At 43.3% G+C, this 72,089-nt stretch overlaps 1 protein-coding gene across 2 annotated transcripts; it reads right to left on the bottom strand.

Moving 5' to 3' along the window:
- Window positions 1–17,107: 17,107 nt before the first annotated feature.
- Window positions 17,108–65,323, bottom strand: LOC109879572 (cytochrome P450 3A27-like). 2 transcript variants are annotated; one of them, XM_031811624.1, is made up of 12 exons: window positions 64,705–64,797; window positions 64,284–64,336; window positions 51,613–51,712; window positions 51,179–51,292; window positions 43,425–43,513; window positions 35,618–35,766; window positions 35,209–35,336; window positions 34,833–34,911; window positions 34,481–34,641; window positions 34,078–34,304; window positions 33,597–33,753; window positions 17,108–17,394 (listed from the first exon to the last, which is right to left on the bottom strand). In XM_031811624.1, the coding sequence occupies exons 1-12, from the start codon at window positions 64,762–64,764 to the stop codon at window positions 17,272–17,274; spliced, it is 1,440 nt and encodes a 479-aa protein (XP_031667484.1). In that variant the 5' UTR covers window positions 64,765–64,797; the 3' UTR covers window positions 17,108–17,271. The 2 variants fall into 2 exon arrangements, with proteins under 2 accessions (XP_031667484.1, XP_031667485.1); XM_031811625.1 differs by lacking the exons at window positions 64,284–64,336; window positions 64,705–64,797 and adding an exon at window positions 65,052–65,323.
- Between the last annotated feature and the right edge of the window lie 6,766 nt (window positions 65,324–72,089).

Raw genomic sequence — 72,089 nt, 5'->3', positions numbered from 1 at the left:
GCTATATACATAGAGAGGCTAATACAGTAGTGAGGCTACTACAGTTAGAGAGGCTATATACAGTAGAGGGGCTCTATACAGTAGAGAGGCTATACACAGTAGAGAGGCTATATACGTAGAGGGGCTCTATACAGTAGAGAGGCTATATACAGTAGGAGGCTATAACAGTAGAGAGGCTATATACAGTAGAGAGGCTCTATACAGTAGAGAGGCTATATACAGTAGAGAGGCTCTATACAGTAGAGAGGCTCTATACAGTAGAGGGGGCTCTATACAGTAGAGAGGCTATATACAGTAGAGAGGCTATATACAGTAGAGAGGCTATACAGTAGAGAGGCTATATACAGTAGAGGCTATATACAGTAGAGAGGCTATATACAGTAGAGGCTATATACAGTAGAGGCTATATTACAGTAGAGGTTATATACAGTAGAGAGGCTATATACAGTAGAGAGGCTCCATACAGTAGAGATGCTATATACAGTAGAGGCTAATATACAGTAGAGGCTATCTACAGAGAGGCTATATACAGTAGAGAGGCTATATACAGTAGAGGCTATATACAGTAGAGGCTATATACAGTAGAGGCTATATACAGAGAGGCTATATACAGTAGAGAGGCTATATACAGTAGAGGCCTATATACAGTAGAGGCTATATACAGTAGAGGTTATATACAGTAGAGAGGCTATATACAGTAGAGGCTATATACAGTAGAGAGGCTATATTACAGTAGAGGCTATATACAGTAGAGAGGCTATATACAGTAGAGAGGCTATATACAGTAGAGGCTATATACAGTAGAGGGGCTCTTATACAGTAGAGAGGCTATATACAGTAGAGAGGCTTATTACAGTAGAGAGGCTCTATACAGTAGAGGTGCCTCTATACAGTAGAGAGGTATATACAGTAGAGAGGCTATATACAGTAGAGAGGCTATTATACAGTAGAGAGCGGCTATATACAGTAGAGAGGCTACTATACAGTAGGAGAAGGCTCTATACAGTAGAGAGGCTCTATACAGTAGGAGAGGCTCTATACAGTAGAGAGGGGCTCTATACAGTAGAGAGGCTCTATAACAGTATATAGTAGAGAGGCTATAACAGTAGAAGAGGCTATATACAGTAGAGAGGCTATATACAGTAAGAGGCTATATACAGTAGAGAGGCTATATACCAGTAGAGGCTATATACAGTAGAGGCTATATACAGTTAGAGGTATATAACGTAGTAGAGAGCTATATACAGTAGAGAGGCTCTATACAGTAGAGATGCTATATACAGTAGAGCTATATACAGTAGAGGCTTATACAGTGAGGGCTATATACAGTAGAGAGGCTATCTACAGTAGAGGCTATATACAGTAGAGGCTATATACAGTAGAGGTTATATACAGTAGAGGCTATATTACAGTAGAGAGGCTATATACAGTAGAGGCTATATACAGTAGAGGCTATATACAGTCGAGGTTATATACAGTAGAGAGGCCTATATACAGTAGAGGCTATATACAGTAGAGAGCTATATACAGTAGAGGCTATATACAGTAGAGAGGCTATATACAGTAGAGAGGCTATATACAGTAGAGGCTATATACAGTAGAGAGGCTATATCCAGTAGAGAGGCTATATACAGTAGAGAGGCTATATACAGTAGAGGCTATATACAGTAGAGAGGCTATATACAGTAGAGAGGCTATATACAGTAGAGAGGCTATATACAGTAGAGAGGTTATATACAGTAGAGGCTATATACAGTAGAGAGGCTATATACAGTAGAGAGGCTATATACAGTAGAGGCTATATACAGTAGAGAGGTTATATACAGTAGAGAGGCTATATACAGTAGAGAGGCTATATACAGTAGAGAGGCTATATACAGTAGAGAGGCTATATACAGTAGAGAGGCTATATACAGTAGTGAGGCTATATACAGTAGAGAGGCTATATACAGTAGAGGGGCTCTATACAGTAGAGAGGCTATACACAGTAGAGAGGCTATATACAGTAGAGGGGCTCTATACAGTAGAGAGGCTATATACAGTAGAGAGGCTATATACAGTAGAGAGGCTATATACAGCAGAGAGGCTATATACAGTAGAGAGGCTATATACAGTAGAGGGGCTCTATACAGTAGAGAGGCTATATACAGTAGAGAGGCTATATACAGCAGAGAGGCTATATACAGCAGAGAGGCTATATACAGTAGAGAGGCTATATACAGTAGAGAGGCTATATACAGTAGAGAGGCTATATACAGTAGAGGCTATATACAGTAGAGGCTCTATACAGTAGAGAGGCTATATACAGTAGAGAGGCTATATACAGTAGAGAGGCTATATACAGTAGAGAGGCTATATACAGCAGAGAGGCTATATACAGTAGAGAGGCTATATACAGTAGAGAGGCTATATACAGTAGAGAGGCTATATACAGTAGAGGCTATATACAGTAGAGGCTCTATACAGTAGAGAGGCTATATACAGTAGAGAGGCTATATACAGTAGAGGGGCTATATACAGTAGATAGGCTATATACAGTAGAGAGGCTATATACAGTAGAGGCTATATACAGTAGAGAGGCTATATACAGTAGAGGCTATATACAGTAGAGAGGCTATATACAGTAGAGGCTATATACAGTAGAGAGGCTATATACAGTAGAGAGGCTATATACAGTAGCGAGGCTATAAGATGCCGGTTAGTCAGGCTGATTGAGGTAGTATGTACATGTAGATGTGGTTAAAGTGACTGTGCATATATGATGAACAGAGAGTAGCAGTAGCATAAAAGAGAGGTATACTATATATAACACAAGTGTCAGAAGTGGGAAGTGATGCGTTGCACCAGATTTAGCCAACAGCTCATTTACATCTGCAGTCCTCGACATACATAGATATATGCTATGTCATGTCATGTTATGTCATGTTATTCTCTATAGATCCTGTTGGAGATGGACAACCAGGGTTATGGTTCTGTTATTCTCTATAGATCCTGTTGGAGATGGACAACCAGGGTTATGTTCTGTTCTGTTATTCTCTATAGATCCCTCTGGAGATGGACAACCAGGGTTCTGTTCTGTTCTGTTATTCTCTATAGATCCTGTTGGAGATGGACAACCAGGGTATGCTGATGCCAAAATGACCAATCAAACTGAGGCTGGAGCCCCATAGCAACACCGCTAGCAACACCACTGCTGCCTTTCTGAGGAGTCCACTAACAACATGACCAAATGCAGAAGTAACCTACCCTACAGTACCATACCCTACCCGACCCTACCCTACAGTACCCTACCCTACCCTAGAACACCCTACCCTACCCTACAGTACCCTACTCTACCCTAGAACACCCTACCCTACAGTACCCTACTCTACCCTAGAACACCCTACCCTACCCTACAGTACCCTACTCTACCCTAGAACACCCTACCCTATCCTACAGTACCCTACTCTACCCTAGAACACCCTACCCCACCCTACAGTACCCTACTCTACCCTAGAATACCCTACCCTACAGTACCCTACTCTACCCTAGAACACCCTACCCTACAGTACCCTACTCTACCCCAGGACAGACCTACCCTACAGTACCCTACTCTACCCTAGAACACCCTACCCTAGAGTACCCTACTCTACCCTAGAACACCCTACCCTAGCCTACAGTACCCTACCCTACCCTAGAACACCCTACCCTACAGTACCCTACCCTACCCTACAGTACCCTACCCTACCCTAGAACCTCCTACCCTACCCTACATCACCCTACCCTAGAACACCCTACCCTACAGTACCCTACCCTACCCTACCCTACCCTACCCTACCCTACAGTACCCTACTCTACCCTAGAACATCCTACCCTACAGTACCCTACTCTACCCTAGAACATCCTACCCTACAGTACCCTACTCTACCCTAGAACTCCCTACCCTCCAGTACCCTACTCTACCCTACAATATCCTACCCTACCCTAGAGCACCCTACCCTAGAGTATCCTACCCTAGAGCACCCTACCTTACCCTAGAGCCCCCTACCCTACCCTAGAACACCCTACACCATTCCCTAGAGCACCCTACCCTACATTACCCTACCCTACCCTAGAACACCCTATCCTACCCTAGAGTACCCTACCCTAGAGTACCCTAGCCTAGAGTACCCTCCCCTAGAGTATCCTACCCTAGAGCACCCAACCTTACCCTAGAGCACCCTACCCTACCCTAGAGCACCCTAACCTACCCTAGAGCACCCACCCTACCCTGGAGAACACTACCCTACCCTAGAGCCCCCTAGCATACTATAGAATACCCTACTCTGGAGTACCCTACCCTAGAGTACCCCACCCTACCCTGGAGTACCCTACCCTACCCTGGAGTGTACTACCTTACTCTGGAGGACCTCACTCTACCCTGGCACCCTACCCTAGGGTATACCACCCTATCCTGGAGGACCATACCCTAGAGTTTCCTATCCTACCCTGGATGTACCCTACCCTACCCTAGAGTATACAACCCTACCCTAGAGTATACTACCCCCCCCTTGAGTTTCCTACCCTACCCTAGAGTACCCTACCCTACCCTGAAGTAACCTACCCTACCCTGGAATTACCCTAACCCAGAGTATACAACCCTACCCTCAAATATACTACCCTCCCCTTGAGTTTCCTACCCTACCCTAGAGTATCCAACCGTACCCTGAAGCACCCTACCCTACCCTAGAGTAACCTACCCCAGAGTACACTACCCTAGAGTTTCCTACCCAACCCTACAGTACCCTACCCTACCCTAGAACACCCTACCCTACAGTACCCTACCCTACCCTACAGTACCCTACCCTACCCTAGAACACCCTACCCTACCCTACATTACCCTACCCTAGAACACCCTACCCTACAGTACCCTACCCTACAGTACCCTACTCTACCCTAGAACACCCTAACCTACCGTACCGTAAAACATCCTACCCATCAGTACCCTACTCTACCCTAGAACAACCTACCCTACAGTACCCTACTCTACCCTAGAACACCCTACCCTACAGTACCCTACTCTACCCTAGAATATCCTACCCTACCCTAGAGCACCCTACCCTAGAGTACCCTACCCTAGAGCACCCTACCTTACCTTAGAGCCCACTACCCTACCCTAGAGCACCCTACACCATTCCCTAGATCACCCTACCCTACATTACCCTACCCTACCCTAGAACACCCTATCCTACCCTAGAGTACCCTACCCTAGAGTACCCCAGCCTAGAGTACCCTCCCCTAGAGTATCCTACCCTAGAGCACCCTACCTTACCCTAGAGCACCCTACCCTACCCTAGAGCACCCTAACCTACCCTAGAACACCCACCCTACCCTGGAGAACACTAACCTGCCCTAGAGCCCCCTAGCCTACTCTAGATTACCCTACCCTGGAGGACCCTACCCTAGAGTACCCCACCCTACCCTGGAGTACCCTACCCTACCCTGGAGTGTACTACCCTACTCTGGAGGACCTCACCCTACCCTGGTACCCTACCCTAGGGTATACCACCCTACCCTGGAGGACCATACCCTAGAGTTTCCTATACTACCCTGGATTTACCCTACCCTACCCTAGAGTATACAACCCTACCCTAGAGTACCCGACTCTAGCCTGAAATAACCTACCCTACCCTGGAATACCCTACCCCAGAGTATACAACCCTACCCTCAAATATACTACCCTCCCCTTGAGTTTCCTACCCTACCCTAGAGTATCCAACCGTACCCTGAAGCACCCTACCCTACCCTAGAGTAACCTACCCCAGAGTACACTACCCTAGAGTTTCCTACCCAACCCTACAGATTCTCACCCCTCCCTGGAGGACCCTGCCCTACCCTGGAGTATACCACCCTACCCTGGAGGACCCTACCCTACCCTGGAGGACCCTACCTTAGAGTTTCCTACCCTACCCTGGAGCACCCGACTCTACCCTGGAGTATACCACCCTACACTGGAGGACCTTACCCTACCCTAAATTTTCCTACCCTACACTGGAAATACCATACCCTACCCTACCCTAGAGTTTACAACTCTACCCTAGAGGACCCTACCCTACCATGGAGTACCCACCCTACCCTGGAGATACATAACCTAGGGTAACCCCCCAGAAATGTCCGGGACTTGCAGGTGCCTTCGTGGAAGAACGGGGTAACATCTCACAGCAAGAACTGGCAAATCTGGTGCAGTCCATGAGGAGGAGATGCACTGCAGTATTTAATGCAGCTGGTGGCCACAGCAGATACTGACTGTTACTTTTGACTTTGTTCAAGGACACATTATTCAATTTCTGTTTGTCACATGTCTGTGGAACTTGTTCAGTTTATGTCTCAGTTGTTGAATCTTATGTTCATACAAATATTTACACATGTTACGTTTGCTGAAAATAAACCCAGTTGACAGTGAGAGGACGTGTCTTTATATATTGATATCTTGATTGATTGATGTTATTTATCAAGACATATTCACAATTTCATTCAACTAGGCTCCCGAGTGGCACTGTGTTTCAGTGCTAGAGGCGTCACTACAGACCCTGGTTCAATTCCAGGCTGTATCACAGCATTGTCCAGTTTTGGTCAGGTTAGTTTTGGACTGTTAGTAAATACACAGTCCTGGTAACTCGCCAGGTCCTATTCCAAACCACTGATCCACTCTCCACACTTTCCAGTTCTCTTGTACTTTCCGCGTTTATAAACACAGTGTAGAGAGAATCTCTGGTCACCAAGTTCATCTCCTTCACACAGAGAAAAGTTCACCTTCATATTACGAACAAACAGTCGGGGATAGCAGTGACCAAACAAGTAATCTGCTCAAATTAAAAACATTTCTCATTCTGGCCCGGAACCAATGCCATGTGTCACGCACGTGTCGTCCGGCTCCTGGAAATGAGTTCACCTCCTTCACACAGAGCGAAGTTTACCTTCATATCCCGATACAAAACAAACAGTCGAAGATAGCAGCGACCAAACAAGTAATCAGAAAATGTTTCTCAATCTGGCCCGGAACCAATTCCATATGTGAAGCAGGTGTCCTCCGGTTTCTGGAACCAAATATTAACCCTTCCCTTCCAAGGGCTTAACTCTGTTAAGTGTTTACATTTTAGGAGAAAAAATATATATATACATTTTTCAATCTGAAGATAATATTTCAACTTAGAATTATTTGGAATTGCAGCCTCACACCTTAGATCTTAGATAACTTCCCTTTTCACCTAATGTAACACTGTATATATACAGAACCAGTCAAAAGTTTGGACACACGTACTCATTCAAGGGTTTGTCTTTATTTTTACTATTTTCTACATTGTAGAATAATAGTGAAGACATCACAACTCTGAAATTACACATATGGAATCATGTAGTAACCAAAAAAGTGTTAAACAAATCCAAGTATATTTGAGATTCTTCAAAGTAGCCACTTCCTTGCCTTGATGACAGCTTTCCTCACTCTTGGCATTCTCTCAACCAGCTTCATGAGGTAGTCACCTGGAATGCATTTAAATGAACAGGTGTGCCTTGTTAAAAGTTCATTTGTGGAATTTATTTCCTGCGTTTGAGCCAATCAGTTGTGTTGTGACAAAGTAGGGGTTGTATACAGAAGATAGCTCTATTTGGCAAGAATAGCTCAAATAAGCAAAGCGAAATGCCAGTCCATCATTACTTTAAGACTTGAAGGTCAGTCAATGTGGAACATTTCAAGAACTTTCAAAGTTTCTTCAGGTGCAGTCGCAAAAACCATCAAGCGCTATGATGAAACTGGCTCTCATAAGGACCGCCACAGGAAAGGAAGACCCAGAGTTACCTCTGCTGCAGAGAAAATTGCACTAAATCAAATCTAATTTAATTTGTGATGTACTGGGCTGTATTCACTACCCTCTGTTGCCATACCAGGCAGTGATGCAACCAGTCTCGATGCTCGATGGTGCAGCTGTAAAACCTTTTGAGGATCTGAGGACACATGCCAAATCTTTTCAGTCTCCTTAAGGGGAATAGGTTTTGTCATGCACTCTTCACGACTGTTTTGGTGTGTGTGCTTGGATCATGTTAGTTTGTTGGTGATGTGGACACCAAGGAACTTGAAGCTCTCAACCTGCTCCACTACAGCCCCATCGATGATAATGGGGGCGTGCTCGGTCCTCCTTTTCCTGTAGTCCACAATCATCTCCTTTGTCTAGATCACGTTGAGGGAGAGGTTGTTCTCCTGGGACCACATGGCCAGGTCTCTGACCTCCTCTCTATAGGCTGTCTTGTCATTGTCGTTGATCAGGCCTACCACTGTTGTGTCATCAGAAAACTTAATGATGGTGTTTAGGTGTCGTGCATGGATGTGCAGTCATGAGTGAACAGGGAGTACAGTAGGGGACTGAGCACGCACCCCTGAGTGGCCTCCGTGTTGAGGATCAGCGTGGCGGGTGTGTAGTTACCTACCCTTACAACCTGGTGGAGGCCCGTCAGGAAGTCCAGGATCCATTTGCTTAGGGAGGTGTTTAGTTCCAGCAAACTTATTGATAAGCTTTGAGGTCACTATGGTGTTGAATGCTGAGCTGAGGTCAATGAATAGCATTCTCATATAGGTGTTCCTTTTGTCCAGGTGTGAAAGGGCAGTGTGGAGTGCAATAGAGATTGCATCATCTGTGGATATGTTGATCGGAGTGGGTCTAGGGTTTCTGGGATAATTGTGTTGATGTGAGCCATGAAGTAGCCTTTCAAAGCACTTCATGGCTACAGATGTGAGAGCTACGGGTAAGTAGTCATTAAGGCAGGTTACCTTAGTGTTCTTGGGCACAGGGCCTATGGTGGTCTGCTTGAAACATGTTGGTATTACAGACTCAGACAGGGAGAGGTTGAAAATGTCAGTGAAGACACTTACCATTTGGTCAGTGCATGCTCAGAGTACACATCCTTTTATTCTGTCTGGGCCTACGGCCTTGTGAATGTTGACCTGTTTAAAGGTCTTATTCACATCGGATGCAGAGAGCGTGATCACACAGTCGTCCGGAACAGCTTATGCTCTCATGCATGTGTCAGTGTTACTTGCCTCGAAGAGAGCATAGAAGTAATTTAGCTTGTCTGGTAGGCTTGTGTCACTGGACAGGTCTTGGCTGTGCTTCTCTTTGTAGTCTGTAATAGTTTGCAAGCCCTGCCACATCTGACCATCTCAGTCAATGCGGTCTTAGTGCTCTTAGCCTCTGACTGTGGTGGTGTGTAAACAGCTATAAATAATACAGATGAAAACTATCTCAGTAGGTAGTGTGGTCTACAGCTTATCATGAGATACTCTACCTCAGGCAAGCAATAGCTCGAGACTTCCTTAGACACAGTGCACCAGCTGCATCACCGGGGGCAAACTACCTGCCCTCCAGGACACCTACACCACCCGATGTCACAGGAAGGCCATAAAGATCATCAAGGACAACAACCACCCGAGCCACTGCCTGTTCACCCCGCTATCATCCAGAAGGCGAGGTCAGTACAGGTGCATCAAAGCTGGGACCGAGAGACTGAAAAAAAGCTTATATCTCAAGGCCATCAGACTGTTAAACAGCCACCACTAACATTGAGTGGTTGCTGCCAACACACTGACTCAACTCCAGCCACTTTAATCATGGGAATTTATGGGAATTTATGTAAATATATCACTAGCCACTTTAAACAATGCTACTTAATATAATGTTTACATACCCTACATGATTCATCTCATATGTATACGTATATACTGTACTCTATATCATCTACTGCATCTTTATGTAATACATGTATCACTAGCCAATTTAAACTATACCACTTTGTTTACATACTCATCTCATATGTATATAATGTACTCGATACCATCTACTGTATCTTGCCTATGCCGCTCTGTACCATCACTCATTCATATATCTTTTTGTTAGTTAGATTACTCGTTGGTTATTACTGCATTGTCGGAACTAGAAGCACTAGCATTTCGCTACACTCACATTAACATCTGCTAACCATGTGTATGTGACAAATAAATTTGATTTGATTTATTTACAAAAAATACATATACCGCCACCCCTTGTCTTACCTGACGCCGATCTTCTGTCCTGACGATATTACCAGCATGTATGCTGATGTTGTCGTCGTTCAGCGTGAAGCACAAGATGTTAGTTTTTAATGATTAGAATGTTGTTATATGAATTAAACAAAATAAAATAAGAAGTTAATTTGACACAAATTGGCTTCTTTATTAGACTTCAGAATTGCATTGGGGCAGACTTCTATTTCACTGTACAGCGTTACCTCTGGATCTTGGGTCCATGAAATGTTTAAAGTTTACACAATAATAGCGTTGTAGCTCTTATTGCAGGACTTTAACCTTGAGAAATCACTTCACAATTCCATAGGTACATTAAACTATGAATGTTCAATAGGCTGAATTTTGAGGTGATTTCCCACAGTTAAAGTCCTGAAATAAGAGCTACGATGCTAATATTTGTGTAAACTCTTTAGAATTGTAATCTGTGGGAAATCCCTTAAAACATTTAAAAAATATATATATGTAACCAGGCAAGTCAGTTAAGAACAAATTCTTATTTACAATGACGACCTACCCCGGCCAAACCCAGATGATGCTGGGCCAATTGTGCACCGCCCTTTGAGACTCCCAATCACGACCGGATGTGATACAGCCAGCATTTGAAACCAGGGACTGTAGTGACGCCTCTTGCACTGAGATGCAGTGCCTTAGACCGCTGCATCACTCTGGAGCTTTGTACATTGCAATATGAATGTTCAATTGGCACTATAGGCTGAGTTGTAAGGTGATTTCCCTCAGTTAAAGTCCTGATACGATGCTAATACTAATAAACTCTTTAGAATTGAATTTAGGATTTACGGAATGCATATCATTTGGTTCGCATAAGGGGGGGGGACGAATGGAAGACCGCGTTTAACACCCCCAGAGGGCACTTCAAATATTTGTTCATGCCTGTTTTCCAGGCACTCGTCAATGACGTGCTGAGAGATATGATTGATCAGTTCATATATGTTTACCTGGATGTGTCTAATAATAATAAATTAGTAATATATCACTCTGGAGCTTTGTACATTGCAATATGAATGTTCAAGTGGCACTATAGGCTGAGTTGTAAGGTGATTTCCCTCAGTTAAAGTCCTGATACGATGCTAATACATAATAATAATACTAATAAACTCTTTAGAATTGAATTTTTCACGTCCATTTCATATAAAAACAATAAAAAGTGAGTAAAATAATAAATAAAAAGTCATATGAGTGTTACTTTAAGCAGAATACAGAATACAGAATACAGAATACAGAATACAGAAAACAGAATACAGAATACAGAATACAGAATACAGAAAACAGAAAACAGAATACAGAATACAGAATACAGAATACAGAAAACAGAAAACAGAAAACAGAAAGCAGAATACAGAATACAGAATACAGAATACAGAATACAGAATACAGAAAACAGAAAACAGAATACAGAATACAGAATACAGAAAGCAGAATACAGAATACAGAATACAGAATACAGAAAACAGAAAACAGAATACAGAATACAGAATACAGAAAACAGAAAACAGAAAACAGAAAGCAGAATACAGAATACAGAATACAGAATACAGAATACAGAAAACAGAAAACAGAATACAGAATACAGAAAACAGAAAGCAGAATACAGAATACAGAATACAGAATACAGAATACAGAATACAGAATACAGAATACAGAAAACAGAAAACAGAAAACAGAATACAGAATACAGAATACAGAAAACAGAAAGCAGAATACAGAATACAGAAAACACAATTGGGCCATTTTCCACGGTAACAGTGCAGGGATTGGTCAAAAGCTGCTTTTGATTGGACCCTTTTATGCACTAAAAGTGCAGGGGATTGATCAAAACTGTGCGCTCTCGCATAATATGCGTTAATTGGTTGATTTTGCATTGAATTGTGCGATCTTGGAAACCTGGAGGGACTGATTATATTGTCCAATTGTGGCATGATTCCACAATTTATATCCGTTTGCATCCATTTCAATGGGCAACTTTTATTTTGAACCCGAACAGACGATTCTACTATTGTTGTAAAATGTTGTTCAACACACACGCAATAAGGAGATAGGAGGGAGACTGTGTGAGAGTTGAAAAGCGAAGCAGGGAGGGATGGTGAATGATTGACAAGAGAGAGCAGGGGCATATTCATTATGGAAAACAGTTTAACGTTTAAGAACTAATTGGGAGAACACAGAGCAAACTGAGAGTTTCTACTGGGATAAACTCAAACATATATATTAAACTATACGGCAAACAAATATGACGTAAGATCCTGGTATTCCAACTGATTAAAAGCTGCACTATTATCTTCTGATTCAAAATGTTTTTCTGATTCCTTTCTTTCCTCAAAAGGAACTGAACAGACTCTGCCCTTGGAAGGGAGAGGGCTAATACTCGCTTCCAGGAACCGGATGACATGTACGTGACATATGGCATTGGTTCTGGGTCAGAACCAGAAATGGTTTTTAATTTGAGCTGATCACTGTTTGTTTAGTATCGGAATATGAAGGTGAACTTTGCTCTATGTGAAGGAGGTGAACTTTGCTCTGTGTGAAGGAGGTGAACTTTGCTCTGTGTGAAGGAGGTGAACTTTGCTCTGTGTGAAGGAGGTGAACTTTGCTCTATGTGAAGGAGGTGAACTTTGCTCTGTGTGAAGGAGGTGAACTTTGCTCTGTGTGAAGGAGGTGAACTTTGCTCTGTGTGAAGGAGGTGAACTTTGCTCTATGTGAAGGAGGTGAACTTTGCTCTATGTGAAGGAGGTGAACTCTGCTCTGTGTGAAGGAGGTGAACTCTGCTCTGTGTGAAGGAGGTGAACTTTGCTCTATGTGAAGGAGGTGAACTTTGCTCTGTGTGAAGGAGGTGAACTTTGCTCTATGTGAAGGAGGTGAACTTTGCTCTATGTGAAGGAGGTGAACTCTGCTCTGTGTGAAGGAGGTGAACTTTGCTCTATGTGAAGGAGGTGAACTTTGCTCTATGTGAAGGAGGTGAACTCTGCTCTGTGTGAAGGAGGTGAACTCTGCTCTGTGTGAAGGAGGTGAACTCTGCTCTGTGTGAAGGAGGTGAACTCTGCTCTGTGTGAAGGAGGTGAACTCTGCTCTGTGTGAAGGAGGTGAACTCTGCTCTGTGTGAAGGAGGTGAACTTTATTCTGTGTGAAGGAGGTGAACTTTGCTCTATGTGAAGGAGGTGAACTTTGCTCTGTGTGAAGGAGGTGAACTTTGCTCTATGTGAAGGAGGTGAACTTTGCTCTATGTGAAGGAGGTGAACTTTGCTCTGTGTGAAGGAGGTGAACTTTGCTCTATGTGAAGGAGGTGAACTTTGCTCTATGTGAAGGAGGTGAACTCTGCTCTGTGTGAAGGAGGTGAACTCTGCTCTGTGTGAAGGAGGTGAACTCTGCTCTGTGTGAAGGAGGTGAACTTTGCTCTGTGTGAAGGAGGTGAACTTTATTCTGTGTGAAGGAGGTGAACTTCACGACCAGAGATTCTCTGCACTGTTGTTATGAATGCAGAAAGTACAAGAGCTGTAAAATATGGAAAGTGGATTAATAGTTTGTAATGGGACCTGGGCTGTGTATTTACATCCAACGGCCACACAGGGGCGGTATTGGGATCTGAAAAGAAACATGTGTGGATGACCAAGTCGTCACACTACAATTAGGCCTAGCTGAATGAAATTATAAATACAGTATGTCTTGATAAATAACACAAATCAATCTATATTGATTGTTCTCATGTATATTTTGTGTGTTTTGTCTTATGAATATTAATAAATACACAGACGACCGTGTTCATTAGTGTGATGATTTTATTGGTTTGTGATGATTAAAGTTAAAACCAAGCAGCTGCAGGGATCATCTCAACAGACAGTAAAGATTCTATTTTGGAATGACTGGACAGCAGAACACCCAGAGGAACAGAATGAGAGTACAGTTCTAGAGAACACCAGCTAGAGTTCTACATTCTAGGAGAATTCCAGCCACCAGCCAGCAGTGTGCAGGATCCAGACAAGACATCATGCCATGGATTTAATACCTCCTGGTGAATAACTTTAACAAGACATGTACCTCTAATGCATCCATAGTATTACTATCTCTCTTTTATCTGGTGGAAATGGGTTTCTGAGTCCTACTCAAACCAAGCATGAGACTGAGACCAGGATTCAATCCCAGCGCTTTGTCAGCTATGTGCCATTTTAAAGGTAATTTCTGATTGAACTGACTGAACTGAACATTCATCATGAATGCAGTCTTATTATCATATTATATTAAGTAGTAACTATAATCAGCTGCAGGGTCAGGACTGAATATTCAGTAGCCTATAGCAGGGTCAGGACTGAATATTCAGTAGCCTATAGCATGGTCAGGACAGAATATTCAGTGGCATATAGCAGGGTTAGGACTGAATATTCAGTAGCCTGTAGCAGGGTTAGGGTATGGACTGAATATTCAGTAGCCTATAGCAGGGTCAGGACTGAATATTCAGTAGCCTATAGCAGGGTCAGGACTGAATATTCAGTAGCCTATAGCAGGGTCAGGACTGAATATTCAGTAGCCTATAGCAGGGTCAGGACTGAATATTCAGTAGCCTATAGCAGGGTCAGGACTGAATATTCAGTAGCCTATAGCAGGGTCAGGACTGAATATTCAGTAGCCTATAGCAGGGTCAGGACTGAATAATATTCAGTAGCCTATAGCAGGGTCACGACTGAATAATATTCAGTAGCCTATAGCAGGGTCACGACTGAAAAGTCAGTAGCCTATAGCAGGGTTAGGACTGAATATTCAGTAGCCTATAGCAGGGTCAGGACTGAATATTCAGTAGTCTATAGCAGGGTCAGGACTGAATATTCAGTAGCCTATAACAGGGTTAGGGTAAAGACTGAATATTCAGTAGCCTATAGCAGGGTCAGGACTTGAATATTCAGTAGCCTATAGCAGGGTTAGGGTAAAGACTGAATATTCAGTAGCCTATAGCAGGGTCAGGACTTGAATATTCAGTAGCCTATAGCAGGGTTAGGGTAAGGACTGAATATTCAGTTGCCAATAGATAGATAGATAAAGTGATATAGATAGATAGATAGATAGATAGATAGATAGATAGATAGATAGATAGATAGATAGATAGATAGATAGATAGATAGATAGATAGATAGATAGATAGATAGATAGATAGATAGATAGATAGATAGATAGATAGATAGATAGATAGATAGATAGATAGATAGATAGATAGATAGATAGATAGATAGTGATATACTTAACAAAAACGTTTCATGAGCTGAAATAAAAGATCCCAGAATTTTTACATGGGCACAAAAAGCCTATTTCTCTCAAATGTTGTCAACAAATCTGTTTACATCCCTGTTAGTGAGCATCTTATCCTTTGTCAAGAGAGTCCATCAACCTGACAGGTGTGGCATATCAAGAAGCTGATTAAACAACACGATCATTACACAGGTGCACCTTGTGCTGGGGGAAATAACAGGCCACTCTAAAATGTGCAGTTTTGTCACACAACACAACGCAATGCCACAGTCAGCATGCTGACTGCAGGAATGTCCACCAGAGCTGTTTTCAGATAATTGAATGTTCATTTCTCTACCATATGCCATCTCCAAAGTTGTTTTAGAGAATTTGGCTCTATGTCCCAACCGGAATCACAACCGCAGACTACTTGTAACCACGCCAGCCCAGGATCTCCACATTCGGCTTCTTCCCCTGCGGATCATCAGCGGGGGAGGGGGCGAACGGAGGAGTATTTCTATCTGTAATTAAGCCCTTTTGGAAAAACTCATTCTGAGTGGCTGAGCCTAGCTCCCCAGTGGGTCGGCTTGGCTCTCAAGTGGGTGGACATATGCCCTCATAGGCCCAGCCATAGCTGCACCCCTGCCCAGTCATGTGAAATCTGTAGATTAGGGCCTAATTTATTTATTTCAATTGTTACATTTCCTTAAGTGAACTGTAGCAGAGAAAAATCTTTTAAATTGTTCCATGTTGCGTTTAGATTTTTGTTCAGTATAGATAGATAGATAGATAGATAGATAGACTCATATATGATAGATAGATAGGGTAGGGTACTCTCTAGCGTAGGGTACTCTAGGGTAGGGTGTTCTTGGGTAGGGTGCTCCAGGGTAGGGTAGGGTTCTCCAAGGTGGCGTAGGGTGTTCTAGGGTAGGGTGTTCTAGGGTAGGGTACTCTAGGGTAGGGTAGGGTGTTCTAGGGTTTGGTGCTCTAGGGGAGGGTAAGGTTCCTCCAGGGTAGGGGGCTCTATGGTAGGGTACTTTAGGGTAGGGTATGGTACTCTAGGGTAGGGTAGGGTATTCTAGGTAGGGGGCTCTAGGGTAGGGTAGGGTCCTCCAGGGTAGGATGCTCTAGGATAGGGTAGGGTGCTGTAGTTAGGGTAGGGTACTCTAGGGTAGGGTACTTTAGGGTAGGGTAGGGTAGGGTACTTTAGGGTAGGCTAAGGTACTTTAGGGTAGGGTGCTGTTTGTGGCCTAGGGTAGGGTACTTTAGGGTAGGGTAGGGTGCTGTTTGTGTTCTAGGGTAGGGTACTTTAGGGTAGGGTAGGGTGCTGTTTGTGTTCTAGGGTAGAGTAGGGTACTTTAGGGTAGGGTAGGGTGCTGTTTGTGTTCTAGGGTAGGGTACTTTAGGGTAGGGTAGGGTGCTGTTTGTGTTCTAGGGTAGGGTACTTTAGGGTAGGGTAGGGTGCTGTTTGTGTTCTAGGGTAGGGTACTTTAGGGTAGGGTAGGGTGCTGTTTGTGTTCTAGGGTAGGGTACTTTAGGGTAGGGTAGGGTGCTGTTTGTGTTCTAGGGTAGGGTACTTTAGGGTAGGGTAGGGTACTCTAGGGTAGGTAGGGTACTTTAGGGTAGGGTAGGGTGCTGTTTGTGTTCTAGGGTAGGGTAGGGTACTTTAGGGTAGGGTAGGGGACTTTAGGGTAGGGTACTTTAGGGTAGGGTAGGGTACTTTAGGGTAGGGTACTTTAGGGTAGGGTACTTTAGGGTAGGGTAGGGTACTTTAGGGTAGGGTAGGGTGTTGTTTGTGTTCTAGGGTAGGGTAGGGTACTTTAGGGTAGGGTAGGGTGCTGTTTGTGTTCTAGGGTAGGGTCTAGTAGAAAGAGTTATAGGTGGATGGTGTGATCGATCGATAGTACTCCAGGGTAGGGTACTTTAGAGTAGGGTAGGGTACTCCAGGGTAGGGTACTCCTGCATTTGGTTCATGTCGTTGGACTGTTCAGAGTGGTGGTGGTGTTGCTAGAGGTGTTGCTACGGGGCTCCAGCCTCAATTTGATTGGTCGTTTTGGAATCAGCAGAATCTGCTTGTCCAGCTCCAATGGGATCTATAGAGGATAACAAAACAAAACATAACCTTGGTTGTCCATCTCCAACAGGTTCTATAGGGAATAACAGAACAGAACATAACATTGGTTGTCCATCTCCAGCAGGTTCTATAGGGAAGAACAGAACAGAACAGAACCCTGGTTGTCCATCTCCAACAGGTTCTATAGGGAATAACAGAACAGAACAGAACAGAACATAACCCTGGTTGTCCATCTCCAACAGGTTCTATAGGGAATAACAGAACATAACCTTGGTTGTCCATCTCCAACAGGATCTAAATAGAATAATAGACCATGTTAAAACAGATGATGACCATGTTAAAACAGGTGCTGACAATTTTAAAAAGGCACTGACCATGTTGAACAGGTGTTGACCATGTTGAAACAAGCAGTGATCATGTTAAACAGGTGGTGACCATGTTGAAAAAAGCAGTGACCATGTTTAAAAGGCGGTGACCAGGTTGAAACAGGCACTGACCATGTTAAAACAGGAGCTGACAATGCTAAAACAGGCAGTGACCATGTTAAACAGCTGGTGACCAGGTTGAAACAGGCACTGACCATGTTAAAACAGGAGCTGACAATGCTAAAACAGGCAGTGACCATGTTAGTATAGGCAGAGACCATGTTAAAATGAATGGTGACCCTGTAAAAAAAGGCTGTGACCATGTTAAAACAAGCTTTGACAATGAGAAAACAGAAGGTGACCATGTTAAAACAGGCGCTGACCATGTTAAAACAGGGGATGACCATGTTACAACAGGTGGTGATCATGTTAAAAAGGTGGTGACCATGTGACATGTGCAAACCATGCTAAAACAGGCGCTGACCATGTTAAAACAGGGGATGACCATGTTACAACAGGTGGTGATCATGTTAAAAAGGTGGTGACCATGTAACATGTGCAAACCATGTTAAAACAGGTGCTGACCATGTTAAAACAGGTGGTGAACATGTAACATGTGCAAACCATGCTAAAATAGGTTCTGACCATGTAAAAACAGGTGGTGATCATGTTAAAATAGGTGCTGACCATGTAAAAACAGGTGGTGAATATGTAACAGGTGGTGACCATGTTAAAACAGGCGCTGACCATGTTAAAACAGGTGGTGAACATGTAACAGGTGGTGACCATGTTAAAACAGGTGGTGACCATGTAACATGTGCAACGCATGCTAAAACAGGTGCTGACCATGTTAAAACAGGTGGTGAACATGTAACAGGTGGTGACCATGTTAAAACAGGTGGTGACCATGTTAAACAGGTGGTGACCATGTTAAACAGGTGGTGACCATGTTAAAACAGGTGCTGACCATGTTAAAACAGGTGGTGAACATGTAACAGGTGGTGACCATGTTAAAACAGGTGGTGACCATGTTAGTATAGGCAGAGACCATGTTAAAATGAATGGTGACCCTGTTAAAACAGGCTGTGACCATGTTAAAACAAGCTGAGACCATGAGAAAACAGAAGGTGACCATGTTGAAACAGTCACTGACCATGTTAAAACAGGGTATGACCATGTTAAACCAGGTGGTGACCATGTTCAACAGGTGGTGACCATGTTATAACCGGTGGTGACCATGTTAAAACAGGTGGTGACCATGTCAAAAAAGGTGCTGACCATGTTGAAACAGGTGCTGACCATGTTTAAACAGGTCCATGTTATAACAAGTGGTGACGATGTTAAAACAGGCCCATGTTAAAATAGGTGGTGACTATGTTAAAACAGGTGGTGACCATGTTAAAACAGGTGCTGACCATGTTAAAACAGGTGCTGACCATGTTAAAACAGGCGCTGACCATGTTAAAACAGGTGCTGACCATGTAAAAACAGGTGGTGAACATGTCCATTTCGAGGACAGCTTTTTTCCATCTACGTAACATTGCAAAAATCAGAAACTTTCTGTCCAAAAATGATGCAGAAAAATTAATCCATGCTTTTGTCACTTCTAGGTTAGACTACTGCAATGCTCTATTTTCCGGCTACCCGGATAAAGCACTAAATAAACTTCAGTTAGTGCTAAATACGGCTGCTAGAATCCTGACTAGAACCAAAAAATTTGATCATATTACTCCAGTGCTAGCCTCTCTACACTGGCTTCCTGTCAAAGCAAGGGCTGATTTCAAGGTTTTACTGCTAACCTACAAAGCATTACATGGGCTTGCTCCTACCTATCTCTCTGATTTGGTCCTGCTGTACATACCTATACGTACGCTACGGTCACAAGACGCAGGCCTCCTAATTGTCCCTAGAATTTCTAAGCAAACAGCTGGAGGCAGGGATTTCTCCTATAGAGCTCCATTTTTATGGAACGGTCTGCCTACCCATGTCAGAGACGCAAACTCGGTCTCAACCTTTAAGTCTTTACTGAAGACTCATCTCTTCAGTGGGTCATATGATTGAGTGTAGTCTGGCCCAGGAGTGGGAAGGTGAACGGAAAGGCTCTGGAGCAACGAACCGCCCTTGCTGTCTCTGCCTGGCCGGTTCCCCTCTTTCCACTGGGATTCTCTGCCTCTAACCCTATTACAGGGGCTGACTTACTGGGTTACTGGGGCTCTCTCATGCCGTCCCTGGAGGGGGTGCGTCACCTGAGTGGGTTGATTCACTGTTGTGGTCATCCTGTCTGGGTTGGCGCCCCCCCCCCCCCTTGGGTTGTGCCGTGGTGGAGATCTTTGTGGGCTATACTCAGCCTTGTCTCAGGATGGTTAGTTGGTGGTTGAAGATATCCCTCTAGTGGTGTGGGGGCTGTGCTTTGGCAAAGTGGGTGGGGTTATATCCTTCCTGTTTGGCCCTGTCCGGGGGTGTCCTCGGATGGGGCCACAGTGTCTCCTGACCCCTCCTGTCTCAGCCTCCAGTATTTATGCTGCAGTAGTTTATGTGTCGGGGGGCTGGGGTCAGTTTGTTATATCTGGAGTACTTCTCCTGTCCTATTCGGTGTCCTGTGTGAATCTAAGTGTGTGTTCTCTAATTCTCTCCTTCTCTCTTTCTTTCTCTCTCTCGGAGGACCTGAGCCCTAGGACCATGCCCCAGGACTACCTGACATGATGACTCCTTGCTGTCCCCAGTCCACCTGGCCATGCTGCTGTTCCAGTTTCAACTGACCTGAGCCCTAGGACCATGCCCCAGGACTACCTGACATGATGACTCCTTGCTGTCCCCAGTCTACCTGGCCATGCTGCTGCTCCAGTTTCAACTTCCACCTGACTGTGCTGCTGCTCTAGTTTCAACTGTTCTGCCTTATTATTATTCGACCATGCTGGTCATTTATGAACATTGAACATCTTGACCATGTTCTGTTATAATCTCCACCCGGCACAGCCAGAAGAGGACTGGCCACCCCACATAGCCTGGTTCCTCTCTAGGTTTCTTCCTAGGTATTGGCCTTTCTAGGGAGTTTTTCCTAGCCACCGTGCTTCTCCACCTGCATTGCTTGCTGTTTGGGGTTTTAGGCTGGGTTTCTGTACAGCACTTTGAGATATCAGCTGATGTACGAAGGGCTATATAAATAAATTTGATTTGATTTGAAATTTGATGTAACAGGTGGTGACCATGTTAAAACAGGTGGTGACCATGTTAAACAGGTGGTGACCATGTTAAACAGGTGGTGACCATGTTAAAACAGGTGCTGACCATGTTAAAACAGGTGGTGAACATGTAACAGGTGGTGATCATGTTAAAACAGGTGCTGACCATGTTAAAACAGGTGGTGACCATGTTAAACAAGGGGTTACCATGTTAAAACAGGTCCATGTTAAAACAGGTCCATGTAAAACAGGTGCAGACCATGTTAAAACAGGTGCTGACCATGTTAAAACAGGTGGTGACCATGCTAAAACAGGTGGTGACTATGTTAAAACAGGTGGTGACCATGTTACAACAGGCAGTAGCCATGTTAAAACAGGCGCTGATCATGTTAAAACAGGTGCTAACCATGTAACAGGTTGTGACCATGTTAAAACAGGTGGTGACCATGTAACATGTGCAAACCATGCTAAATCAGGTGCTGACCATGTTAAAACAGGTGGTGAACATGCTAAAACAGGTGCTGGCCATGTTAAAACAGTCGCTGACCAAGTTAAAACAGGTGGTGACCATGTTAAAACAGGTGGTGACCATGTTAAACAGGTGGTGACCATGTTAAAACAGGTGGTGACAATGTTAAAAAGGTGGGACCATGTTAAACAGGTCCATGTTATAACAGGTGGTGACCATGTTAAAACAGGTGGTGACCATGTTACAAAAGGTGCTGACGATGTTAAAACAGGTGCTGACCATGTTTAAACAGGTCCATGTTATAACAAGTGGTGACCATGTTAAAACAAGTGGTGACCATGTAAAAACAGGTGGTGACCATGTTAAACAGTTCCATGTTAAACAGGTGGTGACCATGTTAAAACAGGTCCATGTTAAAACAGGTGGTGACCATGTTAAACAGGTGGTGACCATGTTAAAACATGTGGTGACCATGTTAAAACAGGTGGTGACCATGTTAAACAGGTGGTGACCGTGTTAAAACAGGTCCATGTTAAAACAGGCGGTGACCATGTTAAAAAAGGTGCCGACCATGTTAAAACAGGCGCTGACCATGTTTAAACAGGTCCATGTTATACCAAGTGGTGACGATGTTAAAACAGGCCCATGTTAAAACAGGTGGTGACCATGTTAAAACAGGTGGTGACCATGTTAAAACAGGTGCTGACCATGTTAAAACAGGTGCTGACCATGTTAAAACAGGCGCTGACCATGTTAAAACAGGTGCTGACCATGTAAAAACAGGTGGTGAACATGTAACAGGTGGTGGCCATGTTAAAACAGGTGGTGACCATGTTAAACAGGTGGTGACCATGTTAAACAGGTGGTGACCATGTTAAAACAGGTGCTGACCATGTTAAAACAGGTGGTGAACATGTAACAGGTGGTGATCATGTTAAAACAGGTGCTGACCATGTTAAAACAGGTGGTGAACATGTAACAGGTGGTGACCATGTTAAAACAGGTGGTGACCATGTTAAACAGGTGGGGACCATGTTAAACAGGTGCTGACCATGTTAAAACAGGTGCTGACCATGTTAAAACAGGTGGTGAACATGTAACAGGTGGTGACCATGTTAAAACATGTGGTGACCATGTAACGTGCAACCCATGCTAAAACAGGTGCTGACCATGTTAAAACAGGTGGTGAACATGTAACAGGTGGTGACCATGTTAAAACAGGTGGTGACCATGTTAAACAGGTGGTGACCATGTTAAAACAGGTCCATGTTAAAACAGGTCCATGTAAAACAGGTGGTGACCATGTAACATGTGCAAACCATGCTAAATCAGGTGCTGACCATGTTAAAACAGGTGGTGAACATGCTAAAACAGGTGCTGGCCATGTTAAAACAGTCGCTGACCAAGTTAAAACAGGTGGTGACCATGTTAAAACAGGTGGTGACCATGTTAAACAGGTGGTGACCATGTTAAAACAGGTGGTGACAATGTTAAAAAGGTGGGACCATGTTAAACAGGTCCATGTTATAACAGGTGGTGACCATGTTAAAACAGGTGGTGACCATGTTACAAAAGGTGCTGACGATGTTAAAACAGGTGCTGACCATGTTTAAACAGGTCCATGTTATAACAAGTGGTGACCATGTTAAAACAAGTGGTGACCATGTAAAAACAGGTGGTGACCATGTTAAACAGTTCCATGTTAAACAGGTGGTGACCATGTTAAAACAGGTCCATGTTAAAACAGGTGGTGACCATGTTAAACAGGTGGTGACCATGTTAAAACATGTGGTGACCATGTTAAAACAGGTGGTGACCATGTTAAACAGGTGGTGACCGTGTTAAAACAGGTCCATGTTAAAACAGGCGGTGACCATGTTAAAAAAGGTGCCGACCATGTTAAAACAGGCGCTGACCATGTTTAAACAGGTCCATGTTATAACAAGTGGTGACGATGTTAAAACAGGCCCATGTTAAAACAGGTGGTGACCATGTTAAAACAGGTGGTGACCATGTTAAAACAGGTGCTGACCATGTTAAAACAGGTGCTGACCATGTTAAAACAGGCGCTGACCATGTAAAAACAGGTGGTGAACATGTAACAGGTGGTGGCCATGTTAAAACAGGTGGTGACCATGTTAAACAGGTGGTGACCATGTTAAACAGGTGGTGACCATGTTAAAACAGGTGCTGACCATGTTAAAACAGGTGGTGAACATGTAACAGGTGGTGATCATGTTAAAACAGGTGCTGACCATGTTAAAACAGGTGGTGAACATGTAACAGGTGGTGACCATGTTAAAACAGGTGGTGACCATGTTAAACAGGTGGGGACCATGTTAAACAGGTGCTGACCATGTTAAAACAGGTGCTGACCATGTTAAAACAGGTGGTGAACATGTAACAGGTGGTGACCATGTTAAAACAGGTGGTGACCATGTAACGTGCAACCCATGCTAAAACAGGTGCTGACCATGTTAAAACAGGTGGTGAACATGTAACAGGTGGTGACCATGTTAAAACAGGTGGTGACCATGTTAAACAGGTGGTGACCATGTTAAAACAGGTCCATGTTAAAACAGGTCCATGTAAAACAGGTGGTGACCATGTTAAAAAAGGTGGTGACAATGTTAAAACAGGAGGTGACCATGCTAAAACAGGTGGTGACTATGTTAAAACAGGTGGTGACCATGTTACAACAGGCAGTAGCCATGTTAAAACAGGCGCTGACCATGTTAAAACAGGTGCTGACCATGTAACAGGTTGTGACCATGTTAAAACAGGTGGTGACCATGTAACATGTGCAAACCATGCTAAATCAGGTGCTGACCATGTTAAAACAGGTGGTGAACATGCTAAAACAGGTGCTGGCCATGTTAAAACAGTCGCTGACCAAGTTAAAACAGGTGGTGACCATGTTAAAACAGGTGGTGACCATGTTAAACAGGTGGTGACCATGTTAAAACATGTGGTGACCATGTTAAAACAGGTCCATGTTAAAACAGGTGGTGACCATGTTAAACAGGTGGTGACCATGTTAAAACAGGTGGTGACAATGTTAAAAAGGTGGTGACCATGTTAAACAGGTCCATGTTATAACAGGTGGTGACCATGTTAAAACAGGTGGTGACCATGTTAAAAAAGGTGCTGACCATGTTAAAACAGGTGCTGACCATGTTTAAACAGGTCCATGTTATAACAAGTGGTGACCATGTTAAAACAAGTGGTGACCATGTAAAAACAGGTGGTGACCATGTTAAACAGTTCCATGTTAAACAGGTGGTGACCATGTTAAAACAGGTCCATGTTAAAACAGGTGGTGACCATGTTAAACAGGTGGTGACCATGTTAAAACATGTGGTGACCATGTTAAAACAGGTGGTGACCATGTTAAACAGGTGGTGACCATGTTAAAAAAGGTGCTGACCATGTTAAAACAGGTGCTGACCATGTTTAAACAGGTCCATGTTATAACAAGTGGTGACCATGTTAAAACAAGTGGTGACCATGTAAAAACAGGTGGTGACCATGTTAAACAGTTCCATGTTAAACAGGTGGTGACCATGTTAAAACAGGTCCATGTTAAAACAGGTGGTGACCATGTTAAAACAGGTGGTGACCATGTTAAACAGGTGGTGACCATGTTAAAACAGGTGGTGACCATGTTAAAACAGGTGGTGACCATGTTAAACAGGTGGTGACCATGTTAAAACAGGTGGTGACAATGTTAAAAAGGTGGTGACCATGTTAAACAGGTCCATGTTAAAACAGGCGCTGACCATGTCTAAACAGGCCCATGTTATAACAAGTGGTGACCATGTTAATACAGGTCCATGTTAAAACAGGTGGTGACAATGTTAAAAAGGTGGTGACCATGTTAAAACAGGTGCTGACCATGTTTAAACAGGTCCATGTTATAACAAGTGGTGACCATGTTAAAACAAGTGGTGACCATGTAAAAACAGGTGGTGACCATGTTAAACAGTTCCATGTTAAACGGGTGGTGACCATGTTAAAACAGGTCCATGTTAAAACAGGTGGTGACCATGTTAAACAGGTGGTGACCATGTTAAAACATGTGGTGACCATGTTAAAACAGGTGGTGACCATGTTAAACAGGTGGTGACCGTGTTAAAACAGGTCCATGTTAAAACAGGCGGTGACCATGTTAAAAAAGGTGCCGACCATGTTAAAACAGGCGCTGACCATGTTTAAACAGGTCCATGTTATAACAAGTGGTGACGATGTTAAAACAGGCCCATGTTAAAACAGGTGGTGACCATGTTAAAACAGGTGGTGACCATGTTAAAACAGGTGCTGACCATGTTAAAACAGGTGCTGACCATGTTAAAACAGGTGGTGACCATGTTAAAACAGGTGGTGACCATGTTAAAACAGGCGCTGACCATGTTAAAACAGGTGGTGAACATGTAACAGGTGGTGACCATGTTAAAACAGGTGGTGACCATGTTAAACAGGTGGTGACCATGTTAAAACAGGTCCATGTTAAAACAGGTCCATGTAAAACAGGTGGTGACCATGTTAAAAAAGGTGGTGACAATGTTAAAACAGGAGGTGACCATGCTAAAACAGGTGGTGACTATGTTAAAACAGGTGGTGACCATGTTACAACAGGCAGTAGCCATGTTAAAACAGGCGCTGACCATGTTAAAACAGGTGCTGACCATGTAACAGGTTGTGACCATGTTAAAACAGGTGGTGACCATGTAACATGTGCAAACCATGCTAAATCAGGTGCTGACCATGTTAAAACAGGTGGTGAACATGCTAAAACAGGTGCTGGCCATGTTAAAACAGTCGCTGACCAAGTTAAAACAGGTGGTGACCATGTTAAAACAGGTGGTGACCATGTTAAACAGGTGGTGACCATGTTAAAACATGTGGTGACCATGTTAAAACAGGTCCATGTTAAAACAGGTGGTGACCATGTTAAACAGGTGGTGACCATGTTAAAACAGGTGGTGACAATGTTAAAAAGGTGGTGACCATGTTAAACAGGTCCATGTTATAACAGGTGGTGACCATGTTAAAACAGGTGGTGACCATGTTAAAAAAGGTGCTGACCATGTTAAAACAGGTGCTGACCATGTTTAAACAGGTCCATGTTATAACAAGTGGTGACCATGTTAAAACAAGTGGTGACCATGTAAAAACAGGTGGTGACCATGTTAAACAGTTCCATGTTAAACAGGTGGTGACCATGTTAAAACAGGTCCATGTTAAAACAGGTGGTGACCATGTTAAACAGGTGGTGACCATGTTAAAACATGTGGTGACCATGTTAAAACAGGTGGTGACCATGTTAAACAGGTGGTGACCATGTTAAAAAAGGTGCTGACCATGTTAAAACAGGTGCTGACCATGTTTAAACAGGTCCATGTTATAACAAGTGGTGACCATGTTAAAACAAGTGGTGACCATGTAAAAACAGGTGGTGACCATGTTAAACAGTTCCATGTTAAACAGGTGGTGACCATGTTAAAACAGGTCCATGTTAAAACAGGTGGTGACCATGTTAAAACAGGTGGTGACCATGTTAAAACAGGTCCATGTTAAAACAGGTGGTGACCATGTTAAAACAGGTGGTGACCATGTTAAACAGGTGGTGACCATGTTAAAACAGGTGGTGACAATGTTAAAAAGGTGGTGACCATGTTAAACAGGTCCATGTTAAAACAGGCGCTGACCATGTCTAAACAGGCCCATGTTATAACAAGTGGTGACCATGTTAATACAGGTCCATGTTAAAACAGGTGGTGACAATGTTAAAAAGGTGGTGACCATGTTAAAACAGGTGCTGACCATGTTTAAACAGGTCCATGTTATAACAAGTGGTGACCATGTTAAAACAAGTGGTGACCATGTAAAAACAGGTGGTGACCATGTTAAACAGTTCCATGTTAAACGGGTGGTGACCATGTTAAAACAGGTCCATGTTAAAACAGGTGGTGACCATGTTAAACAGGTGGTGACCATGTTAAAACATGTGGTGACCATGTTAAAACAGGTGGTGACCATGTTAAACAGGTGGTGACCGTGTTAAAACAGGTCCATGTTAAAACAGGCGGTGACCATGTTAAAAAAGGTGCCGACCATGTTAAAACAGGCGCTGACCATGTTTAAACAGGTCCATGTTATAACAAGTGGTGACGATGTTAAAACAGGCCCATGTTAAAACAGGTGGTGACCATGTTAAAACAGGTGGTGACCATGTTAAAACAGGTGCTGACCATGTTAAAACAGGTGCTGACCATGTTAAAACAGGTGGTGACCATGTTAAAACAGGTGGTGACCATGTTAAAACAGGCGCTGACCATGTTAAAACAGGTGGTGAACATGTAACAGGTGGTGACCATGTTAAAACAGGTGGTGACCATGTTAAACAGGTGGTGACCATGTTAAAACAGGTCCATGTTAAAACAGGTCCATGTAAAACAGGTGGTGACCATGTTAAAAAAGGTGGTGACAATGTTAAAACAGGAGGTGACCATGCTAAAACAGGTGGTGACTATGTTAAAACAGGTGGTGACCATGTTACAACAGGCAGTAGCCATGTTAAAACAGGCGCTGACCATGTTAAAACAGGTGCTGACCATGTAACAGGTTGTGACCATGTTAAAACAGGTGGTGACCATGTAACATGTGCAAACCATGCTAAATCAGGTGCTGACCATGTTAAAACAGGTGGTGAACATGCTAAAACAGGTGCTGGCCATGTTAAAACAGTCGCTGACCATGTTAAAACATGTGGTGACCATGTTAAAACAGGTGGTGACCATGTTAAAACAGGTCCATGTTAAAACAGGTGGTGACCATGTTAAACAGGTGGTGACCATGTTAAAACAGGTGGTGACAATGTTAAAAAGGTGGTGACCATGTTAAACAGGTCCATGTTATAACAGGTGGTGACCATGTTAAAACAGGTGGTGACCATGTTAAAAAGGTGCTGACCATGTTAAAACAGGTGCTGACCATGTTTAAACAGGTCCATGTTATAACAAGTGGTGACCATGTTAAAACAAGTGGTGACCATGTAAAAACAGGTGGTGACCATGTTAAACAGTTCCATGTTAAACAGGTGGTGACCATGTTAAAACAGGTCCATGTTAAAACAGGTGGTGACCATGTTAAACAGGCGGTGACCATGTTAAAACATGTGGTGACCATGTTAAAACAGGTGGTGACCATGTTAAACAGGTGGCGACCATGTTAAAAAAGGTGCTGACCATGTTAAAACAGGTGCTGACCATGTTTAAACAGGTCCATGTTATAACAAGTGGTGACCATGTTAAAACAAGTGGTGACCATGTAAAAACAGGTGGTGACCATGTTAAACAGTTCCATGTTAAACAGGTGGTGACCATGTTAAAACAGGTGGTGACCATGTTAAAACAGGTGGTGACCATGTTAAACAGGTAGTGACCATGTTAAAACAGGTGGTGACAATGTTAAAAAGGTGGTGACCATGTTAAACAGGTCCATGTTAAAACAGGCGCTGACCATGTCTAAACAGGTCCATGTTATAACAAGTGGTGACCATGTTAATACAGGTCCATGTTAAAACAGGTGGTGACAATGTTAAAAAGGTGGTGACCATGTTAAAACAGGTGCTGACCATGTTAAAACAGGTGGTGACCATGTTAAAACAGGCGCTGACCATGTTAAAACAGGTGGTGAACATGTAACAGGTGGTGACCATTTTAAAACAGGTGGTGACCATGTTAAAAAAGGTGCTGACCATGTTAAACAGGTGGTGACCATGTTAAACAGGTGGTGAACATGTAACAGGTGGTGACCATGTTAAAACAGGTGGTGACCATGTTAGTATAGGCAGAGACCATGTTAAAATGAATGGTGACCCTGTTAAAACAGGCTGTGACCATGTTAAAACAAGCTTTGACCATGAGAAAACATAAGGTGACCATGTTGACACAGTCACTGACCATGTTAAAACAGGGTATGACCATGTTAAACCAGGTGGTGACCATGTTCAACAGGTGGTGACCATGTTATAACCGGTGGTGACCATGTTAAAACAGGTGGTGACCATGTCAAAAAAGGTGCTGACCATGTTGAAACAGGTGCTGACCATGTTTAAACAGGTCCATGTTATAACAAGTGGTGACGATGTTAAAACAGGCCCATGTTAAAACAGGTGGTGACCATGTTAAAACAGGTGGTGACCATGTTAAAACAGGTGCTGACCATGTTAAAACAGGTGCTGACCATGTTAAAACAGGCGCTGACCATGTTAAAACAGGTGCTGACCATGTAAAAACAGGTGGTGAACATGTAACAGGTGGTGACCATGTTAAACAGGTGGTGACCATGTTAAAACAGGTGGTGACCATGTTAAACAGGTGGTGACCATGTTAGAACAGGTGGTGACAATGTTAAAAAGGTGGTGACCATGTTAAACAGGTCCATGTTATAACAGGTGGTGACCATGTTAAAACAGGTGGTGACCATGTTAAAAGAGGTGCTGACCATGTTAAAACAGGTGCTGACCATGTTTAAACAGGTCCATGTTATAACAAGTGGTGACCATGTTAAAACAAGTGGTGACCATGTAAAAACAGGTGGTGACCATGTTAAACAGTTCCATGTTAAACAGGTGGTGACCATGTTAAAACAGGTCCATGTTAAAACAGGTGGTGACCATGTTAAACAGGTGGTGACCATGTTAAAACATGTGGTGACCATGTTAAAACAGGTGGTGACCATGTTAAAACAGGTGGTGAACATGTAACAGGTGGTGACCATGTTAAACAGGTGGTGACCATGTTAAAACAGGTGGTGACAATGTTAAAAAGGGGGTGACCATGTTAAACAGGTGCTGACCATGTTAAAACAGGTGCTGACCATGTAAAAACAGGTGGTGAACATGTAACAGGTGGTGACCATGTTAAACAGGTGGTGACCATGATAAAACATGTGGTGACCATGTTAAAACAGGTGGTGACCATGTTAAACAGGTGGTGACCATGTTAAAACAGGTGGTGACAATGTTAAAAAGGTGGTGACCATGTTAAACAGGTCCATGTTATAACAGGTGGTGACCATTTTAAAACAGGTGGTGACCATGTTAAAAAAGGTGCTGACCATGTTAAAACAGGTGCTGACCATGTTTAAACAGGTCCATGTTATAACAAGTGGTGACCATGTTAAAACAAGTGGTGACCATGTAAAAACAGGTGGTGACCATGTTAAACAGTTCCATGTTAAACAGGTGGTGACCATGTTAAAACAGGTCCATGTTAAAACAGGTGGTGACCATGTTAAACAGGTGGTGACCATGTTAAAACATGTGGTGACCATGTTAAAACAGGTGGTGACCATGTTAAAACAGGTGCTGACCATGTTAAAACAGGTGGTGAACATGTAACAGGTGGTGACCATGTTAAACAGGTGGTGACCATGTTAAAACAGGTGGTGACAATGTTAAAAAGGGGGTGACCATGTTAAACAGGTCCATGTTATAACAGGTGGTGACCATGTTAAAACAGGCGGTGACCATGTTAAAAAAGGTGCTGACCATGTTAAAACAGGTGCTGACCATGTTTAAACAGGTCCGTGTTATAACAAGTGGTGACCATGTTAAAACAAGTGGTGACCATGTTTAAACAGGTGGTGACCATGTTAAAAAAGGTGGTGACAATGTTAAAACAGGAGGTGACCATGTTAAAACAGGTGGTGACCATGTTAAAACAGGTGGTGACCATGTTAAACAGGTGGTGACCATGTTAAAACAGGTGGTGACCATGTTAAAACAGGTGGTGACCATGTTAAACAGGTGGTGACCATGTTGAAACAGGTGGTGACAATGTTAAGAAGATGGTGACCATGTTAAACAGGCCCATGTTATAACAGGTGGTGACCATGTTAAAACAGGTGGTGACCATGTTAAAAAAGGTGCTGACCATGTTAAAACAGGTGCTGACCATGTTAAACAGTTCCATGTTAAACAGGTGGTGACCATGTTAAAACAGGTCCATGTTAAAACAGGTGGTGACCATGTTAAACAAGTGGTGACCATGTTAAAACATGTGGTGACCATGTTAAAACAGGTGGTGACCATGTTAAACAGGTGGTGACCATGTTAAAACAGGTGGTGACAATGTTAAAAAGGTGCTGACCATGTTAAACAGGTCCATGTTAAAACAGGTGGTGACCATGTTAAAAAAGGTGCTGACCATGTTAAAACAGGTGCTGACCATGTTTAAACAGGTCCATGTTATAACAAGTGGTGACCATGTTAAAACAGGTGGTGACCATGTAAAAACAGGTGGTGACCATGTTAAACAGGTCCATGTTAAACAGGTGGTGACCATGTTAAAACAGGTGGTGACAATGTTAAAAAGGTGGTGACCATGTTAAAACAGGTGCTGACCACGTTAAAACAGGTGGTGAACATGTAACAGGTGGTGACCATGTTAAAACAGGTGGTTACCATGTTAAAAAAGGTGCTGACCATGTTAAAACAGGTGCTGACCATGTTAAAACAGGCGGTGACCATGTTAAAACAGGAGCTGACCATGTTAAAACAGGTGGTGAACATGTAACAGGTGGTGACCATGTTAAAACAGGTGGTGACCATGTTAAAACAGGTGGTGACCATGTAACATGTGCAACCCATGTTAAAACAGGCGCTGTCCATGTAAAAACAGGTGGTGAACATGTTAAACAGGTGGTGACCATGTTAAACAGGTGGTGACCATGTTAAAACAGGTGCTGACCATGTTAAAACAGGTGGTGAACATGTAACAGGTGGTGACCATGTTAAACAGGCGGTGACCATGTTAAAACAGGTGCTGACCATGTTAAAACAGGTGGTGACCATGTTAAAACAGGTGGTGACCATGTAACGTCCAACCCATGCTAAAACAGGTGCTGACCATGTTAAAACAGGTGGTGAACATGTAACAGGTGGTGACCATGTTAAAACAGGTGGTGACCATGTTAAACAGGTGGTGACCATGTTAAAACAGGTCCATGTTAAAACAGGTCCATGTAAAACAGGTGGTGACCATGTTAAAAAAGGTGGTGACAATGTTAAAACAGGAGGTGACCATGCTAAAACAGGTGGTGACTATGTTAAAACAGGTGGTGACTATGTTAAAACAGGTGGTGACCATGTTAAAACAGGTGGTGACCATGTTACAACAGGCAGTAGCCATGTTAAAACAGGCGCTGACCATGTAACAGGTGGTGACCATGTTAAAACAGGTGGTGACCATGTAACATGTGCAAACCATGCTAAATCAGGTGCTGACCATGTTAAAACAGGTGGTGAACATGGTAAAACAGGTGGTGACCATGCTAAAACAGTCGCTGACCAAGTTAAAACAGGTGGTGACCATGTTAAAACAGGTGGTGACCATGTTAAACAGGTGGTGACCATGTTAAAACACGCGGTGACCATGTTAAAACAGGTGGTGACCATGTTACAACAGGTGGTGACCACGTTAAAACAGGTGGCGACCATGTAAAACAGGTGGTGACCATGTTAAAACACGTGGTGACCATGTTAAAACAGGTGGTGACCATGTTAAACAGGTGGTGACCATGTTAAAACAGGTGGTGACAATGTTAAAAAGGTGGTGACCATGTTAAACAGGTCCATGTTATAACAGGTGGTGACCATGTTAAAACAGGTGGTGACCATGTTAAAAAAGGTGCTGACCATGTTAAAACAGGTGCTGACCATGTTTAAACAGGTGCATGTTATAACAAGTGGTGGCCATGTTAAAACAGGTGGTGACCATGTTAAACAGGTCCATGTTAAACAGGTGGTGACCATGTTAAACAGGCGGTGACCATGTTAAAACAGGTCCATGTTAAAACAGGTGGCGACCATGTTAAACAGGTGGTGACCATGTTATAACAAGTGGTGACCATGTTAAAACAGGTGGCGGCCATGTAAAAACAGGTGGTGACCATGTTAAACAGGTCCATGTTAAACGGTGGTGACCATGTTAAAACAGGTCCATGTTAAAACAGGTGGTGACCATGTTAAAACAGGTGCGGACTATCTTAGAACAGGTGGTGACCATGCAAAAAACAGGTGGTGACCATGTTAAAACAGGTGGTGACCAACAGGTGCTGCGGAAAGTGCAGCCTCTATCAATGATTGCTACTGATGTTTGATGATGTCATATTCTGTCTGCTCAGGTGAGTGTCTCACCTCGGTCTCGTCGCAGACGGAGAAAGTGAAACTCTGGAGGATCTCGACCATGGCCAGTTTGATCATGATCAGGGCGAAGCGCATCCCGATACAGTTCCTGGGCCCAAATGGCATGTACGTGTACGGATCAATAGACTCCTTGTTCTCCTTACTGAACCTGGACAAGGGGAGGGCAGACACATTACACATTGTATTGTAGTTGATTTGTGGTTTTGGTTCAGTCAATATTACACATTGTATTGTAGTTGATTTGTGGTTGTGTTTCAGACACATTAAACATTGTGTTGTAGTTGATTTGTGGTTGTGGTTCAGACACAACACATTGCACTACAGTATTATAATGCACTCTAGTTGTGGTTAGCAAAATGAATAAAATGCTATTGTTTTTGTATTGTGGTTATGTTATGGTTGAATTGTGGTTGTACTGTCGTTGTATTAAGGTTGTGTCATGGTTAGATTGTGGTTACCGTGCGGTCAGTACCTCTCTGGTTTGAACTCCTCAGGGTCGGACCAGATCTCTGGGTCACGGTGGAGGGTCCACGTGGGAACCAGGACAACGCAGTCTTTGGGGATGATGATGCCGTTAATCTCCACCGTCTTCTTGGCGACCCTCTCCAGTCGCGGGGAGATGGGGTACAGTCTCAGAGACTCGTTCAACACACAGTCCAAATAGTCCATCTGCATCAGACCTTCGTACTGGATTGGAGCCTGCACCGTGGTTACATACAAATCAGTACCTCACCCCATCTGACACCGGGGATACACACACATCAGTACCTCACCTCATCTGACACCGGGGTTACACACACATCAGTACCTCAACATATCTGGCACCCACACAGTATCTATCTCCACCTGTAGTTTGGTCATGGTGTGGGGGTTACCTTGTTGGGGAACACAGTATCTATCTCCTCCTGCAGTTTGGTCATGACATGGGGATTGGTTGCCAGGTTATAGGCCAGGAAACTCATAGTACTGCTGCTGGTCTCGTAGCCAGCGAAGATGAAGATCATGGCCTGAGACAAGATCTCATGATCAGTCAGTCCTGTGGAGGGAGGGGGAGGGAGGGAGAGAGAGAAGAATAGTTTCCAGGTGTGTGTTGGTAACAGTAGTTTCCAGGTGTGTGTTTGTAACTGTAGTTTTCAGGTGTGTGTTTGTAACAGGTGTGTGTTTGTTACATTATTTTACAGGTGTGTGTTTGTAACAATAGTTAACAGGTGTTTGTTCGGCAGGTACCTTTAGTCTGTTCCCCTCCTGTCTTTGTGTCGCTGCCTTTCTGAGAGTCGATCATCATTTGTAAGAAATCCACCCGACTCTGGAAGCAGAAAGACATGAGGTCAAATCCATCCAATCACATCCAACACAAACCGATTCTACTGGATCTGGTCCAATCACAACCAACACAAACATATTCTTATGGATCTGGTCCAATCACAACCAACACAAACATATTCTTATGGATCTGGTCCAATCACATCCAACACAAACATATTCTTATGGATCTGGTCCAATCACATCCAACACAAACATATTCTTATGGATCTGGTCCAATCACAACCATCACCAACATAAACAAACAACATAATCAAATATAAATATATAACATGTTTACGGTTGAGATCCCAGTGTCACGTCCAGATTTAATCTTAATCAGCGAGGTGTAAAAGAAGTCTGTCACCGCAGTCGGGAAGATAGAAAACTTCATCTTCTCCAAGATAGGACCAGTGAAGGGAAACAAACCTGGAGAAGGAGAGGAGGGGAGGAGAAGAGGAGAGGAGGACAGGAGAGGAGAGGAGAGGAGAGGAGAGGAGAGGAGAGGAGAGGAGAGGAGAGGAGAGGAGAGGAGAGGAGAGGAGAGGAGAGGAGAGGAGAGGAGAGGAGAGGAGAGGAGAGGAGAGGAGAGGAGAGGAGAGGCAGGAGAGGAGAAGAGGAGAGCAACTTTTTATTGAAAGGTGTACAACTTCATATGATTAAAAAGTACAATTCTGCGTCCGTGTGTGTCTGTGCGTGTGTTGTCTCACAGACTAGGAGGAACAGTGGGTTTAAAAGGTCAAACTTGGTCATTTTCTTGACGTTGGAGACGAAGGGGTCTGAAGGGTTGTTCAGAGAGTCAATGTCCACACTGAAGGCTGTGCTGGTGACCACGTCCATACTGTAGGGCCCAAAGAACCTGCAACACAACCACAATTACACAACTACTGATCACAACTACACAACTACTGACCCATTTCTGCTCTCCTGCGCCTGACTTCCCTGCAGCTGTTATTACTCCCTTACATATAAAAGGGCACACTTTTCGGCATTTGCTGTATAATCGATGAGAAACTCCATATTGCTAATGTTCGGTCCCTTACTAGACGTTCGCAAATATTTGGAAAATTTGCAGACGGCGGCGGGCCGTGCACCGGGGCCAGATCTTCCGTGAAGTCATCGAACGAAGTCTCTCGGAAATTCAACCAGATGGCGAATGGACTCTTATTGCAAATGTACAAAACATCACCAATCACTACATGACCATTTCTCCTAAACGGAAAAGACTTCGAAGACGAAACTTGGTGAGCATAGGTTTGGCATAATGGGCTGTTAGCACCGAAACAAGATGGCGTCGAGGCCTCAACGCTTTTTGAGTTAAGGCCATTTTTCTGGGATTAAAAGTCAAAAATGAAAATTGAGCGCTAATTTGACCGCTTCACATCAAAGTACATGAACCTACGGTGTCAGGAAAAAAGAACCATCATATCATAATTTAAGAGAGATTGTACAATGTACAATTGGTGATGTTCAAATATATATATATATATTTTTTAACGTTTTTGATCCAGTTGCGGAATGTTCAGACGAATCCGTTAAGGTGGGTTTCGGAATTCGTGATTTCTGATATTTTATGTGATTTTCTGAAATAACACTCAATCATTCAACCCTTTGTAAATAAGTCAGTTCTTAACGTAAAGACTTAAAACTCAAAATTCTGTAAGAGCCTACCCCAAGGGGGATATTACTTTCAGCTTCCTGTGTCAACCAGAAGAGCCTGAAATTGGGGTCATAAGGGATGTTTCAAAGGGTTAAAAAGGTTACATCTTTCCAAAACTTCATATGTGTGATTAGGCAAACCTGTAAATCAGTAATTTCTCCCAACAGATGTTTTGAAGGGTTGAAAGAGTCAGATCTTTCCAAAACTTCATAAGTGTAATTAGGCAACCCTCATGAACTGTAAATCAGTCATTTCTCCCATCAGATTTGCAAGAAAAACTCACACACACACACACAGCAAGGATGGAGTGACACAGGGTGGGGCTTACAGCCACACAGAGCCTGCTATAGTTACCTTCGTTTGAAGAATCAAAGAACCGTCAGACCTAGAGCTCTGAAAGTTTGGAAACCTGTTCTAGAGCTAAAGTCAATAGTGCACAAACATACCCTTGAAAACTGACCATCCTACCAATCCTCGACTTTGGCGATGTAAGTTTACAAAATACCCTCCAATACCCTACTCAACAAATTGGATGCAGTCTATCACAGTGCAATCCGTTTTATCACCAAAGCCCCATATACTACCCACCATTGCGACCTGTACGCTCTCGTTGGCTGGCCCTCGCTTCATACTCGTCGCCACACCCACTGGCTCCATGTCATCTACAAGACCCTGCTAGGTAAAGTCCCCCCTTATCTCAGCTCGCTGGTCACCATAGCATCTCCCACCTGTAGCACACGCTCCAGCAGGTATATCTCTGTAGTCACCCCCAAAACCAATTCTTTCTTTGGCCGCCTCTCCTTCCAGTTCTCTGCTGCCAATGACTGGAACGAACTACAAAAATCTCTGAAACTGGAAACACTTATCTCCCTCACTAGCTTTAAGCACCAACTGTCAGAGCAGCTCACAGATTACTGCCCCTGTACATAGCCCACCTATAATTTAGCCCAAACAACTACCTCTTTCCCAACTGTATTTAATTTTTATTTATTTATTTATTTTGCTCCTTTGCACCCCATTATTTTTATTTCTACTTTGCACATTCTTCCATTGCAAAACTACCATTCCAGTATTTTACTTGCTATATTGTATTTACTTTGCCATCATGGCCTTTTTTGCCTTTACCTCCCTTCCCACCTCATTTGCTCACATTGTATATAGACTTGTTTATACTGTATTATTGACTGTATGTCTGTTTTACTCCATGTGTAACTCTGTGTCGTTGTATCTGTCGAACTGCTTTGCTTTATCTTGGCCAGGTCGCAATTGTAAATGAGAACTTGTTCTCAACTTGCCTACCTGGTTAAATAAAGGTAAAATAAAAAATAAATAAAAATATCGTACCAGCCTTATAGATCCTGGGTTCATGACATATCGTACCAGCCTTATGGGTCTGGGTTCATGACATATCGTACCAGCCTTATGGGTCTGGGTTCATGACATATCGTACCAGTCTTATGGATCCTGGTTAAAGAAAGGTAAAATAAAAAATAAAATAAATAAATGTCTAAAATGATAGGGTCTTATAAGTGGCATTAATATCTCTAAATTAATTGGATGCCTTTTGTGTCCCTTTGATATTTTAAGTATAAATTATGCTCCATTATTACATTTTAGAAGCCTGTTTATATAATTAAATCTCATTTCAAAGTCCCCAAAATACATGTACCAATGGCAGATTGACCCTTTAACAATTTATATAGTACTGAACAACATATTCAAGTGTAGAACTTCAGTAGAATGCCCCTTAAAAACCACACATTAGTTCAACAACGGCATAGTTTGTGTCCCTGTTGAAGACAGTACTCACTGGTGTTAATCTGATATTCTGTCTCCTCCTCTTTCACTCCCAAAACGTCTTCCTCCTTCACCTTTATTGAGATAGCATCCTCTTCCTCTCTAAACGGTTCTTTCTCTTTTTTCACTATAACAGCCTCCTCTTCCTCCTTTTTCATTCTGAAAGATTCTTTCTCCATACAGCCGACCCCCTCTTCATTAGCAAGGGAGGAGTAGTTTAGTGAGCTCATGGTCAGGGATGTTAGCTAGCTAGCTAGCATTAGCGTCTAGCCTAGTGCTAGGCTCAGTATCAATCTTTAACACGTTTGCAAATTGAAAAATGTGTAAATTGGTCAAATAAATAAAATAAATAAAATAAATGTGGCTCTAGAAGGTTATCAGACCGAGAAACAGCCTCATACATTTGCAAACACTTCGATTAATTTTGACCATCACGAAAATGACAACATTTAGAAAAGTCCCAGAGTTGCAAGACTAGGTGCATTGACACCGATTCGGGCCATACAGATGGATCCTTATGTTTCTGTCCGATAGCTCATTCAAGGACCCCGTAGCAATGCCTGGAAAATGTGGATTTTCAGCACCAACTAAGGTTGCTGCTCAGGCTTCAAATGACATATCAAGCCAAAACTTGGGATTCGGGGTCGCCTGAACCCGCAGCTAGAACGTAACTATGTGTTTTACGTTTTTATTATGGTGTAAACTGAAGGTGCTGGGAATATTGGGTCTGCCCTGAAATATGTGATAGTTGGCTTCTAAACGAGTTGGAAACAGTGGGTTTGGTGTCAGTTGGTATCAGTTTGGTGTCAGAATTATATCTAATTGACTGATGGACGGTGACTTGCTAGCTGACTTTTGTTCATTTGCAATATGTCTAAACAGTGATAGACCATCACCAAATTGACAATCTGAAATCAACACCAACGAGCAATGGAGAGGAACCAGAATCACTACCCGGCCATCCTGAGTTCATCGGGCCAGTCAATTTCACATTCCTGCAGTTTTTTTGAGCATGTCAAATTCGTGATGGTAAATGCCCATTGAAACATATTGCAAATGGACAGTCGGGCACCTGGTGATTGGAACGTGTTACCAGGAGCACATTTAAAAAATGGTTTTAATTGCCTTTAGGGGGTGCAAGGGGTCCATGGTTGTTAAAAATGGTTAAAAAACGACAGTCTCACTTCTCTCATGTCACCATTGAGCAATAGAGAGGAACCCCTATCACTGCCCGGCTATCCCGAGTTCATCGGGCCAGTCAATTTAGCATTTCTGCAGTATTTTTGAGCATTTCAAATTCGTGATGGTAATTGCCCATTAAAACATATTGCAAATGGACAGTACATTTGCAATAAGATTCAACAGTGAAAAAACATCACCAAATGGACATGATGAAATCAACACAACGAGTGATGGAGAGGAACCTCTATCACTGCCTGGCCATCCTGAGTTCATCGGGCCAGTCAATTTTTTTAATTTCAGCAGTATTTTTGAGTATGTCAAATTTTGATTTTAAATGCCCATTGAAACATATTGCAAATGGACAGCCGTGCACCTGGTGATTGGAATTGGTTACCAGGAGCAATTTTTTTAAATGGTCTTTAGGAGGGTACAAAGGGTCTACAGTTGGGTAGGGAGGGGGAGCCACTATTCATTTTGGACATTTTTCAAAAAATGATTAAAAAACAACAGAGTCCCACTTCTCCCTCATCATACATGACAAATAGACCATCTAGGTTGATTCATGGCTTAACATAGTGCTATATATCATTTTGGCAGTACAAATGCCATTTGGACATGATTCACAGACTTTTGGGTTTGGAAACCGACTTCCTATGATCGTACATGGCAAATGGACATAATATCCTGAATTGGCACTTTCAATACTTTCATATTGCATTTGGACATGTCTTATGGCATTTGGCAATGGTTCACTGACTTTTGACTCCAACTTTTGACTTCCTATGAAATCATATTGCAAATGGAAAAAAACATATGCCTTATGGACAAGTAAAAAAAATATGACAATAAAATATGACAAAAGTATGTTCATACAGTTGTTATACATGTATAATTGACCCCCTCAAAAATTGAAGGAATTTCGAAAACGGTCCAAAAAGCACTTTTTTAAGGAGGTGATACGTTTTTTTTTGTGTGGTTTTTTTTCAAATTTTCTAAATTTGACTCTTGGGTCTTGACTTGATGTGCATTTGCAATATGAACATTTACCGTGGAGCGCGCCAGCTATTGGTTTTTCGCTGTGTGATACTTGGCCATATGACATTTGCAATAAGTTTTGAATGAAATGGCGTCCATTTGAGTGGTATTGTACATCGTGTATATGTTTCATACATTGCCAATAAGTTCCCATTCATTTTTGTCTATTTCAGGGGGGTATTTCCTTACATGAACAGATGTTGAACTGAAACCCAACTCCTATTTACAATTCACTTTTGACCATTAGTACTCTAGTACTCTAGTCCTCTCATCCTCTCAAACTCGCAAACTCTGCAATGTGTATTTATCTTCAATATATGCTTACAATAATGACTACACAACTACTGACCGTACAACTACTGACCACACAACTACTGACCATGACCACACAACTGCTGACCACACAACTACTGACCACAGCTACGGACCGCAACTACTGACCATAACTACCGACCACAACCACACAACTACTGACCACACACCGACTGACCACAACTGCGGGCCACAGCCACACAACTACCGACCACAACTACTGACCACAACCAGACATTTACTGACCACATAACTACTGACCACACAACTACCGACCACAACCACAACCACAACCACACAAGTACAGACCAAACAAGTACTGATCACACAACTATAGACTACACAGCTACTGAACATAATTACTGACCACAACTACTGACGACAACCACACAACTACTGACCACAACCACACAACTACCGACCACAACTACTGACCACAACCACACAACTACTGACCACAACTACTGACCATACAACTACTGACCGCAACCACACAACTAAGTATGTGAATCCTTTGGAATTACCTGGATTTCTGCATAAATTAGTTATACAATTTTATCTGATCTTAAAGGCACAGCACACCAACAAAACCTCATCCCAACTGTGAAGTATGGTAGAGCCTCACGGTTTGGGGCCTCAGGGCCTGCTTGCTGTTTGCAGCTTGCTGTAATCAACGGAAAAATACATTTCCAAGTTTATCAAGACTTTTTGCAGGAGAATTTAAGGCCATCTGTCCGCAAATTGAAGCTTAACAGAAGTTGGGTGAAGTTGGGTGAAGTAAATCAACGGAATGGCTTCAAGAGAAGAAAATTCACCTTCTGGAGTGGCCCAGTCAGTCCTGACCTCAAACCGATTTAAAATGCTGTGGCATGACCTCGAAAGTGGTTCACGCCAGACATCCTAAGAATATTGCTGAACTGAAACAGTTTTGTAAAGATGAATGGTCCAAAATTCCTCCCGACAGTTGTGCAGGTCTGATCTGCAACTTAACGTTTGGTTAAGTTTATTGCTGCCAAAGGAGGGTGAACCAGTTTTTAAATCCAAGTGTTCACACACTTTTTCCACCCTACACTGTGCATGTTCAAGGTGTTTACGGTCTATTCAATAAAGACATAACATCTAATTGTTTGTGTGTTATTAGTTTAAGCAGACTGTGTTTGACTATTGTTGTGACATAGATGAAGATCAGATCAAAGTGTATGAACAATTTATGCAGAAATCCAGGTAATTCCAAAGGGTTCACATACTTTTTCTATATACCTACCACACAACTACTGACCACACAACAACTGACCACACACTTACTGACCACACAACCATTGACCGCACAACCACTGACCGCACAACCACCAACCACAACAACTGACAACACAACCACCGACCACGCAACTATTGACCACAACCACACATCTACTGACCACACAACTATTGACTACACAACTACTGACCACACAACTACTGACCACACAACTATTGACCACAACCACACAACTACCGACCACACAACCACCGACCACAACCACTGACCACACAACTACTGACCACACAACTATTGACCACAACCACACAACTACTGACCACACAACTACCGACCACAGCTACTGACCACACAACTACTGGCCGCACAACTACCGACCACACAACTACTGGCCACACAACTACCTACCACACAGTCGCCTCTTCACTGTTGATGTTGAGACTGGTGTTTTGTGGTTACTATTTAATGAAGCTTCCAGTTGAGGACTTGTGAGGCGTCTGTTTCTCAAACTAGACACTCTAATGTCCTCTTGCTCAGTTGTGCACCGGGGCCTCCCACTCCTCTTTCTATTCTGGTTAGGGCCAGTTTGCGCTGTTCTGTGAAGGGAGTAGTACACATTGTTGTACGAGCTTCAGTTTCTTTGGCAATTTCTCGCATGGAATAGCCTTCATTTCTCAGAACAAGAGTAGACTGACTAGTTTCAGGAGAAAGTTATTTGTGTCTGGACATTTTGAGCCTGTAATTGAACCCACAAATGCGGATGCTCCAGATACTCAACTAGTCTAAAGAAGGCCAGTTTTATTGCTTCTTTAATCAGAGCCATAGTTTTTAGCTGTGCTAACATAATTGCAGAATGGTTTTCTAAGGATCAATTAGCCTTTTAAAATTATAAACTTGGATTAGCTAACACAACGTGCCATTGGAACACAGGAGTGATAGTTGCTGATAATGAGCCTCTGTACGCTTATGTAGATATTCCATAAAAAAATCATCCGTTTTCAGTTACAATAGTCATTTACAACATTAACAATGTCTACACTGTATTTCTGATCGATTTGACGTTATTTAAATGGTGAAAAAAATGTGCTTTTCTTTCAAAAACAAGGACATTTCTAAGTGACCCCCAAAACATTTTGAGCGGCACTGTATATGATATATATATTTATATGTTGTAATATTAAAATATCTATGTATGTGTATTACAATGAAGACTCAGGGGTGTAAGGTGAAAGGTGTAGAAGTTAGAGGTTAGAGGTCAGAGGTCAGGACTCACTCCTTCACTTCGATGGTCTGGTCTTTATCTGCCTGCTTCTTCATTCCGTTCAGCAGGTTAGCAGAGTGCTGCTTCATGATACCAAACATCTAGATGTATAGAGAGAGACAGAGACAGAGAGAGAGAGAGAGAGAGAGAGAGAGAGAGAGAGAGAGAGAGAGAGAGAGAGAGAGAGAGAGAAACAGAGACAGAGACAGAGAGAGGGAGAGAGAAAGAGAGACAGAGACAGAGAGAGAGAGAGAGAGAGAGAGAGAGAGAGGTTAACAGAGTGCTGCTTTATGATACCAAACATCTATATGTATAGAGAGAGACAGAGACAGAGAGAGACAGAGACAGAGAGAAACAGAGACAGAGAGAGAGAGAGAGAGAGAGAGAGAGAGAGAGAGAGAGAGAGAGAGAGAGGTTAACAGAGTGCTGCTTTATGATACCAAACATATATATATATATATATATTGTGGAGAATGCGGGCATTAGGTGGAGACCGCAAGGAAGGTGTACAGTCAAGGCAGGGAAAGTACCCCAGCTAAAGGTGCCATTATTGACTGGGAGAGACTGCCCCCTATATAAGGAGCTTCGGCACATTATTGACTGGGAGAGACTGCCCCCTATATAAGGAGCTTCGGCAGATGACGTTACACACAGGAAAAAGGGGATCAGGTCTCTCTATCACACGGCACGAGCCGGGCCCCCGAAGGGGGACAGGAACGCTAAACAAATCCAAGCCCGAGGTATTAGCCCTACAAGGAAACGTAGCCTCGACCTCGTCCTCTGGAGAAATAGCGACCCAACGTCTCCGACAGCTATTCCAGGAAACCACCGGTGAAGACACCTGCGAAGGGTTATATACGACGCAGGAAGGAAGGAGCAACTAGGGGCTAGTGATAAATTTGAAGCCCCATCCGAGGAGGGAACATGGAAAGGATTCTCCTCGGGCACCCCTGGCGGGGACGGGGAACAACCTCCACACCCCTCTACCGAGGTCGATCTGTCCCAAGAATTAATGGGACAGTTCGGCACCTCTCAGCATAGAGACCCAGACCTACGGGATGCCATGAGGAAGGTGAAGGTGATTGACAGGAGAAACGTTGACGGATCAGGTGAGCCCTCTCTTCCCTACTATGCAATCAGGCAAGGAAGGGGGAAAAACAGGAATTATTAATGGTGCCTAGACCATACAGGGATACTGTCCTACAGCTGGCACATTCCCACGTCTTAGGAGGACACCTGGCACGGGACAAAACTATTGACAGAATCAGGGAGAGGTTCTATTGGCCCTGTGTCACCCGAGATGTGGCCAGGTATTGTAGGACATGTGATCAATGTCAGCGTACAGCCCTACGGCAACACCAGAGGTTCTATTGGCCCCGTGTCACCTGGGATGAGGCCAGGTATTGTAGGACGTGTGATCAATGTCAGCGTACAGCCCCACGGCAACACCAGAGGTTCTATTGGCCCCGTGTAACCTGGGATGAGGCCAGGTATTGTAGGACGTGTGATCAATGTCAGCGTAAAGCCCCACGGCAACACCAGAGGTTCTATTGGCCCCGTGTCACCTGGGATGAGGCCAGGTATTGTAGGACGTGTGATCAATGTCAGCGTACAGCCCCACGGTAACACCTGAGGGTCTATTGGCCCCGTGTCACCTGGGATGAGGCCAGGTATTGTAGGACGTGTGATGAATGTCAGCGTACAGCCCCACGGCAACACCTGAGGTTCTATTGGCCCCGTGTCACCTGGGATGAGGCCAGGTATTGTAGGATGTGTGATCAATGTCAGCGTACAGCCCCACGGCAACACCTGCGTGCTTTGATACCTCTCCCCATTATAGAGACCCCCTTTGAACACATAGCTATGGACCTCGTGGGACCCCTCCCAAAAATCTGCCAGAGGACACAAGTACATCCTAGTTGTCGTAGATTATGCTACCAAGTTCCCAGAGGCCATACCCTTTCGTAACATGTCGTCAAAGGGAATCTCCAAGGAATTGTTCATGATGTCGGATGGGCCTTCCCAAGACAATCCTAACCGATCAGGGAACCCCGTTCATATCCCGGTTGATGAAGGACTTGTGTCGGTTATACCAGGTTCAACAGATACGCACAAGCATATTCCACCCTTAAACAGACGGGTTGTGTGAATGCCTGAACAAAACGATTAAAAGCATGTTGAGAAGAGTGATGTTCAGAGATGGGAAAAACTGGGAAATGCTTCTCCCCCACTTAATGTTCGCCCTGCGAGAAGTACCCCAGGCGTCCACTGGGTTTTCCCCATTTAAACTGCTCTACGGCAGGCCCTGTCGAGGGATCCTCGATTTAGTCAAGGAGAACTAGGAGGCCCAACCCTGCCAATTCCGGTCCATGATAGAACATGTTGCAATGATGAGAGACCGCCTGTCGGCAGTGTGGCAAGTAAAGGAGCATATGGAGAAGGCTCAACGGACCCAAGGCCTACGATAAGTCAGCGACACCCCGTGATTTTTACCGTGGGAGAGAAAGTGATGGTGCTCGTGCCCACGGCCGAACAACACTAGCTGGCGCAGTGGAGGGGGCCCCTACGAGGTAACGGAAGGGCTCTCACCAGTCAATTACCTCATCAAGCAACCTGACAGGAGGAAGAAGGTCCAACTCTTTCATATAAACTCTTTCAGATGTCCTGTTTCACCATAACCACACTGAACCCGTTAAGAAGGTGCATATCCGGCCTTACAGGATTCCTGAGGCTCGCCGAGTCATCGCTAAGAACGAGGTAAGGGAGATGCTGAGGATGAGGGTGATCGAGCCATCTACAAGTGAGTGGTCCAGTTCCATAGTCCTGGTCCCCAACCCGATGGTAGTATGAGACTCTGCATCAACTTTAGGAGGGAGAACGCTCTCATCTCTACATTCGACGCGTATCCCATGCCCCGCGTGGATGAACTCTTGGAGCGCTTAGGAAAGGCCAAGTTCATCACCACCCTGGATTTGATGAAGGGATATTGGAACCTGTGCTCCGGAGGGGCTTTTTCAGTATGTGAGGATGCCCTTCAGACTGCATGGTACTGCGGCAACTTTCCAACGCCATTCTACGGCCCCATCAAGAGTATGCAGCGGCATACATAGACGATGTGTTCATCCACAGCGAGGACTGGGACAGTCACCTCCTGCGACTACGGGCGGTGCTCGTGAGCCTGGAAGCTACAGGGTTGATGACCAATCCCAAAAAATGCTGCCTGGGTTTGTCCGAAGCGAAATACCCGGGATACACCGTGGGGAACGGGAAAATACGCCCACAGGCAGAGAAGACCAAGCAATTCGGGACTGGCCTCGACCCCGGACCATGCGGGACGTTCGGGCCTTCTTAGCGGTAACGGATATTATCGCCCTTTCATCTCTGGATATGCAACCATTGCCAACCCCCTCACAAACCTCATCAAGAAAAACCTGCCAAACCGTGTAGTGTGGAAGGCCAAGACAGAAGACGCCTTTCAGTTGCTTAAAGATAGCCTGTGCTCTGATCCCGTCCTGCAGGCTCCTGACTTCTCCCAAGAGTTCATTGTGCAGGTAGATGCCTCAGATACGGGGCTCGGGCTATCCTAGCTCAGGGTGAAGGCAAAGCAGAGAGGCCTATTCTCTTCATAAGTAGCAAGCGCAGTGATCGGGAACAGAGATATGCTACCATAGAGAAAGAGGCCCTAGCCATTAAGTGGGCCCTCGATTATCTCCGGTACTACCTACTTGGACGTAGGTTTGCCCTCGTTACCGACCATGCTCCCCTCACATGGATGGCCAGTAAGATAAAGAGAAACAATAACAACACAATAGCTAGATGGTTTCGTGCTTTACAACCGTTTTCTTTCCATGTCATCCACAGGGCCGGATCGAGGAACGGGAATGCAGACGCGCTGTCCCGACGCGACCAAGACGGTGTGTCTGGCGCCCGGGCCTCCGGTCCGGTCCTGAGGGGGGAGGTATGTGGAAGGACCGCCAGATGGCTGGATAGTAGCCCAGCCAGGCATGTGAGCCAAGGTGATCAGAGGCAAATAACTGAGGCAAGCAGTTATTAATTCAGACCCATAACCATTCATATGGCGGTAGACTATAGCAATTTATTAATTCAGACCCATAACCATTCGGATGGTGGTAGACTATAGCAGTTATTAATTCAGACCCATAACCATTCAGATGGCGGTAGAATATAGCAGTTATTAATTCAGACCCATAACCATTAAATCTTTGAGAAGAGAAGTGAAAGCTATCAGCATGTAATTCTAGTCCTATATGAAGAAGATCTGGGTCCTGGGTGGTGCAGTGGTCAAATGCACTGCAGAGCGACAATACAGCCTGGTGTTCAATCCCAGGCTGTGTCACAACCGTGAATAATTTTGCACGCCCAATTTTTCAGTTTTTGATTTGTTAAAAAAGTTTGAAATATCCAATAAATGTCGTTCCACTTCATGATTGTGTCCCACTTGTTGTTGATTCTTCACAAAAAAATACAGTTTTATATCTTTATGTTTGAAGCCTGAAATGTGGCAAAAGGTCGCAAAGTTCAAGGGGGCCGAATACTTTCGCAAGGCACTGTATATATATCAGAGCATACTACTATATACAGTTGAAGTAGGAAGTTTACATGCACCTTATCCAAATACATTTAAACTCAGTTTTTCACAATTCCTCACACTTAATCCTAGTACAAATTCCCTGTTTATGTCAGTTAGAATCACCACTTCATTTTAAGAATATGAAATGTCAGAATAATAGTAGAGAGAATGATTTATTTCAGCTTTTACTTCTTTCTTCCACATTCCCAGTGGGTCAGAAGTTTACATATGCTCAATTAGTATTTGGTAGCATTGCCTTTAAATTGTTTAACTTGGGTCAAACGTTTCATGTAGCCTTCCACAAGTGTCCCACAATAAGTTGGGTGAATTTCGTCCCATTCCTCCTGACAGAGCTGATGTAACTGAATCAGGTTTGTAGGCCTCCTTGCTCGCACATGCTTTTTCAGTTCTGCCCACACATTTTCTATGGGATTGAGGTCAGGGCTTTGTGATGGCCACTCCAATACCTTGACTTTGTTGTCCTTAAGCCATTTTGCCACAACTTTGGAGGTATGCACAAGTCCCTCCTTGTCACGTTCTGACCTTTATTTCCTGTGTTTTGTATTTAGTTAGTATGGTCAGGGCGTGAGTTGGGTGGGCAGTCTATGTTTGATTTTCTATGATTTGGTTTTTTCTATGTTTCGGCCTAGTATGGTTCTCAATCAGAGGCAGGTGTCATTAGTTGTCTCTGATTGAGAATCATACTTAGGTAGCCTGGGTGTCACTGTGTGTTTGTGGGTGATTGTTCCTGTCTTTGTACCAGATGGGACTGTTTTAGGTTTTCTCACATTTGTTGTTTTTGTTAGTTATCTCATGTGTAGTTTCTTTATAAATTAAAGAATATGAATAACCACCACAATGCGCTTTGGTTTACCTCTCCTTCAGATGAAGAAAACCATTACACTCCTGCAAAAAGTATGATCTTTGTCCCCATGTGCAGTTGCAAACCGTAGTCTGGCTTTTATATGGCGGTATTGGAGCAGTGGCTTCTTCCTTGCTGAGCGGCCTTTCAGGTTATGTCGATATACGACTCGTTTTACCGTGGATGTAGATACTTTTGTACTCTTTTCCTCCAGCATCTTCACAAGTTCCTTTGCTGTTGTTCTGGGATGGATTTGCACTTTTCGCACCAACGTATGTTAATCTCTAGGAGACCGAACGCATCGCCTTCCTGAGCGATATGACAGCTGCGTGGTCCCATGGTGTTTATACTTGTGTACTATCGTTTGTACAGATGTGGCACCTTCAGGCGATTGGAAATTGCTCCCAAGGATGAACCAGACTTGTGGAGGTCTACAATAATTTTTCTGAGGTCTTGGCTGATTTATTTTGATTTTCCCATGATGTCAAGCGAAGAGACACTGAGTTTGAAGGTAGGCCTTGAAATACATCCACAGGTACACCTCCAATTGACTCAAATTATATCAATCAGCCTATCAGAAGCTTCTAAAGCCATGACATCATTTTCTGTGATTTTTCAAGCTGTTTAAAGGCACAGCCAACTGTCAACATAGTGTATGTGAACTCCTGACCCACTGGAATTGTGATACAGTAAATTATAAGTTAAATAATCTGTCTGCAAACAATTGTTGGAAAAATGACTTGTGTCATGCACAAAAGTAGATGTCCTAACCGACTTGTCAGAACTATAGTTTGTTAACAAGACATTTGTGGAGGGGTTGAAAAACTAGTTTAATTGACTCCAACCTAAGTGTATGTAAACTTCCGACTTCAAGTGTAATTTATACTCCAGACTTCGACGTTGCTCATCCTAATTTTTCTATATTTCTTAATTCCATTATTTTACTTTTAGACTTGTGTGTATTGTTGTGTCTTGTTTGATATTACTGCTGTTGGAGCCAGGAATAGAAACATTTCACTACACCCATAACTGCTTAATATGTGTTTGTGACTAATACAATTTGATTTGATTTAGGTTTGAGTTTATAACAAGCTATAAAGAGTTAGTAAACAGTTTATAACAAGCTATAATGAGTTAGTAAACATTTATAACAAGCTATAATGAGTTAGGAAAGAGTTTATAACAAGCTATAATGAGTTAGTTTATAACAAGCTATAATGAGTTAGTTTATAACAAGCTATAATGAGTTAGTTTATAACAAGCTATAATGGGTTAGTTTATAACAAGCTATAATGAGTTAGTAAACAGTTTATAACAAGCTATAATGAGTTAGTAAACATTTATTACAAGCTAGAATGAGTTAGGAAAGAGTTTATAACAAGCTATAATAAGTTTATAAAGAGTTTATAATGAGCTATAATGAGTTTATAACAAGCTAGAATGAGTTAGTAAAGAGTTTATAACAAGCTATAATGAGTTAGTAAACAGTTTATAACAAGCCAAAATGAGTTTATAAAGAGTTTATAACAAGCTAGAATGAGTTAGTTTATAACAAGCTATAATGATTTAGTTTATAACAAGCTATAATGAGTTAGGAAAGAGTTTATAATGAGTTACTAAAGAGTTTGTAACAAGCTATAATGAGTTTATAAGGGGTTTATAATGAGCTATAATGAGTTTATAACAAGCTATAATGAGTTAGGAAAGAGTTTATAACAAACTATAATGAGTTAGTTTATAACAAACTATAATGAGTTAGTTTATAACAAGCTATAATGAGTTAGTTTATAACAAGCTATAATGAGTTAGTTTATAACAAGCTATAATGAGTTAGTTTATAACAAGCTATAATGAGTTAGTTTATAACAAGCTATAATGAGTTAGTTTATAACAAGCTATGAGTTAGTTTATAACAAGCTATGAGTTAGTTTATAACAAGCTATAATGAGTTAGTTTATAACAAGCTATAATGAGTTAGTAAACATTTTATAACAAGCTATAATGAGTTAGTAAACAGTTTATAACAAGCTATAATGAGTTAGTTTATAACAAGCTATAATGAGTTAGTTTATAACAAGCTATAATGAGTTAGTTTATAACAAGCTATAATGAGTTAGTTTATAACAAGCTATGAGTTAGTTTATAACAAGCTATAATGAGTTAGTTTATAACAAGCTATAATGAGTTAGTAAACATTTTATAACAAGCTATAATGAGTTAGTAAACAGTTTATAACAAGCTATAATGAGTTAGTAAAGAGTTCATAACAAGTTGGTAAAACATAGGAAGGGAGAGATGGAGGGATGGTTCTACCTCTTTTAGTCGTCCAGAGGTAAAGGAAGGTGAGAGGACACTGCGGATCCGTCTCCATGTATCGTCCTCGGCAACGGACAACGCATCAAACATCTCACCGTTCAGATGGAAGTCCTAAAACATGGAGGACAGTTGTATTAATTATCAAACAGCTCACCGTTCAGACAGACGTCCTAAAACATGGAGGACAGTTGTATGAATTGTCAAACAGATCACCATTCAGAATGATGTTCTTAAACAACAGTTGTATTAATTATATGATTTAATAATGATCACAGTATTTACATAACATTCACACTACTTTAAAATGTATGAATAATGAATGTCACAAATAATGTATTAATAATATCAGTCATAATGTTAGGATTATAATTATTCAGATTATTATTAGGGGGGTGTGTGTGTGTGTGTGTGTGTGTGTGTGTGTGTCTCACCCTGCGGTTGATGAAGATGTTGTAACACTCTTTAATCAGGACGGTCTTGATTATGCTTTTGTCCATGGTACACAGAACAGGCTGCCTCCCATCATAGATCCTTCACAGAGGAGAAACACACCTGGCTTTAACCACTATATATACACACCTACATGGTATAGACTGCCTCCCATCATAGATCCTTCACAGAGGAGAAACACACCTGGCTTTAACCACTATAAATACACCAACATGGTACACAGAACAGGCTGCCTCTATATACGCACCTACATAATACACAGAACAGGCTGCCTCCCATCATAGATCCTTCACAGAGGAGAAACACACCTTGCTTTAACCACTATATATACACCTACATGGTACAGACTGCCTCCCATCATAGATCCTTCACAGAGGAGAAACACACCTGGCTTTAACCACTATATATACACACCTACATGGTACAGACTGCCTCCCATCACCGATTATTCACAGAGGTGAAACACACCTGGCTTTAACCACTATATATACACCCCTACATGGTACAGACTGCCTCCCATCATAGATCCTTCACAGAGGAGAAACACACCTTGCTTTAACCACTATATATACACCTACATGGTACACAGAACAGGCTGCCTCCCATCATAGATCCTTCACAGAGGAGAAACACAGCTGGCTTTAACCACTATATATACACCCCTACATGGTACAGACTGCCTCCCATCATAGATCCTTCACAGAAGAGAAACACACCTGGCTTTAACCACTATATATACACACCTACATGGTACAGACTGCCTCCCATCATAGATCCTTCACAGAGGAGAAACACAGCTGGCTTTAACCACTATATATACACCCCTACATGGTACAGACTGCCTCCCATCATAGATCCTTCACAGAAGAGAAACACACCTGGCTTTAACCACTATATATACACACCTACATGGTACAGACTGCCTCCCATCATAGATCCTTCACAGAGGAGAAACACACCTGGCTTTAACCACTATATATATACACACCTACATGGTACAGACTGCCTCCCATCATAGATCCTTCACAGAGGAGAAACACACCTGGCTTTAACCACTATATATACACCTACATGGTACAGAGTGCCTCCCATCATAGATCCTTCGCAGAGGAGAAACACACCTGGCTTTAACCACTATATATACACACCTACATGGTACAGACTGCCTCCCATCATAGATCATTCACAGAGGAGAAACACACCTGGCTTTAACCACTATATATACACCTACATGGTACAGACTGCCTCCCATCATAGATCCTTCACAGAGGAGAAACACACCTGGCTTTAACCACTATATATACACACCTACATGGTAGAGACTGCCTCCCATCATAGATCCTTCACAGAGGAGAAACACAGCTGGCTTTAACCACTATATATACACCCCTACATGGTACAGACTGCCTCCCATCATAGATCCTTCACAGAAGAGAAACACACCTGGCTTTAACCACTATATATACACCCCTACATGGTACAGACTGCCTCCCATCATAGATCCTTCACAGAAGAGAAACACACCTGGCTTTAACCACTATATATACACACCTACATGGTACAGACTGCCTCCCATCATAGATCATTCACAGAGGAGAAACACACCTGGCTTTAACCACTATATATACACCTACATGGTACAGACTGCCTCCCATCATAGATCCTTCACAGAGGAGAAACACACCTGGCTTTAACCACTATATATACACACCTACATGGTACAGACTGCCTCCCATCATAGATCCTTCACAGAGGAGAAACACAGCTGGCTTTAACCACTATATATACACCCCTACATGGTACAGACTGCCTCCCATCATAGATCCTTCACAGAAGAGAAACACACCTGGCTTTAACCACTATATATACACACCTACATGGTACAGACTGCCTCCCATCATAGATCCTTCACAGAGGAGAAACACACCTGGCTTTAACCACTATATATATACACACCTACATGGTACAGACTGCCTCCCATCATAGATCCTTCACAGAGGAGAAACACACCTGGCTTTAACCACTATATATATACACCTACATGGTACAGAGTGCCTCCCATCATAGATCCTTCGCAGAGGAGAAACACACCTGGCTTTAACCACTATATATACACACCTACATGGTACAGACTGCCTCCCATCATAGATCATTCACAGAGGAGAAACACACCTGGCTTTAACCACTATATATACACCTACATGGTACAGACTGCCTCCCATCATAGATCCTTCACAGAGGAGAAACACACCTGGCTTTAACCACTAGATACACACCTACATGGTAGAGACTGCCTCCCATCATAGATCCTTCACAGAGGAGAAACACACCTGGCTTTAACCACTATATATACACCCCTACATGGTACAGACTGCCTCCCATCATAGATCCTTCACAGAAGAGAAACACACCTGGCTTTAACCACTATATATACACACCTACATGGTACAGACTGCCTCCCATCATAGATCCTTCACAGAGGAGAAACACACCTGGCTTTAACCACTATATATACACCCCTACATGGTACAGACTGCCTCCCATCATAGATCCTTCACAGAAGAGAAACACACCTGGCTTTAACCACTATATATACACACCTACATGGTACAGACTGCCTCCCATCATAGATCCTTCGCAGAGGAGAAACACACCTGGCTTTAACCACTATATATACACACCTACATGGTACAGACTGCCTCCCATCATAGATCATTCACAGAGGAGAAACACACCTGGCTTTAACCACTATATATACACCTACATGGTACAGACTGCCTCCCATCATAGATCCTTCACAGAGGAGAAACACACCTGGCTTTAACCACTAGATACACACCTACATGGTAGAGACTGCCTCCCATCATAGATCCTTCACAGAGGAGAAACACACCTGGCTTTAACCACTATATATACACCCCTACATGGTACAGACTGCCTCCCATCATAGATCCTTCACAGAAGAGAAACACACCTGGCTTTAACCACTATATATACACACCTACATGGTACAGACTGCCTCCCATCATAGATCCTTCACAGAGGAGAAACACACCTGGCTTTAACCACTATATATACACCCCTACATGGTACAGACTGCCTCCCATCATAGATCCGTCACAGAAGAGAAACACACCTGGCTTTAACCACTATATATACACACCTACATGGTACAGACTGCCTCCCATCATAGATCCTTCACAGAGGAGTAACACACCTGGCTTTAACCACTATATATACACCCCTACATGTTACAGACTGCCTCCCATCATAGATCCTTCACAGAGGAGAAACACACATTGCTTTAACCACTATATATACACCTACATGGTACAGACTGCCTCCCATCATAGATCCTTCACAGAGGAGAAACACACCTGGCTTTAACCACTATATATACACACACACATGGTACAGACTGCCTCCCATCATAGATCCTTCACAGAGGAGAAACACACCTGGCTTTAACCACTATATATACACACCTACATGGTACAGACTGCCTCCCATCATAGATCATTCACAGAGGAGAAACACACCTGGCTTAAACCACTATATATACACCTACATGGTACAGGCTGCCTCCCATCATATATCCTTCACAGAGGAGAAACACACCTGGCTTTAACCACTATATATACACACCTACATGGTAGAGACTGCCTCCCATCATAGATCCTTCACAGAGGAGAAACACAGCTGGCTTTAACCACTATATATACACACCTACATGGTACAGACTGCCTCCCATCATAGATCCTTCACAGAGGAGAAACACACCTGGCTTTAACCACTATATATATACACACCTACATGGTACAGACTGCCTCCCATCATAGATCCTTCACAGAGGAGAAACACACCTGGCTTTAACCACTATATATACACCTACATGGTACAGACTGCCTCCCATCATAGATCATTCACAGAGGAGAAACACACCTGGCTTTAACCACTATATATACACCTACATGGTACAGACTGCCTCCCATCATAGATCCTTCACAGAGGAGAAACACACCTGGCTTTAACCACTAGATACACACCTACATGGTAGAGACTGCCTCCCATCATAGATCCTTCACAGAGGAGAAACACACCTGGCTTTAACCACTATATATACACCCCTACATGGTACAGACTGCCTCCCATCATAGATCCTTCACAGAAGAGAAACACACCTGGCTTTAACCACTATATATACACACCTACATGGTACAGACTGCCTCCCATCATAGATCCTTCACAGAGGAGAATCACACCTGGCTTTAACCACTATATATACACCCCTACATGGTACAGACTGCCTCCCATCATAGATCCTTCACAGAAGAGAAACACACCTGGCTTTAACCACTATATATATACACACCTACATGCTACAGACTGCCTCCCATCATAGATCCTTCACAGAGGAGTAACACACCTGGCTTTAACCACTATATATACACCCCTACATGTTACAGACTGCCTCCCATCATAGATCCTTCACAGAGGAGAAACACACCTTGCTTTAACCACTATATATACACCTACATGGTACAGACTGCCTCCCATCATAGATCCTTCACAGAGGAGAAACACACCTGGCTTTAACCACTATATATACACACCTACATGGTACAGACTGCCTCCCATCATAGATCCTTCACAGAGGAGAAACACACCTGGCTTTAACCACTATATATATATATACACACCTACATGGTACAGACTGCCTCCCATCATAGATCCTTCACAGAGGAGAAACACACCTGGCTTTAACCACTATATATACACACCTACATGGTAGAGACTGCCTCCCATCATAGATCCTTCACAGAGGAGAAACACACCTGGCTTTATCCACTATATATACACACCTACATGGTAGAGACTGCCTCCCATCATAGATCCTTTACAGAGGAGAAACACAGCTGGCTTTAACCACTATATATACACACCTACATGGTACAGACTGCCTCCCATCATAGATCCTTCACAGAGGAGAAACACACCTGGCTTTAACCACTATATATATACACACCTACATGGTACAGACTGCCTCCCATCATAGATCCTTCACAGAGGAGAAACACACCTGGCTTTAACCACTATATATACACCTACATGGTACAGACTGCCTCCCATCATAGATCCTTCACAGAGGAGAAACACACCTGGCTTTAACCACTAGATACACACCTACATGGTAGAGACTGCCTCCCATCATAGATCCTTCACAGAGGAGAAACACACCTGGCTTTAACCACTATATATACACCCCTACATGGTACAGACTGCCTCCCATCATAGATCCTTCACAGAAGAGAAACACACCTGGCTTTAACCACTATATATACACACCTACATGGTACAGACTGCCTCCCATCATAGATCCTTCACAGAGGAGAAACACACCTGGCTTTAACCACTATATATACACCCCTACATGGTACAGACTGCCTCCCATCATAGATCCTTCACAGAAGAGAAACACACCTGGCTTTAACCACTATATATACACACCTACATGGTACAGACTGCCTCCCATCATAGATCCTTCACAGAGGAGTAACACACCTGGCTTTAACCACTATATATACACCCCTACATGTTACAGACTGCCTCCCATCATAGATCCTTCACAGAAGAGAAACACACCTGGCTTTAACCACTATATATACACACCTACATGGTAGAGACTGCCTCCCATCATAGATCCTTCACAGAGGAGAAACACAGCTGGCTTTAACCACTATATATACACCCCTACATGGTACAGACTGCCTCCCATCATAGATCCTTGACAGAAGAGAAACACACCTGGCTTTAACCACTATATATACACACCTACATGGTACAGACTGCCTCCCATCATAGATCCTTCACAGAGGAGAAACACACCTGGCTTTAACCACTATATATATACACACCTACATGGTACAGACTGCCTCCCATCATAGATCCTTCACAGAGGAGAAACACACCTGGCTTTAACCACTATATATACACCTACATGGTACAGAGTGCCTCCCATCATAGATCCTTCGCAGAGGAGAAACACACCTGGCTTTAACCACTATATATATATACACCTACATGGTACAGAGTGCCTCCCATCATAGATCCTTCGCAGAGGAGAAACACACCTGGCTTTAACCACTATATATACACACCTACATGGTACAGACTGCCTCCCATCATAGATCATTCACAGAGGAGAAACACACCTGGCTTTAACCACTATATATACACCTACATGGTACAGACTGCCTCCCATCATAGATCCTTCACAGAGGAGAAACACACCTGGCTTTAACCACTAGATACACACCTACATGGTAGAGACTGCCTCCCATCATAGATCCTTCACAGAGGAGAAACACACCTGGCTTTAACCACTATATATACACCCCTACATGGTACAGACTGCCTCCCATCATAGATCCTTCACAGAAGAGAAACACACCTGGCTTTAACCACTATATATACACACCTACATGGTACAGACTGCCTCCCATCATAGATCCTTCACAGAGGAGAAACACACCTGGCTTTAACCACTATATATATACACACCTACATGGTACAGACTGCCTCCCATCATAGATCCTTCACAGAGGAGAAACACACCTGGCTTTAACCACTATATATATACACCTACATGGTACAGAGTGCCTCCCATCATAGATCCTTCGCAGAGGAGAAACACACCTGGCTTTAACCACTATATATACACACCTACATGGTACAGACTGCCTCCCATCATAGATCATTCACAGAGGAGAAACACACCTGGCTTTAACCACTATATATACACCTACATGGTACAGACTGCCTCCCATCATAGATCCTTCACAGAGGAGAAACACACCTGGCTTTAACCACTAGATACACACCTACATGGTAGAGACTGCCTCCCATCATAGATCCTTCACAGAGGAGAAACACACCTGGCTTTAACCACTATATATACACCCCTACATGGTACAGACTGCCTCCCATCATAGATCCTTCACAGAAGAGAAACACACCTGGCTTTAACCACTATATATACACACCTACATGGTACAGACTGCCTCCCATCATAGATCCTTCACAGAGGAGAAACACACCTGGCTTTAACCACTATATATACACCCCTACATGGTACAGACTGCCTCCCATCATAGATCCTTCACAGAAGAGAAACACACCTGGCTTTAACCACTATATATACACACCTACATGGTACAGACTGCCTCCCATCATAGATCCTTCGCAGAGGAGAAACACACCTGGCTTTAACCACTATATATACACACCTACATGGTACAGACTGCCTCCCATCATAGATCATTCACAGAGGAGAAACACACCTGGCTTTAACCACTATATATACACCTACATGGTACAGACTGCCTCCCATCATAGATCCTTCACAGAGGAGAAACACACCTGGCTTTAACCACTAGATACACACCTACATGGTAGAGACTGCCTCCCATCATAGATCCTTCACAGAGGAGAAACACACCTGGCTTTAACCACTATATATACACCCCTACATGGTACAGACTGCCTCCCATCATAGATCCTTCACAGAAGAGAAACACACCTGGCTTTAACCACTATATATACACACCTACATGGTACAGACTGCCTCCCATCATAGATCCTTCACAGAGGAGAAACACACCTGGCTTTAACCACTATATATACACCCCTACATGGTACAGACTGCCTCCCATCATAGATCCGTCACAGAAGAGAAACACACCTGGCTTTAACCACTATATATACACACCTACATGGTACAGACTGCCTCCCATCATAGATCCTTCACAGAGGAGTAACACACCTGGCTTTAACCACTATATACACCCCTACATGTTACAGACTGCCTCCCATCATAGATCCTTCACAGAGGAGAAACACACATTGCTTTAACCACTATATATACACCTACATGGTACAGACTGCCTCCCATCATAGATCCTTCACAGAGGAGAAACACACCTGGCTTTAACCACTATATATACACACACACATGGTACAGACTGCCTCCCATCATAGATCCTTCACAGAGGAGAAACACACCTGGCTTTAACCACTATATATACACACCTACATGGTACAGACTGCCTCCCATCATAGATCATTCACAGAGGAGAAACACACCTGGCTTAAACCACTATATATACACCTACATGGTACAGGCTGCCTCCCATCATATATCCTTCACAGAGGAGAAACACACCTGGCTTTAACCACTATATATACACACCTACATGGTAGAGACTGCCTCCCATCATAGATCCTTCACAGAGGAGAAACACAGCTGGCTTTAACCACTATATATACACACCTACATGGTACAGACTGCCTCCCATCATAGATCCTTCACAGAGGAGAAACACACCTGGCTTTAACCACTATATATATACACACCTACATGGTACAGACTGCCTCCCATCATAGATCCTTCACAGAGGAGAAACACACCTGGCTTTAACCACTATATATATACACACCTACATGGTACAGACTGCCTCCCATCATAGATCATTCACAGAGGAGAAACACACCTGGCTTTAACCACTATATATACACCTACATGGTACAGACTGCCTCCCATCATAGATCCTTCACAGAGGAGAAACACACCTGGCTTTAACCACTAGATACACACCTACATGGTAGAGACTGCCTCCCATCATAGATCCTTCACAGAGGAGAAACACACCTGGCTTTAACCACTATATATACACCCCTACATGGTACAGACTGCCTCCCATCATAGATCCTTCACAGAAGAGAAACACACCTGGCTTTAACCACTATATATACACACCTACATGGTACAGACTGCCTCCCATCATAGATCCTTCACAGAGGAGAATCACACCTGGCTTTAACCACTATATATACACCCCTACATGGTACAGACTGCCTCCCATCATAGATCCTTCACAGAAGAGAAACACACCTGGCTTTAACCACTATATATATACACACCTACATGCTACAGACTGCCTCCCATCATAGATCCTTCACAGAGGAGTAACACACCTGGCTTTAACCACTATATATACACCCCTACATGTTACAGACTGCCTCCCATCATAGATCCTTCACAGAGGAGAAACACACCTTGCTTTAACCACTATATATACACCTACATGGTACAGACTGCCTCCCATCATAGATCCTTCACAGAGGAGAAACACACCTGGCTTTAACCACTATATATACACACCTACATGGTACAGACTGCCTCCCATCATAGATCCTTCACAGAGGAGAAACACACCTGGCTTTAACCACTATATATATATACACACCTACATGGTACAGACTGCCTCCCATCATAGATCCTTCACAGAGGAGAAACACACCTGGCTTTAACCACTATATATACACACCTACATGGTAGAGACTGCCTCCCATCATAGATCCTTCACAGAGGAGAAACACACCTGGCTTTATCCACTATATATACACACCTACATGGTAGAGACTGCCTCCCATCATAGATCCTTTACAGAGGAGAAACACAGCTGGCTTTAACCACTATATATACACACCTACATGGTACAGACTGCCTCCCATCATAGATCCTTCACAGAGGAGAAACACACCTGGCTTTAACCACTATATATATACACACCTACATGGTACAGACTGCCTCCCATCATAGATCCTTCACAGAGGAGAAACACACCTGGCTTTAACCACTATATATACACCTACATGGTACAGACTGCCTCCCATCATAGATCCTTCACAGAGGAGAAACACACCTGGCTTTAACCACTAGATACACACCTACATGGTAGAGACTGCCTCCCATCATAGATCCTTCACAGAGGAGAAACACACCTGGCTTTAACCACTATATATACACCCCTACATGGTACAGACTGCCTCCCATCATAGATCCTTCACAGAAGAGAAACACACCTGGCTTTAACCACTATATATACACACCTACATGGTACAGACTGCCTCCCATCATAGATCCTTCACAGAGGAGAAACACACCTGGCTTTAACCACTATATATACACCCCTACATGGTACAGACTGCCTCCCATCATAGATCCTTCACAGAAGAGAAACACACCTGGCTTTAACCACTATATATACACACCTACATGGTACAGACTGCCTCCCATCATAGATCCTTCACAGAGGAGTAACACACCTGGCTTTAACCACTATATATACACCCCTACATGTTACAGACTGCCTCCCATCATAGATCCTTCACAGAAGAGAAACACACCTGGCTTTAACCACTATATATACACACCTACATGGTAGAGACTGCCTCCCATCATAGATCCTTCACAGAGGAGAAACACAGCTGGCTTTAACCACTATATATACACCCCTACATGGTACAGACTGCCTCCCATCATAGATCCTTGACAGAAGAGAAACACACCTGGCTTTAACCACTATATATACACACCTACATGGTACAGACTGCCTCCCATCATAGATCCTTCACAGAGGAGAAACACACCTGGCTTTAACCACTATATATATACACACCTACATGGTACAGACTGCCTCCCATCATAGATCCTTCACAGAGGAGAAACACACCTGGCTTTAACCACTATATATACACCTACATGGTACAGAGTGCCTCCCATCATAGATCCTTCGCAGAGGAGAAACACACCTGGCTTTAACCACTATATATATATACACCTACATGGTACAGAGTGCCTCCCATCATAGATCCTTCGCAGAGGAGAAACACACCTGGCTTTAACCACTATATATACACACCTACATGGTACAGACTGCCTCCCATCATAGATCATTCACAGAGGAGAAACACACCTGGCTTTAACCACTATATATACACCTACATGGTACAGACTGCCTCCCATCATAGATCCTTCACAGAGGAGAAACACACCTGGCTTTAACCACTAGATACACACCTACATGGTAGAGACTGCCTCCCATCATAGATCCTTCACAGAGGAGAAACACACCTGGCTTTAACCACTATATATACACCCCTACATGGTACAGACTGCCTCCCATCATAGATCCTTCACAGAAGAGAAACACACCTGGCTTTAACCACTATATATACACACCTACATGGTACAGACTGCCTCCCATCATAGATCCTTCACAGAGGAGAAACACACCTGGCTTTAACCACTATATATACACCCCTACATGGTACAGACTGCCTCCCATCATAGATCCTTCACAGAAGAGAAACACACCTGGCTTTAACCACTATATATACACACCTACATGGTACAGACTGCCTCCCATCATAGATCCTTCACAGAGGAGTAACACACCTGGCTTTAACCACTATATATACACTCCTACATGTTACAGACTGCCTCCCATCATAGATCCTTCACAGAGGAGAAACACACATTGCTTTAACCACTATATATACACCTACATGGTACAGACTGCCTCCCATCATAGATCCTTCACAGAGGAGAAACACACCTGGCTTTAACCACTATATATACACACACACATGGTACAGACTGCCTCCCATCATAGATCCTTCACAGAGGAGAAACACACCTGGCTTTAACCACTATATATACACACCTACATGGTACAGACTGCCTCCCATCATAGATCATTCACAGAGGAGAAACACACCTGGCTTAAACCACTATATATACACCTACATGGTACAGGCTGCCTCCCATCATATATCCTTCACAGAGGAGAAACACACCTGGCTTTAACCACTATATATACACACCTACATGGTAGAGACTGCCTCCCATCATAGATCCTTCACAGAGGAGAAACACAGCTGGCTTTAACCACTATATATACACCCCTACATGGTACAGACTGCCTCCCATCATAGATCCTTGACAGAAGAGAAACACACCTGGCTTTAACCACTATATATACACACCTACATGGTACAGACTGCCTCCCATCATAGATCCTTCACAGAAGAGAAACACACCTGGCTTTAACCACTATATATACACACCTACATGGTACAGACTGCCTCCCATCATAGATCCTTCACAGAGGAGAAACACACAGGGTTGTATTGTCTGTTCAGATGTGTAGGAGGAGACTCAGCGTAGCAGAAAGGGTTAAATAGCAAATGTGAATCTGATGCAGCTGCATTGACCCTAATGGGAAGAATAAACTTGATTTAACCTTTACTAATCGTCTGTGAGTTTTACTAGGTTCATTTAGAGCCAAACAGTAGAAAGAGATGGGTTAGAAGAAGCCTACATAACCAACCCATAAAGTAAAATATATTGCCTCAGATTACGTTATTGAGTTTGGGTTAAGTTGGACAGGTAAACTAGTAACTGAATGCAATCAGATTACATTATTGAGTTTGGGGTAATGTTGGACAGGTAAACTAGTAACTGAATATAATCAGATTACATTATTGAGTTTGGGGTAATGTTGGACAGGTAAAACTAGTAACTGAATGTAATCAGATTTGGTAAAATTAGTAACTGATTACATTTAGAAAGTAACCATGGAAACCCACACATTTGTAACACATCTTATTAAACTACATAGAAAACATTATTTTGTTCGTGGTTGATTTTATTACAATTTTTCATGGTCACATGGCAGCTCGAGCAGGTGATGAATTGAAATTAAAAAGCATAGTACAGTTGCATCACCTGTAAGCCAACTGAACTCACCCCCAGATTCTCCCGTACTTCTGAAAGCACTCTGTGTCAAAGTTAATAATGCCCTGTAGAGAGAGAGAGAGGTAGAGAGAGAGGTAGAGAGAGAGGTAGAGAGAGAGGTAGAGAGAGAGAGAGAGAAATAAAAAAAACAGCTGATTCATGCCCTAGGAGGTCATGTAGGTGTGTCCTACACGTGAACAGAGAACACACCTGAAACAGGTGAGAGTTGAGGAGGGTTTGTTATTTTCTATGGTCCCCCAGGGTCAAGGAACACAACTTCTAGACTGATCAAGTCTCATATTTCCTTGTGTTTATCTATTGTTCAAACAACCGGCTAGTCCTCTTTTTCCTTCTCAATGTATTGTTTTACATGGGGGAAATTACACTGTTGTTTAAAATATGAGAGAGATATTTATTCTGAATGGGTACTAACCTTTCTATACTCCAACATTGTGCCAAAGTAAGGTAGGGGTTTGGGACCAGGGATACCCATCTTAGTGAATACACCATAGGGCCAGTACCTGTACACACACACACACATACATATATATATATATATATATATATATATATATATATATATATATATATATATATATATATATATATACACACACACACACACGTTAACTATCAGTATGTTCTAGAGAACTATACAATATATATATCTTATCTTGCATTGCTGGAAAATGACCCCTAACTAAGCATTTCACTGTTAGTCTACACTGGTTAACTACGATAAATGTGACAAATAACATTTGATTTGATGTAAGTCCTTACACTACAATGAGGGTGATGAGGAGGGCCAGGAGGGTCCAGGTCTCAGCGGAGAAGTATGGCAGAAAACTCATCATCTTTCCTCCGGTTCGGCTCCCTGCTGCTTCTGAAAACAAAGGCTCCGTTTTCTCTCAGGTTTGTTGGAGTTCACTTCTCCGATGGTCTGACAGATTTTGAGTTGTGTTTTTTTCTGTTCAGGTTCTAGTGTGGTTCTTCTGTGACGCAGCAGATCTCGACTAGCGACCGTTGCTCTTCTCCGTTCTCTGTTTGAGACCGTGCAGGTTGGAAGTGACACTTTTACCCCGTGTGATGTGTGATGCTAGGTAGAGTAATGATGAACCACAATGGCTCTTATTACAGGACTTTAACTGTGGGAAATCACCTCACAATTCCATAAGTTAAAAAAATATATAAAATAAAATAATAACATTGAACCTTTATTTAACTAGGCAGTTAAGAACAAATTCTTATTTACAATGACAGCCTACCCCAGCCAAACCCAGACGATGCTGGGCAAATTGTGCACCACCCTATGGGACTCCCAATCTCGACCAGATGTGATACAGCCTGCATTTGAACCAGGGACTGTAGTGACGCCTCTTGCATAGCGATGCATTGCCTTAGACCGCTGCACCACTCTGGAGTCCTGTACATTGCAATATGAATGTTCAGTGTAGGCTGAGTTGTGAGGTGATTTCCCTCCGTTAAAGTCCTGCAATAAGAGCCGCGATTGTAATATTTGTGTAAACTCTTTATAATTGTAATCTGTGGGTGTCAATGAGTAGGCTGGTACCCCATGTCATGATCCCAAGACCCATAAGGCTGGTACCCCATGTCATGATCCCAAGATCCATAAGGCTGGTACCCCATGTCATGAACCCAGGAGCCATAAGGCTGGTACGATATGTCATGAACCAGGATCCATAAGGCTGGTACCCCCTGTCATGAACCTAAGATCCATAAGGCTGGTACAATATGTCATGAACCCAGGACCCATAAGGCTGGTGCCCATGTCATGAACCAGGATCCATAAGGCTGGTACGATATGTCATGAACCAGGATCCATAAGGCTGGTACGATATGTCATGAACCAGGATCCATAAGGCTGGTACCCCCTGTCATGAACCTAAGATCCATAAGGCTGGTACGATATGTCATGAACCAGGATCCATAAGGCTGGTACGATATGTCATGAACCAGGATCCATAAGGCTGGTACGATATGTCATGAACCAGGATCCATAAGGCTGGTACGATATGTCATGAACCAGGATCCATAAGGCTGGTACCCCCTGTCATGAACCTAAGATCCATAAGGCTGGTACGATATGTCATGAACCAGGATCCATAAGGCTGGTACGATATGTCATGAACCAGGATCCATAAGGCTGGTACGATATGTCATGAACCAGGATCCATAAGGCTGGTACGATATGTCATGAACCAGGATCCATAAGGCTGGTATGATATGTCATGAACCAGGATCCATAAGGCTGGTACCCCCTGTCATGAACCTAAGATCCATAAGGCTGGTACGATATGTCATGAACCAGGATCCATAAGGCTGGTACGATATGTCATGAACCAGGATCCATAAGGCTGGTACGATATGTCATGAACCAGGATCCATAAGGCTGGTATGATATGTCATGAACCAGGATCCATAAGGCTGGTACGATATGTCATGAACCAGGATCCATAAGGCTGGTATGATATGTCATGAACCAGGATCCATAAGGCTGGTACCCCCTGTCATGAACCTAAGATCCATAAGGCTGGTACAATATGTCATGAACCCAGGACCCATAAGGCTGGTACGATATGTCATGAACCAGGATCCATAAGGCTGGTACGATATGTCATGAACCAGGATCCATAAGGCTGGTACGATATGTCATGAACCAGGATCCATAAGGCTGGTACGATATGTCATGAACCCAGGATCCATAAGGCTGGTACAATATGTCATGAACCTAAGATCCATAAGGCTGGTACAATATGTCATGAACCCAGGACCCATAAGGCTGGTGCCCATGTCATGAACCAGGATCCATAAGGCTGGTACCCCCTGTTATGAACCCAGGATCCATAAGGCTGGTACCCCCTGTTATGAACCCAGGATCCATAAGGCTTGTACATTGAAGGTGTGTTGCAGTCCTGAAGACTATACATCCATAGTGCAATATAAACACATTTTGGGGGGGAATCAAATTAAACAAATTATTGTGTTTTTAATATTATATATATAACAGTATTCCTTGTTTCGAATTATCTCGTCCAAATGTAGTGTAATTTTAACAGATTTTATTTGGTGTCAAATGAACTAATTATTGTCTTTTGTTGAAGGTATTATATATGTTTAGCAACATAAAGGCCCTCCAGGATTGTTGCATGATTCCACAATTTACATCCCGTTTGCATCCGATTCAATGGGTAACTTTTATTTTGAAAACCGAACCGCCGATTTTACTATTGATGCTCAGGCAAATGTTGTTCACTACACACACACACGCAATAAAGAGATCAGAGGGAGACTGTGTGAGAGGTGAATGCGAAGCAGGGATATTTATTCTCCCTTTTGTACTTTAACTATTTGCACATCATTACAACACTGTGTGTGTAGACATAATACGACATTTGAAATGTTTGTAATTGTTGATTTCACTTGTGTTGATGATCTATTTCACTTCTTTTTGCAAACATATGTTTCCCATGGCCAATAAAGCCCCTTAAATTGAATTTAAATTGGTGAATGATCGACAAGAGAGAGCAGGGGTATATTCATTATGGAAACCGTGTTCACCACCCCCCAATGTTTTTGCCCGCCAACGGGTCAAAGACCGCGCGATTTTCACAATGAAACGCCCTATTGAAAGAAGACTTCTCGCTGAAGAGATAGAAACTCTCCCCAGATCCGTAGCTGGTTTGGAAGGGTGGGGGCGATGACGTCAAAGTTGGCCCAACTTTCCTGATGACAGAGAGAGTATGGGAGAATGGCTGCCCTGTGAGTTCTGCTTTACATACAGACATAATTTGGACGGTTTTAGAAGCTTTAGAGTGTTTTCTATTCAATAATTATTATTATATGCATATATTAGCAATTTTGGACAGATTTTCTTTCTGTTTACTATGGGCATGCAATTCCTCCAAAGGGGGCAGTATTCTGCCTAGCCTTAACAGGATTATAACTTATTAAGAACAAAATGGAAGCAAACGGAGCAAATTTTGAGTTAATATTGGATAAAAACAGGTAGGTCCCTTCACATTTCGTTCAGTCCGTTTATTAAACATTTTGCAACTATGCCCCTGGCAGAGAGATGAGATACAATACAATACAATACAATAAGAGTTATGAGGACATGTTTTTATTGCCTGAAGATGGAATGGAATGGTTTTCAAAATGGAAGCCATATGGAAGTGTTCATATGGACATACGAACATAATAACAAGCTAACTCACTTCCTCGTTACATTACGAGACTCACCGCAGCGAATGCACTCTTTTTTTTCTCAATCTCTCGCACGCGCACACACACGCGTTAACTCCGCCTGACCCGACACAGCCACTCAGCTGTAATCGTCTGTCCTGGTGCCAAGCCAACAGTAACAGCATTTTCCACTCACAAGAGTCAATCACAGATCAAACAATGAGCAAGATGTTTCACCGGATGGTGTGTGTCCAGTAGTTGTGAGGTCAGTAGTTGAGGTCAGTAGTTGTGTGATTGTGGTCAGTGGTTGTGTGATTGTGGTCAGTGGTTGTGTGTTCAGTAGTTGTGAGGTCAGTAGTTGAGGTCAGTAGTTGTGTGATTGTGGTCAGTGGTTGTGTGATCAGTAGTTGTGAGGTCAGGAGTTGAGGTCAGTAGTTGTGGTCAGTAGTTGTGTGACTGTGGTAGGTGGGTGTGTGATCAGTAGTTGTGTGGTCAGTAGTTGCGGTCGGTAATTGTGGTCGGTGGTTGTGTGGTCAGTAGTTGTGCGGTCAGTAGTTGTGTGGTTGTGGTCGGTGGTTGTGTGGTTAGTAGTTCTGGTCAGTAGATGTGTGATTGTGGCCAGTGGTTGTGTGGTCAGTAGTTGTGGTCAGTATTTGTGTGGTTGTGGTCAGTAGTTCTGGTCAGTAGTTCTGCTCAGTAGTTGTGTGGTTGTGGTCAGTAGTTCTGGTCAGTAGTTCTGGTCAGTAGTTCTGGTCAGTAGTTGTGTGATTGTGGTCAGTAGTTGCATAGTCAGTAGTTGTGGTCAGTAGTTGCAGTCAGTGGTTGTGTGGTCAGTAGTTGCTGTCAGTCGTTGTCGTCCATTGTTGTGGAAGGCAGTTGTTTGGTCAGTAGTTGTGTGGTCAGTAGGTGTTGGGTCGGTAGCTGTGTGGTCAGTTGTTGTGGTCAGTAGTTGAGTGTTTGGTAGTTGTGGGAAAGTGGTCAGTAGTTGTGTGGTCACTAGGTGTTTGGTCAGTAGTTATGTGGTTGTAGTCAGTAGGTGTGGTCAGTCGGTGTTTTCAGTAGTTGTGGTCAGTTGGTGTGGGCAGTTGGTGTGGTCAGTTGTTGTGTGGTTAGCAGTTGATGTCAGTAGTTGTGTGGTCAGTAGCTGTGGTCGGAAGTTGTGTAGTCGATGTGTGTGGTGTGTAGTTGCGGTCAGTGGTTGTGGGATCGGTGGTTGTGTGACCGGTAGTTGCGGTCAGTAGTTGTGGTCAGTTGTTGTGCTCAGTAGTTGTGGTCAGTGGTTGAGTAGTTGGTAGTTGTGTGGTCAATAGTTGTGTGGTCAGTAGTTGTGTGGTCAGTAGATGTGTGGTTGTGGTCAATAGTTGTGTGGTCACTAGTTGTTTGGTCAGTTGTTGCGATGTAAGTCGTTGTGGTCAGTTGTTGTGTAGTCAGTAGGTGTGGGCAGTTGCTGTGGTCATTTGTTGTGTGGTCAGTGGTTGTGGTCAGTAGTTGGGATCAGATGTTGGTCTGTAGGTGTGGTCATTCGGTGCGGTCGATGGGTGTGGTCAGCAGGTGTGGTCAGTAGTTGTGTGGTCAGTATTTGTGGTCGGTAGTTGAGGTCCGTAGTTGTGTGGTCATTAGATGTGGTCTGAGGTTGCGGTCAGTAGTTGTGTGGTCAGTCGATGGGACAGTAGTGGAGAAGGTAGTAAGTTTTAAGTTCCTCGACGTACACATCACGGACAAACTGAATTGGTCCACCCACACAGACAGCGTTGTGAAGAAGGCGCAGCAGCGCCTCTTCAACCTCAGGAGGCTGAAGCAATTTGGCTTGTCACCAAAAGCGCTCACAAACTTCTACAGATGCATAATCGAGAGCATCCTGTCGGGCTGTATCACCACCTGGTACGGCCCACAACCGTAAGGCTCTCCAGGGAGTAGTGAGGTCTGCACAATGCAAACTACCTGCCCTCTAGGACACCTAAACCACCCGATGTCACAGGAAGGCCATAAAGATCATCAAGGACAACAACCACCCGAGCCACTACCTGTTCACTCCGCTATCATGCAGAAGGCGCGGTCAGTACAGGTGCATCAAAGCAGGGACAGAGGGACTGAAAAACAGCTTCTATCTCAAGGCCATCAGACTGTTTAACAGCCACCACTAACATTGAGTGGCTGCTGCCAACACACTGACTCAACTCCAGCCACTTTAATAATGGGAATTGATGGAAAATGATGGAAAATATATCACTAGCCACTTTAAACAATGCTACTTAATATAATGTTTACATACCCTACATTAGTCATCTCATATGTATATGTATATACTGTACTCTATATCATCTACTGCATCTTTATGTAATACATGTATCACTAGCCACTAAACTATGCCACTTTGTTTACATACCCTACATTACTCATCTCATATGTATATACTGTACTCGATACCATCTACTGCATCTTGCCTATGCCGTTCTGTACCATCACTCATTCATATATCTTTATGTACATATTCTTTATCCCTTTACCCTTGTGTGTATAAGGTAGTAATTTTGGAATTGTTAGGTTAGATTACTCGTTGGTTATTACTGCATTGTCGGAACTAGAAGCACAAGCATTTCGCTACACTCGCATTAGCATCTGCTAACCATGTGTATGTGACAAATGCAATGTGATTTGATATGATTTGACGTGTACTGTGTGCATGCGCTGACCAACTGGCAAGTGTCTTCACTGACATTTTCAACCTCTCCCTGTCCGAGTCTGTAATACCAATATGTTTAAGCAGACCAACGTAATCCCTGTGCCCAAGAACAGTAGGGTAACCTGCCTAAACAAACACTGACCCACAGCACAGACGTCTGCTTAAAAAGGCTGGTCATGGCTTACCTCAACACCATCATCCCAGAAACCCTAGACCCACTCCAATTCGCATACCGCCCCAACAGTTCAACAGATGATGCAAATTCCATTGCACTCGCCCTTTCCCACCTGGACAAAAAGAACTCAGGGTTCAACACTATAGTGCCCTCAAAGCTCATCAATAAGCTCAGGACCCTGGGACTAAATACCTCCCTCTGCAACTGGATCCAGGACTTCCGGATGAGCCACCCCTTGGTGGTAAGGGTAGGTAACAACACATGCACCATGCTGATCCTCAACACTGGGGCCCCTCAGGGTTGCGTGTTCAGTCCCCTCCTGTACTCCCTGTTCACTCAAGACTGCACGGCCAGGTATGACTCCAACACCATCATTACATTTGCTGATGACAACAGTGGCAGGCCTGATCAACGACGAGACAGCCTATAGGGAGGAGGTCAGAGACCTGGGCGTGTGGTGCCAGGACAACAACCTCTCCCTCAGCGTGATCAAGACAAAGGAGGTAATTGTGGACTACAGGAAAAGGAGGACGGAGCAGGCCTCCATTCTCATTGCCGGGGCTGCAGTGGAGCACGTTGAGAGCTTCAAATTCCTTGGTGTCCACATCATCAACAAACTAACATGGTCCAAGCACACCAAGACAGTTGTGAAGGGGGCACAACAAAACCTATTCCCCCTCAGGACACTGAAAAGATTTGGCATGGGTCCTCAGATCCTCAAAAGGTTTTACAGCTGCACCCTCGAGAGCATCCTGAC

This window comes from Oncorhynchus kisutch, unplaced genomic scaffold (genome assembly GCF_002021735.2).
Source record: "Oncorhynchus kisutch isolate 150728-3 unplaced genomic scaffold, Okis_V2 Okis01b-Okis20b_hom, whole genome shotgun sequence".
NCBI classification, from domain to species: Eukaryota; Metazoa; Chordata; class Actinopteri; order Salmoniformes; family Salmonidae; genus Oncorhynchus; species Oncorhynchus kisutch.
The sequence above is the reverse complement of the archived record's forward strand: the minus strand, read 5'-3'. Positions and strand labels throughout refer to the sequence as shown.

Excerpts from the sequence above, each read along its gene's own strand:
- LOC109879572 (XM_031811624.1), bottom strand. The coding sequence starts at position 64,764 with ATGGGTATCCCTGGTCCCAAACCCCTACCTTACTTTGGCACAATGTTG. Across the intron at positions 51,293-51,612 it reads ACATCTTCATCAACCGCAGG|GACTTCCATCTGAACGGTGA; the intron begins GTGAGACACACA and ends TCCATGTTTTAG. Across the intron at positions 35,767-43,424 it reads CAGACCATCGAAGTGAAGGA|GTTCTTTGGGCCCTACAGTA; the intron begins GTGAGTCCTGAC and ends GTTGTGTTGCAG.